This window comes from Amphiprion ocellaris, chromosome 2, assembly GCF_022539595.1.
Source record: "Amphiprion ocellaris isolate individual 3 ecotype Okinawa chromosome 2, ASM2253959v1, whole genome shotgun sequence".
Taxonomy (NCBI): domain Eukaryota; kingdom Metazoa; phylum Chordata; class Actinopteri; family Pomacentridae; genus Amphiprion; species Amphiprion ocellaris.
Window position 1 is genome coordinate 8594392 of NC_072767.1, and position 72089 is coordinate 8666480.

General features: G+C 38.5%; 4 protein-coding genes across 4 annotated transcripts; all 4 read right to left on the reverse strand.

The window, feature by feature from the left end:
- Window positions 1–17141: 17141 nt before the first annotated feature.
- Window positions 17142–22384, reverse strand: LOC129349716 (carboxypeptidase N subunit 2). Its single transcript, XM_055013906.1, has 2 exons — window positions 22236–22384; window positions 17142–19986 (listed from the first exon to the last, which is right to left on the reverse strand). The coding sequence occupies exon 2, from the start codon at window positions 19978–19980 to the stop codon at window positions 17626–17628; it is 2355 nt and encodes a 784-aa protein (XP_054869881.1). The 5' UTR covers window positions 19981–19986; window positions 22236–22384; the 3' UTR covers window positions 17142–17625.
- Window positions 22385–25756: 3372 nt separating this feature from the next.
- lrrc15 (leucine rich repeat containing 15) lies at window positions 25757–36397 on the reverse strand. The gene is made up of 2 exons (XM_023268201.3): window positions 36164–36397; window positions 25757–28775 (listed from the first exon to the last, which is right to left on the reverse strand). Exon 2 carries the CDS (start codon window positions 28766–28768, stop codon window positions 27065–27067), a length of 1704 nt encoding a protein of 567 aa, XP_023123969.2. The 5' UTR covers window positions 28769–28775; window positions 36164–36397; the 3' UTR covers window positions 25757–27064.
- Window positions 36398–49633: 13236 nt separating this feature from the next.
- LOC111567220 (platelet glycoprotein V-like) lies at window positions 49634–57227 on the reverse strand. Its single transcript, XM_023268203.3, has 2 exons — window positions 56721–57227; window positions 49634–54773 (listed from the first exon to the last, which is right to left on the reverse strand). Exons 1-2 carry the CDS (start codon window positions 56740–56742, stop codon window positions 52762–52764), a joined length of 2034 nt encoding a protein of 677 aa, XP_023123971.1. The 5' UTR covers window positions 56743–57227; the 3' UTR covers window positions 49634–52761.
- Window positions 57228–65761: 8534 nt separating this feature from the next.
- Window positions 65762–66880, reverse strand: LOC111567222 (trace amine-associated receptor 1-like). Its single transcript, XM_023268206.2, has one exon. It carries the CDS (start codon window positions 66834–66836, stop codon window positions 65850–65852), a length of 987 nt encoding a protein of 328 aa, XP_023123974.2. The 5' UTR covers window positions 66837–66880; the 3' UTR covers window positions 65762–65849.
- Window positions 66881–72089: the final 5209 nt, after the last annotated feature.

The window sequence follows — 72089 nt, forward strand, 5'->3', positions numbered from 1 at the left end:
TTGTCTTTTTTTGTTTTGTGTCATTTCTCATTTTTTGTCTTTTTTTCTCGCTTTTGTCACTTTGTGTCTCATTTTTGTTATTTTGTGTCTCAGTTTTTTGAATTTTTGGACTGTTTTGGTTGTTTTTTTTGTCCTTTTCTTGTCGGACTTTTGTCATTTTGATCATAAAGTAAACTATATCATTCACCCCTCATCCCACCCATGACACCCCTGATCTACAACAACTGCAGTCCTGGAGCAGCTCTGAAAGTCATCTAGTCATCACAGTTTAGACCTAACTCTTATTAAAGTTTATCCTTTTTTTGTTGCTTTGCAACTTGTTTATCTAATTTTTTTGGCTCGTTTTTTTGTTTTATTTTGTGTCGTTTGTCTCATTTTTTTATCTTTTGGGTCTCATTTTCGCAATATTTTGTCTTGTTTTTTCCTTTTTTTTTTAATCTTACTTTTGTCGTTTTGATCATATTGTAAAAACTAGTCCAGCCCACTTGAGATCAAACTGGGCTGAATGTGGCCCCTTGAACTAAAATGAGTTTGACACCCCTGCTTTACATGTTTGGTACTTTCAGATTTGTTTTTTTAGATTTACAGATCAACTACAGACATATAATATCAAAATCTGTAAAATATCCAATTTGCACCCCACAAGTTTTGACCTTTTCCAAGGTGGAAGTTGATCTGTTCCAACCCCACGGTGTTATGAATAGCATCCCCATCTTCCAGCCATGATATCCTGATTTTCCTAACTGGAATTCTGAATGAATGGCTTGTTTTGTTCCTTTGAGAATCAAGAGAAAGAATGACATGACTGGCTCTACAAGAAATCAAAAAAGCCACTGCAACTGGTCAGTGGTCACGCCCATCCTACATTTCTGCCCTCCGATTGGTTCCCTTGTCTTGACCAGTTGTGTCCTCCTCTCCCTCCTCTTCTTCCTCCTCGTAATTCTCTTCCTCATTAGAGGAATTGTTCATGCCATTTCTGTGATCTCCCTCCTTTCTTGGTCCTTCCTGGTGTTTACAAATGCAACAGATCCCCTGTCTGTGTTTTATAAAAGTTAATTTCAGCAGCTTTGTTTGATTTCTCCAAAGCCACAAAAAACACTATCCTCATCTTCATAAGATGTAGAGAAGAAAAGTTAAGGGACATTCAGAGTTGATGGAAACTTTAAGATGGACTGTTTTTGTGTCACCTGTTGTGCTTCAATTCAACCTAAACTCAGCCACGGTTTATATTTGTTTACTTTTCTCCTGCTCTCTGTGCTCATAAACTGCATTCTAATACGACAGAATTCACAATAAAGCTGTACTCATTTACTATTTTTATCTGTTTCTGTTGTCAGACAATAAACCTGACCTGAAATGCAGCTACACTACCGTTCAAAAGTTTGGGGTCATCCAATTTCATGTTTTCCATGAAAACTCCCACTTTTTATTCATGTGCTAACAGAATTGCACAAGGGTTCTCTAATCATCAATTAGCCTTTCAACACCATTAGCTAACACAATGTAGCATTAGAACACAGGAGTGATGGTTGCTGGAAATGTTCCTCTGTACCCCTATGGAGATATTCCATTAAAAATCAGCCGTTTCCTGCCAGAATAGTCACTTCTGACATTAACAATGTCTAAACTGGATTTTTGATTCATTTAACATTATCTTCATTGAAAAAAAACTGCTTTTCTTTCAAAAATAAGGACATTTCTAAGTGACCCCAAACTTTTGAAAGATGTAAATAAGACTAAATGTTAACCAGCAGTCACTTCAGAACCTCTACAGCTAAAATACTGATTTTAAAACCGAAATTGCCTGACAAACTCACCAAACACGAGTTAAAAACAAAAACTGTGCTGGAAATTCAGAGATATTTCCATTCAAAACCAAGTCTCATGCATTCATTTATGTCCATGTCTTCAACTGTTTTTCTTCTGTGGTCAATCCCAGATGCAGAGAGAGTCTTCTTCCTGAAAGGGGGCGGGGACAGCAACAACTCAGCTGTATTTAAAGCTACAGACACTGAAACAACCATTTATAATACAGGACTAAAACCACAAGTTATACAGACAGGGATAAGTGAATCATCTATTTTGAGCTGTCAATTTGAAACTCAGTCTGTGGACATGTGAGAGATGTGAGATTAATTTACTGAGGGGACAATATGTGACCTTTATGTCTTGTAAATTATGAGCCTCAGTGACTCAAAAGAACTGAGATCTGGGAATCTGAAGGTCAAGTCAACACCTTGAATCCTTTGTCGTTTGTCGATTGTTGCAGTGTTGCAGCGAGAATCATCCTGCTGGAAGAATAAATGGGTGGTCGTGGTCGGCAGCACAGTTTAAATAACTGTCAAAGTAACATCCGCATGAATATAGAACTCAAGGTTTCCCAGCAGAACATTACTAAAAGCACCACTCTGAATCTGACTGCTTGCCTTTTTCCCAAGATGCTGCCATCTTTCACCAGGTAAATGATGCACACATGATGTAAACACTTGATTAATCACCCTTTTTACATTAGTAGGGAATGTTCAGGTGTGTTAATGATGTAACTTCTTCCATGCTGGTTGACTGTAATAACTCACTGGGACACTTAGTGGAACCACGGCATCATTAATTCCACCTTTCCTCACTGAGACCAGCCAGAATGGTGGCAAAAAGCTCCAGTTGTGAAGCCAAAGTAGGCATTTCCTGTTGTGTGTTTGTACTTGTCTCAGGTGTCTTTACACCTGATCACCTGCCATGCCCGAATGTCTTCCACCTGTGTGGAATTGTATGTAGGTATTGTAGGTATGTATGCTATTAAGGTATGTATACTCGTGATGTCTCACCAGCGTTCCAGCTGTTTTCCCAGTGTGTCCGGTTAGTACATTGGTTTTACAGTCATTGTGTTTCTTCATTCTTTGCTTTTGTTCATTCCAAGTTTTTGTTTACTTTTGGATTCTTAGTGATCATTCACTTACCACTCATGCTTTTGTTATGTCTGATTGTGGTTTTTATGAGCTTTTTGTTTAGCTCTACACCAGTTGTCAATGTTGAGTCGCCTCTCCGTTTTGGATGATAGCAAGCTTTGTATTCAGAAACTTTTTTTTATTATAGTTGCATTAAAGTTTTAAGTAACTTTTGCAATGGTTGCGAACCACAAGGAGCCAGCATTGTGCATCAATGAGATAAGAGGACCTTTGGTCACCACTTTTGGTACCATCTACAAAACAGGTGTCAAACACGCGGCCCGTGGGCCAAAACCGGCCCACCAGAAGGTCCAATTTGTCCAATGGGTCGACTTTGTAAAGTGTAAAAATTACAGAGAAGACATTAACTGCAAATTGTAAATTTAAAATAATTTCTAGACCATGACAAGTTGTTTTGATCATAAAGTAAAATACTATATTTTTCATTGTTCTTTGGCCATTTTGTGTCCCGTTTTTGTTTTGTGTCTCAATATTTTTTAATTTTTGGCCTGTTTTTGTTGTTTATTGTCTTTTTTTGTCTGATTTTTGTTGTTTGTCTCGTGTTTTTGTCATTTTGTTTCTTGTTTTTGTCATTTTGTGTTTCCTTTTTGTCTCACTTGTGTTTTTTGTCTTATTTTTGTCATTTCATGTTTTGCGTTATTCGTTGTTTTGAGTGTTGTTTTTGTCGTTTTGTGTTTTTTGTCTCACTTGTGTTTGTCTATTTTTTTGTTTTGTTTGTCATTTTTGTCTCCTTTGTGTCATTTATGTAATTTTGTGTCTCATTTTTGTCATTTGTCCATTTTTTGGTTGCTTTGTACCTTTTCTGTCAATTATTTTGTCTTTTTTTGTTTTGTGTCATTTCTCATTTTTTGTCTTTTTTTCTCGCTTTTGTCACTTTGTGTCTCATTTTTGTTATTTTGTGTCTCAGTTTTTTGAATTTTTGGACTGTTTTGGTTGTTTTTTTTGTCCTTTTCTTGTCGGACTTTTGTCATTTTGATCATAAAGTAAACTATATCATTCACCCCTCATCCCACCCATGACACCCCTGATCTACAACAACTGCAGTCCTGGAGCAGCTCTGAAAGTCATCTAGTCATCACAGTTTAGACCTAACTCTTATTAAAGTCCTTCAGATCCTTATACCTCCATCCATCCCCACAAACATCAGCGACTCAGGAAGCTTTCCAGTGTTTAAAACCTGCCTAAAGATATGACCGTTCGTAGCACATTATATCGTAAACTTCACTTCATGATTAAAGTTTTGCATTTGTTTATAATCAGCTCTTTTTACATTAGGCTATTTTTTTTTTTTGGCCTTTTTGCCTTTATTTGATAGGCGCAGTGAGAGACAGACAGGAAATGGGGAAGAAGAGTGGGAGGAAGACATGCAGCAAAGGAATTGAACCCAGGCCAGCCCCTGTACATGGGTCGCCTGCTTAACCCATTGAGCTATACGGGCGCCACATTACGCTATCTTTTTTAATAGGAATGTTTCAGCTTCTTCCCTCTGGACGGAGGTTTTTAGTCCCAAAGTGAAGGACAAAGTGTTATAAAAACAACTTTGTTCCTGTCGTCGTCACGGAGCTCAATAAGAAGTAGTGATACTTTATTCTATTCATCTTATTTCTTAGCTCTATTTATTATTGTGACTTTTACATTTTATGTTTTTATCCTGGTTTCTATCCCAGAGGTTGCTTTTAAATCCCTAAGGTTTTTTATTGTGTTTTGTTTGTAATTATCTTGTCTTTTTACCTATCCTTGCTGCTATGAATGTTGGAACACTGAGCGCTTTTTGTCGTTGGTCTTGTCACTCGAACAAGTACCCACCTGTCAGGTTCAGTGTCTGTTTTGTAATAGAATGTCAAATGCAATCATTTTCTCTGCAAAACAAATCTACCCATGCTGCATAAATAAAGTAAACAGTGAATGAAAGAACACAGGTGAACAAACGAATGAATCAAAAATATACATTCAACAACAAGAAAGGTAAGACTTTAGAATCCAGTGTTCTTAGGAAATACTGTAACAGAAAGAAAGAGGGTGTTTGTGTCACTGCAGCATCAATGATTTATTTTTTATTATATTTACTGATCTTTTTTTCTTTTAATGTAACGTTGTGTTCTTCTATGTAGTTTCCTTTATTCTGTGGTTGTTTTTTGTGTACCTGCCAATGGACAACAGTTGTAAATTAGCTACTAGCTAACTCTTCGGCAATTACTGTTATTCTTGATTCTTGATTCTTATTTGTGTGTGGTGTCCCTGCAAAAATTGACAAAAACATTAGGGATCCACTGATACTAATGCCAATTATTGGTAATCGTACATGTCGATAACTGATATTTGGAGCCAATATACACTAAATGCAACTAAATGTTTTAACAGCATGTTTTAACAGAGAACCTGTCATTCATAACTAGACTTCTTCATTAATAAGGGTGACTATAACTGAATATGTAAAATAAAAACATTAGTGATTGAATTATCTCCTCTGTTTATGTGGGATCGACTGAGATTGATGAGTTTGTCTTCTGCTGTTCTTATCTATTTTCTTAATCTTCACTGTTCTATCACTTTTATTGCCATCTAAAGTCCAGATCTTAAATTAATTGCTGTTTTCCAGACTCTGTTTCAGGTTAATCTGCCTTGTAACTTAGCCGCTAGCCGTTAGCATAGCATTAGCACTGTCAGCGAAGCTAATTTCCTGGCTTATGGCAACGGCTTGTGTTTCTTGTTGAATTTTTGCTGCTTGAGAGAAATTTCTGAATTAAAACACCGATACTGATAATGATAAAAATGGCAAATATTGGCAACAATGATTGACCAGGCTGATAATTGGTCTATCTCTGAATAAAAAAAACACCAAAAAAACCTAACTTTTCCTGTTTCCAACTAACTTCCAGTTTCAAGAACTTTCCGCTGAATGTTTCCCACTACTAGAATGAGGTAATAAATGTTGTTTACTTTACTTTTGAGTCATTTTATTGTTGTGGCTGATTGGTGTAAGTTGAAATTTTCCTGCTTCACAGTTCAACAAAGATCCACTGAGGTTCTGATCTCTATAGTTTCAGTTTTAGCAACCTGGAGGGTATTTACATAAAGATATTTGCTGAATATTTAAGATCCGGTTCCTGTGTTTTTATACTCTTATTTCAATTTAGCCACCTTAAGGCCAACACATAAATAAATCAGTAAAGGTTTCTGAGTCTCAGTGTCCATAATTTCAGCGGTGTTTCATTCTTTTGCCTCTTTCAGACAATCGGAAAGTCTCCAAACTGCAGCTACTTTATCTGTAATCGCAGAGATGCTGGGAGGGAAGTACAGAGTGGACTAAGACACGCAGTGTGGATAAATAATGAAGGCGTTGGGCTGCTTACTACATGTGGAGACAAGAATAGCTTTGTGATGCAACATCACAGGAGAGGACTTAACAAGAGCGAGCTGTGCATTACACTTAGCAGCAATTCAGAGCGCCATGAAACATTAAGAAGCTCCAACTCTTAGAGCTTCTTGTCGCCTCGCGTCTCATCAGACATCTGTGCTCCTGCTCGTTTGATTTCTGCACCAGAGCTGATCAGTCAAGACTCGTTATGTGATTAAGAAACTGATTTTAGATTTCATTACTCCACCAAGGAACGGCAGAGCAATGTGACTATCGGCATACGTTTGTTTGTCTGTCTGTCTGTCATCACTGTGTAATCTGTGGAATCACTTGGTCCTTGTGTCATTTCTGACCTTCCCTGAAAATTTCATCCAAATCCGTTCGTCCACTTTTGAGTAATGTTGCAAACAGACAGACAGACAAACAAACGTACGGCGATCGTCACATAATTCAGCGGAGTAACAAGCAAGGATCTAGTCAGGAGGAAACAACCTGGATAAGCACCATAAAACAAGTTCAGCTGTAATTGTAGGACCGCGGTGTCTCCAGGAAGTGCAGACGTAATAGGATTTTTACTCCGCCAAAGAAACGGCGGGGTTATGTGACAATCGGCGTATGTTTGTCTGTCTGTTAGCAACATTACTCAAAAACGGACTAACGGATTTGGATAAAATTTTCAAGTAAGGTCAGAAATGATACAAGTGTGACAGTGTATATATGGTAAAGAATTCCACTTGCTATAATTTGGCTTTCAATTATTGTTGTTGGCTCAATAGCGCCTTCTCCGGAGCTATAGTGTGTAACTGGCGTTGGTGCCACATTGTCAGTACCTGAGGGGCGTGCACGAGGTAGGTTGTGGAGCATAGCACGGGCTCAGAAATGGTTATTGTCTTGATGTCCTTTTGTTTATTTTATGTGTATATGTACATTGTTATCTATTTGGATGTTCATTGGAGTGTTTTGACATATATTTAATGTTCTTATTTGTTTAAACATGTATTTGGGGCGTTTGAGACACTCGGTGAGCTAGCTATCTAGTGAGCATTAGCCTAATGAACATGCTGCCCCCTTTTTAGCGTGCTGTGCATGAGACGCCCACGCCCACTGACCAGAGGTTTTCTAATATTGTCCAGGTAAATACTCTGCTTAATTGCCTTGCTTTAATATTGTCTAATTGTGTAAAAATGACTGCCAGTTCCTGAGAGGCATGCACGAGACGCCCAAGCCAGCTGACCAGAGGTTTTCTTATATTTACCAGAATAAACGGAACAAAAAAGACTTCTCAGCCTTCTGACTTCTTCATCTAAAAAAATACACAATGCAGAGTCTAAGGTTTTTCTTTTTTAAGTTATTTTTTTGGCCTTGAGTTGGCTTTATTTGATAGATAAGTAGAGAGGCAGGCAGGAAAGCATGAAAGACCTGCAGTAAAGGGCCGTGATCTGCAATCGAACTCAGACCATTGCGTCGGGGACTACAGCCCCTGTTCACGGGTCGCCCATTCAACCTGTTGAGCTATCTGGGCACCCTGTCAAGGGGTGACAGGGTGACTGTGCCAAGTGATTAGATTTTGGCAGTGATGCGGCTTATAGTCTGGATCTACAGATTTGTTAAAGATTTTTGTATCATTGTGAGATAGCGGCACGGCAACACTGTAACCATGACAATAAGTGAACACTACGTCAGCTGCCTGCTGACGATCACTTGATTGTGATCCTACTACAAATCCACCGCTGAGGACTTATCAGGGCTTATCCATCGGAAATGATACAAGGAACAATTGATTAAATTGTGGGGGTGTTTCTGAGTCCCATCAATTCCTGCCGGCCGCTACATATTTAGGTCACGTGATTAATTATCTGTACATAACGTACACATGCATAACATGAGCGTGTCCTCAGCGCAAGGTCATTTTATTTGTGGATACAGAGGGTCCTCAACAATGGAGTTCCATTCCTACAGCACGACCTAAGTCAATTTTCACTGTAAGTCGGAACTCCGGCGAAAATGTAAACAAAGCCGGTAGGTGGCGTGTTATGTTCGGTGTTTCACCCTATTCAGAGCATTTTATTATTTCGAATTTCACTTCCAAGGAGATGGCTTTCCTTTTCTTCAAAGCATCAGAAGAGTCTGACTTACGCTTGAGAGCCATAATGAGGGGCAAAAAGCTAGTGAATGTAGCACAATCCAAGATGGTGTACAACCGGCGAATGTAAACAAAGTCGTTTTATAGCACCACATGGCAATGTATTCATCCACTCCACTCACCAACTAGTTCCACGTAACCAGTTCCGCCAAAACGCAGTAGGTCGATGATGTCGTAAACCAAGGACCCCCTCTAACTCTATATTAAATGGACACATTCTACGGTGCAGTGACTTCTGCCACAAATTTTTTCAAGATTTCAGCCGTCGGAAATGATACGATGATTGAGCAGCCTTGGCGGAATACAGTGCTCTCTGAGTGCTTTACTTGTTTTATTTTGCATCCATTTCCATTTAGTCCATCGTGATATCTCTTAGTTATCATCTTCTCAAACACCCACATCTGGTGTAACTGAGTAATCTCTCTGCTTGTTTTTCTGTAAAGCCTTGAGGCAAATCTGATAAAGCAAAGCTAAGTTGCTTCATTCACTATTCCCTCTTTCTGGCACAACTTCTTAACATGCTTTTTCCCTTTACAGAAAACTCGTCTGCATCTCCAGAGAGATTTATGTAAGTTTTTATTGTGTGTCTGGAGTATCTCAGATTGGATCCTGTCTGAATAAATATGAACACAGCGGTTTATCTGTGTGGTGGAGGTGGGGGGTGGGGGAGTGAAGCTGAGGAGATTTAAGGAAGAGAAAGAGTTAAATGAATCTTTTCCTGTTGCATGTGTAAGATTTTCAGTAAGCTAAAGGAGAAGAATCTATATTGCAGAGTTTCTTTTTTACGCAGCAAGAGACTAAAAAAGATGCAGTAAACAGAAGGCACAGCTGGAACAGAAAGTGAATTTAGTTTAGTAATGCTTCAGCAGGCATCCACATAAAGTCATGACTATTTTCACTTCTTGTGTTTTTATTTACCTTCTCTCAGGTGGAAGATAAAACGTGTTTCTGTTAAGACTTCCTGCTGTAATGAAGTAAATAATATGCAACAAATCATACAAGAAAAACATAAATTATCACTAAAATAGACAATATGAAATTATACATCAGAAAATCAAAAGTGAAAAATGGCAAAGAAGGAAAATGTATGTTTTTATGCCTTCACACTGGCTGTTTTCAATTAAATTTTATTTATAAAGCACCAATAGTACTAAATAAATTTACAAAACCATGCACAGAAAAACACATTTATTCAATTTTTTTCTTTGGTTTTCCTTGGGTTTTCTACCAATATGCCACAAAGGTCCACTTAAATTTAGAAATTAGCTCAACAGAATTTCCTGAAAACATGTTTTTGACTCTAAGAATAAAAATTAATTATTCGAGGTTGAATTGGTGACAGTAATCTCGATTTACACCTTATCTAAATTTTCAGTGTGAAACATCTAGATTTTAGAATTTGCGGCGACCCCCATATTTAACCGTTATAAAAATAAGATATATAATTAGGGATTTCCGATAATATTGGCCCACCGATATTATCGGCCCAATATTGGCATAAAAATGCATTATTGGTCAATATCGTTATCGGGGTTTTTTTTGCCTATCATGAAAACCGATAAAATAATGCCTGGATTTCGCCGGCATTTACCGGCGCGCAAATGATCACGTCATCAAACAATCCTAAAGCATATAAACAACCATGCCGGATTTCCGGTGTGCTATGCCGGCGTATGGCTCAAAAAAAAAAAAAAAAAAAAAAGATAGGACAACATTGCCAGTCAAGTTCGTCTACCAATGGAATGAGGGGAATGCAGCTTTTGCTCTCAACCAAACTAATATCACTAGCCAATGGGAAATAGAGTGGGGGCGGGTCTTAGTTTTGTAACAATCTTCCTGATGGCAGCTTGGATAAAAGCATGGTTGTGTGCAAATTGTGTAACAAAGAGTTTTCTGATCACTGCGTCACTTCAAGCCAACAGTATCACCTCAATGTAAAACATGTTGCTGTTAGCACCAGAGCTAACGTTAGCTACGAGTCATGCTAACGGCTAACGGTGTAGCCATCCCATAATAGACCACTTTTCTAGACAGTGCTTGAGTTTACAGAAAGTCTTAAAATGTTGAATATAATCGATATAATTGCACTTTGAGTTTGCAGTAATCTGTGAATGTAGCAGACAGATGAAAAATGCAGATAAAAAGAAATGAAACAAATATTTTTGTGGTTTAAGTTTTTACACTGTTGAGGCGCCGCCTCCTTGGAGGAGTAATAACTTAAACAACAAAAATATCTATCTAATATGTCTTTTAATAACTTAATGATAAACTGTTTGTTTATAAAAAATACATAAACATTTATATTCCTAAAAAAGAACCATCAAAACTACACCATTTATCAGACCCAGAAACTATGCAAACAGAATGAATCTGTGGATTTTCAACTTTCTGAAGCTCCTTGAACTATTTATGCTGATGTTATGTGCAATACAGTGGAATAAAACAACTAAATCCAGGCTTTAAATTATCAAAATCACTTTTTTCTATATGTCCCATTTTAAAATTTTTATAAATTTTAAATTATAAACACGTATATGTCTATTCATTGATTCAACTGTCAACCACAATTTTACTTGAATTGAAAAACTTGAGTTATTGTGTCACATATTGCTATTTGAGTGCGATTATTTGCGATTAATTACAAAGCCGCTAATTAATTAGATACATTTTTTAATTGGATATATATGTATATGTATATATGTACTTTTGCTATAAATAAATAAATTAATTAATTAAATGAAAACTATTTCTAACTATTTGTAATGTAACAGGATAAAATCAAACTAGTTGCTGTAAAGTGTCAAAGGCCTAGCAAGTACTGGAACCCCTCAAAATGAAAAGTAATCTTTCTCTGGGGTTTGTACGTTATGTTTCTTGGTCAAGGACGCTTGTTGAATCACAGCAGTGTACGTCCACGAGGACAGTTCGTCCTAATCACAACGACACCTTGCCTGTTGTGCCTCTCGAATACACTGCAGTCCTTTTCCACTAATTCTTTTTTTCCCCAACATGTTTGTACTTTTACTATGTGTGTTATAAATTCGGTGATTATTACCTGAACCAGCAGTCAATTCATTACACAATCCTTAACTGTTAGATGTCTGAAGCTCATGAGAGCCACCTAGTGGTTAAATGTAATCATAACAACACTCTTTGTTACAGTGTATCTTTTGTAGTGCTTCTTAGTTGTATATATATATATATATATATATATATATATACATATATATATATATATATACATATATATATATATATACATATTATATATATGTATACTTATACATATATATATATATATATATATATATAATATATATATATATATATATATATATATATATATATATATATATGTTGTGTGTATATATATATATTAGTGGTGGGACTCGACTAAAAAATTTAATCTAATTAATTACAGGCTTTGTAATTAATTCAATTAATTGCAGTTTTGTCAAATAGCAATATTTGACACAATAAGTGAAGTTTTTCAATTCAAATAAAATTGTGGTTGACAGTTGAATCAATGAATAGACATATACGTGTTTATAATTTAAAATTTATTTTAAAAAAAGGAAAATGGGACATATAGAAAAAAGTGATTTTGATGACTTAAAGCCTGAATTTAGTTGTTTTTTCCACTGTATGGCACATAGAATCAACATAAGTAGTTCAAGGAGCTTCAGAAAGTTGAAAATCCAGAGATTCATTCTGTTTTCATCTTTTCTGGGTCTGATAAATGGTGTCATTTTGATGGTTCTTTTTATAGGAATATCAATTTTTATTTATGTAATTTTTTTATAAACAAAAGGTTTATAATTAAGTTATTAAAAGAGATATTTTTGTTGTTTAGGTTATTCCTCCTCCAAGAAGGCAGAGCCTCAACGAAGTAAAAACTTAAACCACAAAAATGTTTCATTTCTATTTATCTGCATTTTTCATCTGTCTGCTACATTCACAGATTACTGCAAATCTAAGTGCAATTATAGCGATTTTATTCAACATTTAAAGACTTTCTGTAAACTCAAGCACTGTCTAGAAAAGTAGTCTATTATGGGATGGCTACACCGTTAGCCGTTAGCATGACTCGTAGCTAACGTTAGCTCTAGTGCGTTAATATTTTTAACGCTTTATTTTCGCTGTAATTAATTAATCGAAACTAACGCGTTAATGTCCAAGCCCTAATATATATATATATATATATATATATATATATATATATATATATATATATATATATTTTTTTTTTTTTTTTTTTTTTTTTCATATTATTTATATTTTTTATAATATTAAGTACATGACTTAGAAATCTACTAAAAGATGTAGTGAGTTTTAATCTGATTTCTTGTGTACAGTCTATGGATGTAAACAGCCTAATCACACCCTAGACCTTGTTCTGACTTATGGCATAGAAATCGAACAGTTAACAGTATTTCCCCGGAACCCTCTTCTTTCTGACCATTTTATCATAGCATTTCAATTTACAACAATGGATTGCATAGGAGTTAAGAATAAATATCATTATAGTAGATGTCTGTCTGACAATTGGGTGACCAAATTTAAGGAAATAATACCCTCTCTATTTAATTCAGCACCACTTACTGATAAAATGGAAATATTATAATTTTACCCCCACAGAAGTGGATTATTTTGTTAATAATGCTTCAGCCTCATTGCGTACAACACTTGATAGTGTTGCACCTGTAAAAAAGAAAGTTCTATCTCAGAGAGGACCTGCTCCTTGGTATAATTCCCAGCTGCGGACTTTAAAGCAGGCGTCCCGAAAGCTGGAAAGGAAGTGGTACTCCACTAATTTAGAGGAAGTTTGTAGCTTGGAAAAATAGTCTAGTAATTTATAAAAAAGCTCTTCGTCATGCCAGGACAACATATTATTCATCTTTAATAGAGGAAAACAAGAACAACCCCAGGTTTCTCTTCAGCACTGTAGCCAGGCTGACAAAGAGTCAGAGCTCTGTTCAACCTTGTATTCCTTTAGCTTTGAGCAGTAACAACTTCATGAGCTTCTTTACAGATAAAATTGTTATGATTCAAGAAAAAATTAATCTGGCCCTTCCTACAAATGTCACAGATGTATCATCAAGTACAGATGCTTTAGAATTGGCTGTAAGACCAGATGGATATTTAGAATGTTTCACTCCAATACATCTCTCTGAACTAATTTCAACAGTTTCCACATCCAAACCATCAACATGTCTTTTAGATCCTATCCCAACTAGACTGTTCAAGGAGACTTTACCTTTAATTAATTCTTCATTGTTATATCTGATTAATCTCTCTCTAGTAACAGGTTATGTACCACAGGCTTTTAAGGTTGCTGTAATCAAACCTTTACTTAAAAAGCCCACTCTAGATCCAGATGTTTTAGCCAACTATAGACCGACATCCAACCTCCCATTCCTCTCTAAAATTCTGGAAAGAACAGTTGCAAATCAATTATGTGAACATTTACAAAGGAATAGCTTGTTTGAAGAGTTTCAGTCAGGCTTCAGAGTGCATCATAGCACAGAAACAACTCTGGTGAAAGTTACTAATGACCTTCTCATAGCGTCAGACAATGGACTGGTCTCTATACTTATTTTGTTGGATCTTAGTGCAGCATTTGATACAATCAACCACAAACTTTTATTACAATGACTAGAACACTGTATTGGCATTAAAGGGACAGCACTGGACTGGTTTAAATCCTACTTATCAGACAGGTTCCAGTTCGTGCATGTCAACAATGACTCTTCTGAGCATACTAGGGTTAATCATGGAGTTCCTCAGGGTTCTGTCTTAGGACCAATACTGTTCACATTACACATACTTCCGTTAGGCAATATTATTAGGAAGCAATGTATTAATTTCCATTGTTACGCTGACGACACTCAGCTGTATTTATCTATGAAACCAGATGAAACTAATCAGCTAGCCAGACTGCAAGATTGTCTTAAGGACATAAAGACCTGGATGACCTATAATTTCCTGCTACTAAATTCAGACAAGACTGAAGTCATTGTATTTGTCCCCAAACATCTTAGAAACTCACTTTCAAAGCATATAGTTACTCTGGATGGCATTACATTGGCCTCCAGTACTACTGTGAGGAACCTCGGAGTTGTCTTTGACCAGGACATGTCCTTTAACTCACACATAAAACAAATCTGTAGGACTTCCTTTTTCCACCTGAGAAATATTGTGAAAATCAGGAACATCCTGTCTCAGAGTGATGCAGAAAAACTAGTCCATGCATTTGTTACTTCTAGGCTTGACTGCTGTAATTCCTTATTATCAGGTTGTCCCAATAGCTCTCTGAAACATCTACAGCTGATCCAAAATGCTGCAGCCAGAGTACTGACGGGAGTTAGCAAGAGAGATCATATTTCTTCTATACTGGTTTCTCTTCATTGGCTTCCTGTTAAATCTAGAATAGAATTCAAAATCCTCCTTCTGACATATAAAGCTCTTAACAACCAATCTCCATCATATCTTAAAGACCTGATAGTACCATATTATCCTAGCAGAGATCTTCGCTCTCAGACTGCAGGCTTACTTGTTGTTCCTAGAATCTCTAAAAGTAGAATGGGAGGCAGAGCCTTCAGTTATCAGGCACCTCTCCTGTGGAACCAGCTCCCAGTTTGGGTTCGGGAGGCGGACACCCTCTCTATTTTTAAGACCAGGCTTAAAACCTTCCTTTTTGACAAAGCTTATAGTTAGGGCTGACTGGGGGACCCTGACGGGGTGAGCTGGTGTTTTCATTTGCAAAACTGACTTCCCCTCTTGACGTCCTTTAGTTTGCCCCTAGTTCTGCTGCTATAGGCCTAGGCTGCTGGGGAACCTCTCTTGATGCACTGAGCCCTTTTCTATTTACTTAAAAAAAAAAAAAAAAAAATTAAAAAAAAAAAAAAAAAAAAAAAAAAATATATATATATATATATATATATATATATATATATATATATATATATATATATATATATATATATATATATATATATATATATATATATATATATATATATAGCGATATTGCATTACACTCACTCTGTTTCTCCCTGTGTCCTTTCTCCGAGTGTCCCTGGTCCCAGAGCTGGATGCTTCAGATCTGTGGTGGTTCTCCCACCAACTGGTCTAGTCTCCCTCTGTGGGATGCTGCTGCTGACCTTCCTCCAGCCCACTGCTTCCAGCTGCTCATTTCCACCCATCTACTCTGCATTGCCCTTACTATACTTGATTTGCTCATCTACATATTTTTGAATTTTACCACCAGCTATATATGTAGTATATTTAATGCCAGAGCCGTACACCATAGCAGTAAACTATAATCAGTTTCCATGTCAGTTGTACTTTGCATGTATCATCTGTCTTAACATGCATGTATCAAATTGTGTCTTATGTTTCTTCTCCCCCCCTCCCCACCTCTAACCCTTTACCTCTACCCCTCCATCTCTACCCCTCTATCTGTATCCCTCTATCTCTATCTCTACCCCTCTATCTCTACCTCTCTACCTCTTCTGTCCCTCTCAACCCGTCCAGCCAGCAGACAGATGGGTCCCCCCACATTAGAGCTGGGTTCTGCTCGAGGTTTTTTTCCCTGTTAAAAGGGTGTTTTCCTTGCCACTGTCGCCTTTGGGCTTGCTCTGGGGGTCAGGCATATGGGTTCTGTAAAGCGTCTTGAGACAATTTGACTGTAATTGCTGCTATATAAATAAAATTGAATTGAACAGGTGTAAGTGCAATAAATGCAGCCTGTTTGGATTCATGTGTGGCAGTGATGGACAATGTGTTTTTAAATTATAATATGAATTATTTTAATTTTTGTGTAGGAGATGTTTTAGTGTTAGTCTCATGTGGTTTAATTCTTGATTTTTGCATTGAGTGCAGTCATAATTATAGGGAAAATGAAGCTTTTTTTCATTGTTTTGTCTCTTATTAGTTCAGCTTTGAGGTTAAACCATTGAGTTTGTCTTTTGAGAATGTCTAGTTTGTGCACCTTAACTCATAACCCCTTTTAATTTCTTTTTTATATAATAAAAATTACAAAAGATTCACACGTTTCATTGGATGTAAATGTAAACAGCCTCAAGCTAATGTTAACTCTCTGCTATGCTAATCAGAATGAATTATAAAAATCTAATTATAGAGACAGATGGCAGGCAGATTTGGAGATAAATAATTTCTCTCACACATGTGCACAAACTCACACGTGTTCAACAGTCCGGGTTAATGAATCCGACCTCCTGCTCTGTTCTGCTGCTGATGTCTAATACCAAACCTAATTAACGCATTTAACCTTTAGCTGTCGGTCAGACAACCCACCAAGCACAAATCCCACAGCGACTCCCTCTCAGTGTTTCCATTCTGTCACTTTATGAATTTATGAACTGAGGAATTCACTGGTTTTGCTTAAAGAAGACCTTGAATGTTTGTTTTTAATTAGTAAATATTAAAATAGAAGCATTAAGGATGAATAGTGAAACACTGCTGAGGTTCATGCACCAGCTGTGAATATTTCTTCTGAATCGTGTTTTCTGTTTGCAGATTGTGTTGGATGAAGTTTTTCTGAGCTCTTGTTTTCTGTGAATGACACACAAGAGGAGAAGGTGTTGTGAATCTCTGGCACCCCCTGCTGTTAGAATGCCCAAAATAATTGCTCAGTCATGACTCGACAAACCAGGAAGATTTTTTTTTTTTTTAATCATTGCACATTACATCATGTTCAGGACACAATATTCTGATTACAAAAATAAGCGTGCCTCTTAGGTGTGAGAACCAAAAAAATAAAGAGAAGTTCAGTTGATTTTACCGAAGCTCTTAAGTTTACAATAATATGTTTTACAGCCAAAAAAGTACAAAAAAAAAAATCCAATTCAGACATTTCTGCAGAATTAACTGATGCATGTTTTCATACTTTTATAGAATAACTTTTATTTAAAGCTAAAGCTAAAAGTGCAGTTGTTGTAGCCATCATAGGTGGAGTTGTAGTCACAGTAGTTGTGGCCATAGTTGTAGTCATAGTAGATGGGGTGGTCATATTTATAGTCATAATAGTTGTGGTGGCCATATTTGTAGTCATTGTAATTGTGGTGGTCAAATTTGTAGTCATAGTAGTTATCGTTGCCAAAGTTGTAGTCATAGTAGATGGGGTGATGTTAAATTCCTCATAGAGGCCTAAGCATGACCTCTCTCCTGTAGGCGAACCGGGTCAGTTTGATGCGGTTGTTCCTCGTCTCTCGGCTCTGCAGCAGATGGTAAAGAGACAGGGTGAACTTGGCTAGCACCAACGTGCAGATTATCTCCACCAGCAGCAACGGGACGTAGATCATCAACCGAGATTTGCACTGCAGATATTTGTTTCGATACACGGATGAGGTCGGTGCCGCCTGAGTGGATGGATGGACAGGACATTCGAAGATCGCTGGAGTGGTCAGTGGAGGAAGGGTTGTTGTTTGGGCAGTTGTTGGTTGGGTAGTTCTAAGTGTGGTGGTTGTGGGCACAGTTGTTGTAGTTGTTGTGGTGGGTATAGTGGTTGTAAGTGCAGTTGTTGTAGTCGTTGGTGGAAGTGTTGTCATAGTAGTTGTGGTGGCCATAATTGTAGTTTTAGTGGTTGTAGGCATGGTCATTGTAGGGATGTTGGTCGTTGTGGGTGGAAGTGTTGTCATAGAGGTTGTGGTGGCCACAGCTGTGATCATAGTAGTTGTAGGTGTGGTTGTTGTGGGTAGAAGTGTTGTCATACAGGTTGTGGTTGCAGCTGTTGTTGGGGTTGTCGTGGGTAAAATGGTTGTAAGTGCAGTTGTTGTGGTCGTCATAGGTGGAACTGTCGTCATAGTAGTTGTGGTGGCCATACCTGTAGCCATAGTAGTTGTGGTGGCCACAGTTGTGGGCATAGTGGTTGTAGGTGTGGTTGTTGGTAGGGTTGTGGCTAAAAGTGTTGTGGAGACAGTTGTGGTCGTCGTAGGAGGCAAAGTGGTTGTTGGTGTTGTGGTTGTGATGGTGGTTGGTTCTGTGGTTGGGAGTGTAGTTGTGGTTGGAGCAGTGGTTGTTGGTGTTGTAGTGAGAGGCGTCGTGGTGGTCAGGATGGGGGTGGTTGTTGCTTCTGTTGTTGGGAGCATAGTGGTAGTTACAGGAGTTGTTGTGGTGGCTAAGATGGTGGTTGTAGGAGGAAATGTGGGGCAAATAAGCTGATCTTCAACTAATGAAATAACTTCCATCCCGTTCAGATGTTCTGGATGCTGACAGACCACTTTAATCGTAAGTTTGTCAGCTGTCGCCTTCATCCAGGAGTAAAAGTCTATCAGGTTACAGTCGCAGCTCCAGGGGTTGTTACTCAGGTCCAGTTTTTTGATTTTCGTTAAAGGCTCGAAAACGTCTCCAGGAAGCGTCTGCAGGTTGTTGTGAGCGAGCTTGAGTGTGGTCAGGGACTTCAGCTTTTCAAACACATCTGAATCCAGCGACTTTATCTCGTTGTTCTGGATGTTCAGTTCTGTGAGCTTCTCTGGACCGTCGAAGAACCCAGCGGAGATGGTGGCGAAGTGGTTTTTAGACAGATCCAGTTTCTTGACTTTCTTCAGAGGGCCGAATATTCCTGTAGGAAGAGAGCTGAGATTGTTTTGTTGGAGGCTTAATTCAGTCAGTTTGGGCATTTCTCCAAACAGCACCGGAGGAAGACTCGTCAGCTGGTTCTTACTCAGTGTCAGTTGTTTCAGCTGAGAGAAGCCAACAAAGTATCCTTCAGGGAAACCAGTCAGGAGGTTGTTTTCCAAAAGCAGCTTATTTAGTTTGTCTTTATGTGGGAACAGATTTTGTGGTAGCTCCGTTATTTTGTTTCCGTACAACCCGATCTCCTTCAAGTTTGGTAAATTCCGAAAAAGATCTTCAGGAATGGAGGTGAGCTGGTTCTCGTAAAGTCTTAGTATCTGCAGTTCTTTCATGTGTGAGAACCAGGCAGTGGACACAGCAGAGAGGTTGTTTTTAGCTAAATGGAGCATTAAAAGGTTGTCGAGACCATCAAACGTGTCGTCTTCAATGGTTGCGATCTTGTTCATGTGTAACTGGAGCTCCCTTACTTTCTTCAGGCCTTCAAACAAACCTTTCTCGAGTCTCTGAAGCGCGTTAGACTTTAGTATAATTATCTCCAGGTCGCCGTTGTCTTTGAAGACTCCCACTGGGATTGACGTTAGCGGAGTGCCAGAGATCTCGATGTGCTTGAGGTGAACCAAACCTTCAAAAGCTCCCAGCTCGATGGAGGACGTGCCGGTGTTTATGAACTCCACCTTTTCCAGCTGAGGGTTTTCCACAAAGGCTGCTTTGGGGATTGTTTTGATCTTACTCTCCAGGAAAAACACCTCCGTCACGGCGGGTCGCAGGAGCCGTGGGATTTCTGTTGTTGACGAACCGAAGACTTCCTGGTTCTCTTTGGGGCAGTCAGTTGCTTTCTCACAAGGCTGGACTTGAGTCAGTGTAAAGTCAAACAGTATAGACAGAAAAATAATGACAACTTCTCCTGTGGACATCATTGTTCACTACAAAGAAAAGAAGAAAGAAAAACACATTTTAAGTTGTGTAAAAAGTATATTTTAGCTTTAGTTGAATACAATACTATTTCTAATAAATTGTAATTATCCTTGGTGATGCATGTTTAGTTTTTTCTACCAACTTGGAATTGCATTCTGTCCTTAAAATGTGTCTCTTAATTTTAGTAAAAGTGCAAAAATAAGGTAATAATTTTATGTAAATTCATTTGTCTTGTCATATTGATGATGACAGTGGTTTGGCACTGGTTTTCTAATGTCAGTAAAGTGCAACAATGTGGATTAACTAAAGTACTGTTTTAAAGGAAACTAATTTATCTTTCTGCTTTGATGATGAATGTTTAGTTTTGTGTTTTCTATCAACTTGAAATTAGATTTTGCTTTTAATTTTAGCAAAAGGGCAAAAATGCGGTACTATTTTGACTAAAATTCATTGATCTTTCCATTTTGGTGATGGCAAATTACATTTGTGTTTTCTATCAGCTTCAAATTACATTTTGTCCCTTAAAAATTGGTATTTTAATTCAAGTAGAAATGCAAAAATGAGGTTCAAGTTAAGCACCGTTTAATATAAATTCATTTATCTTTTCATTTTGGTGATGGAGGTTAATTTTTGTGGTTACATTTAGTCATCTTAAACTGGTTTTCTAATTTCAGTAAAAGTGCAAAAAATGTGGATTAACTAAAGTATTGGTGAATAAATCTCATTTATATTTCTGTTTTAGTGATGCATGTTTAGTTTTGTGGTTTCTGTCACCTTTAAATTACATTTTGTTCTTTTAAACTGGTATTCTAATTTTAATGACAGTGCAAAAAATAGGTTTAAGTGAAGCTCTGTTTTGAATAAATGTTATTTCTCTTTCTGTTTTTGGTGATGGTTAGCCTAGTGTTTCCTCACAACTTGAAATTACATTTTGTCTTTTAATTTTAGCAAAATTGCAAAAACGAGGTTTAACAAAAGTACTGTTTTGAATAAATGAATTTATCCTTGTGCTTGGGTAATAGCTGTTAACTTTTGTGGTTTCTTTCAACTTGAAAATCCATTTTGTCCCTTTAAAATTGGTATTTAAATTTTAGTGCTAAAATGAGGTTTAACTAAAGCACTGTTTTGAATAAACCTAATTTATTTTTCCGTTTGGGTAATACCAATTCACTTTTGTGGTTTCTATTAGCTTGAAATTACATTTAGTCCTCCTAAAATGGTTCTCTTATATCACTAAAAGTACAAAAATGTCAATTAACTAAAGCGCTGTTTTAAATAAATCTCATTTTACTTTCTACTTTGATGATACATGTTTAGTTTTATGGTTTCTATTAGCTTGAGTTTACAATTTGGCATGTTTAATATAAATTCTTTTATTTTCTCATTTTGTGGTTAACTTTTGTGATTTCCATCAACTTGAAATTACATATCGTTCTTTTAAACTTGTTTTCTTATTATTTCTTATTTCAGTAAAAGTGTAAAAAAAAAAGGAAAAAAAGAGGTTTAACTGAAGCACTATTTTGAATAACTATCATTTATTTATCCACTTGGGTAATATCAGTTAATTTTTGTGTTTTTTATCAACTTGAAAATCCATTTTTCCCTTAAAATGTGTCTTTTAATTTTAGCAAATGTGCAAAAACGAAGTTTAAGCAAAGTACTGTTTGGAATAAACCTATTTTTCCGCTTGGGTAATAGAAGTTAACTTTGGTGGTTTCTAATAGCTTGAAACTACATTTAGTCCTCCTAAAATGGTTCTCTTACATCACTAAAAGTACAAAAATGAAGATTAACCAAAGCATTGTTTTAAATAAAACTCATTTATCTTTCTGTTTTAGTGATGGCAACTTACTTTTGTGGTTTCTGTCAGCTTGAAATTACATTTTGTCCCTTAAAATTAGTCTTTTTTGCACTTTCAGTGAAAGTGCAAAAAATAAGCTTATGTCTCCTTTAGCATTGTCCTTCTGCAATATGGTGACCATGTTTTGAAATCGTGTTTTTCTTTTTATTTTAGGGTAAAGTAAATACTTAAGCTGGAAAAAATGGAAACTTCTAGTTGACTTTCTTGAAAACTATGTTGCTGAGGAATCAAATGATTCAAGTAAATCTAACTTAGACTTATTTTTCTTAATTTGCAGCATTTCATTTAAGTCTTTTCTTCGGTATATGCTTTAAAAGCTCGATCATGTGGAGTAATCGTTCAATCTCTGTGCTGTGAAATGCAGAAAACAACAAAACAAACATAACATTTTCCTACCTGATCATTTCCTGCAGCCGAGAGGAAACACAAACAAGCAGCGTCTCATTAGTTATCTTCTGTATCAATGTCGGCCAGCAGCCTCCAGTTCGCTTCGTCCAATGTGAGGCGTGGTCAAGAACTTCTGCAGCTACAGATAAGAGCCGCTTTTTCAGTTACTGCAGGTCTGTGCGGCTCCAAGATTACAAAATTAATGCATTTTGCTCTTATTTCTTACCATCACTGGCATTCTCACAAGTGTTTTTTCTGTACTCTGGTTAATAAACTCAGTATAGCAGCATAAAATTTGGTTTTAGGCTTGAATTTTGCTCTATTAAAGGTAAAGTTAGCATTTAGCTTCAGACAGAATGCATTTAGTGGAACTTGAGAAAATTAGATCTAACCGAAAAAGCTCCTGCAAACCTTGTGTAAGAAGTGGAACCAAACAATACAAGGGTTCACAAATAATCTTTTCCATTCATCGTTGTGTTGTTTCATACTCATTTTGTAATCTTGACTTTATATTGCTTTTTAAATTGACTGAATAAATATGACTACTGCCGCACCTACCAGTCAATGTGTTAGACATCTTACGATCTAAAAAAAAAAATCTGTAAAAAACATTTAAATAAAAACAATTAGATATATATGTACTGTAATATTCAAGGACTGAACATTTATGAAATGACTGCACATATCTGTAAAAAATTATATTTTTGCTGATTTAAATACATTTAAATATAGTGTACTGTCAAAAAAGAATCATTATTTGCAAAAACAAAACATTTTGCTGTCGACATGATTTACAGTTTGAATGATTATTTTACCAATACTACTACTACTACTACTACTATGACTACTACTACTACTAATAATAATAATAATAATAATAACCAATTTATTTTATTATAAAATATAGATTTTTCTTTCATGGTTAATATGCAAATTCATGTTTATTTGTCTGTGATTTTACCAGTTGTCTGTAATCTAACAGAAAATCTGTAAAATAACAAAGAGTTTTTTCTTTTATAAATTGCAGTTCTAAAACTGTTAGAAAATTACTATTTTTTAATTACAGTAAAGGTTAAAAAAATCTATTTAGTTTTGCCCTGTTCTTTTAGGGTTTACATGTAAATTAAATTATTTTTCTGTAAATTGAACCAGTTATCTGTAAATTTAAAAAAAAACATGGAAAAAATGGAAAAAAAAACTTTAAATAACAGATAAAGCATTTATTATTTATCATTTTTAATATCTGACATGGTTATTTTTTCTTTCAAGTACCAGCCAATATACCTTGGACAGAATTTAGTGCTGATTTAAATAAGTAGTATAATAGTGTAAATTTATGATCAGACATTGTAAAAGGCCAATTTATATTTATTATTTCTGTGATTTTACGTCATCATTTGTAACATTGTTTTAACTGAACAAGGAAAATCTGTAAAATGAGATTAAAATGTTTTTATTTATATATATATATATATATATATATATATATATATATATATATATATATATATATATATATATGTATATATATATATATATATATATATATATGTATATATATATATATATATATATATATATATATATATATATATATATATATATATATATATATACATATATTCTATTCAAAGTATAGGTTTAAAATAATTTCATTTTGTCCTTTTCTTTAAGGGTTAACATGTAAATTAATGTATTTTTCTGTGATTTTACAAGTTATTATTTGTAATTAAACAAAATAGAGAAAATCTGTAAAACAAGATAAAATTGTTTGAGAAATTGCAGCTAAAAACTGTTTTAACCAAACTGTTTTTTACAGTTTTTACACCTCAGATGTTGATGTAAACACTAAATCTGCTCTTATTCCCACATCAGGAAGCGGAGAAACAAAGAGCAACATTAAAAGTCCGTCAGTCTGATACTTTTCTGTCCATTTTTTTTTTTTTTTTTAAGCTTCCTCACTAGAACATTGTTATTGTGAGGCAGCAATTAGACGAACAGTACAACATCTGTGACTCATTTATTTTTTCCGGTCGCTGTAATCGCATGCAAAGAGTTAGGTGGAGTTTCTGAATTCTGGCCAGAATGTTTTCAGACTTTAATCCGAAGTCTAGTTTAGTTTTAAAGGTCACAAAATGACATAAAACATGTACAAAACACTCAATTTAGCTCGAGTTTACCATTATTTATCCTATTAAGAAGATGAAAACAGACTAAACATGGCTGCTGCCTGCTTTCAGGTCTACACAGACTTGGATTTGTTCTTCTGTTTTGAATCGCTATTTTGAAGGCCCGAAAAATACTTGAAAATGTGTGAAAATTTGCACACATATCAGGATCGGAGAAAAAGTTCATATTCTATGGAACTTGCGTAGTTGTGAGCCAAAGTGACTCAATAGTGTCACCTGGAAAATTTCAAACGGGCTCTACAACCCGGACATGTTACCTACAGCTATGAAATTTGGTACACATATGTAACTCATCAAGACACACAAAGAAGTTATTGACAACCATACTTAAAACATAACAGGAAGTCAGTCATTTTGAATTATGTGTCATATTTTGGATGATTTTAGACCAATTTTTGCACATTTTCAAAAGCTATAAACTCAAACAGGATAACCCAGACAGAGCTCAAATTTGGCCAGGATGTACACCAGGCATGGGGGATCAAAAGATATCAAAATACTCTGCAAAAATCTGAGGGTGTGGAAATAGTGGCCTCTGGAATTTCGACAGTTTGCCATGAAACAGGAAGTGCTGTATAACTGGCCTGTACGTCCTGCCTCAAGTCTGCCTCAAACTTTCCATGTGTGATCAGACTCCAGCCATGACAACATACCTAGACTGATAATTTCTGATTTTTGAGTTACAGTTTATAATATCGCAGCACCACATCGAAGTTCTGATGTTAAGAACAACATGAATAATCATCATCGTGCATGAATCATACACCAATAACAGCCTAGTTTTACACAGTGATGCACAATAAAAGACAAAAAATAGGAATGCATGTTGGCCTGTTCTTTCCATTAGATGGCAGTCTAGTGGTGAAAATAGAATTTAACAAGGAAGACAGAAAATCTAACTAGTTTGGGATATTATCAGTCCTGAATATCCACTAACTGACCATTACTGAGTGTTTTAGAGTTAAATTTTCCTTTTTAATCTTACATTTCTGTCAATAGAAGAGCCTGCTCATTTGAAATCCGCTCATCCTGGACTTTGTTTTGTTCTTGTTTGTCACAAACTGAATTGGCACACATTCAAGAACGTACTGGATGTTTAAAAATTCATGTGCATTCATGTGTGATGGTATGTTTACTCATTTTCCCCCTTTTTATTTAATGTACAATACAGTGTGTCAGCGTAATGCTATTTATGTGCATCTGAGCTCATTTTCTAGAGCTTTTAGAGCTTGAATTATATGTGAAAAATGGATAAATTGTTGTCAGTTTCAAAGAAGTGAAGCTTGCAGGTCTACATTTCTACCATCAGAGGGTAAATTCAGTAAATAATAAACACAGTCATAGATTTCTCTCACTAAAAGTTGTGCATTTATTGAATGGATAGAAGCTGTTGCATCGAACTGCGTCATTTATAGTCACATTACATCTTTGATTTTATAGCCCTTTTGCCAAAAAAAAAGTTAAACTGTTTGCAAAATGTATTCTTGTTAGCACAGAAGTCAAACTGCAATAATTAATGCTGAAAAATGTCATTCCAGAATTGGAGGACATTTTATGTCCCACCCATCAAATTTCAAATAATCCACGTACAAAATACGAAAACATGCAGTTGTTGTAAAAATGTACTTGTCCTGAGACCAAATCTTTAAAAAAAAAAAAAAAAAAACCTAGGAGAAAAGAATGTTTGAAAATATTTTTAAAATACCAAATAAGTCTGAAGTTCCCCCTAAAATGCCATTTTTCTCTTGTCCCACCCCCCTGATGACCAAATTAAATCTCAAATAACACAGTTTAAGTGAAATTTAAATATCCTTTTTGTGGTATTATTTTTTTTATTGTCTCTTGTATTGTGGGAACATTTTTTAAAATCAATATAATATTTTAAATAATAATTATTATGCATGTGTCCCACAACAATCTTGTTAGCATAACCTTCTTAGCAGGTCGAAGAAGAAGAAAACAGTGAATCACATGATACGCTGGAATTAACATCATCAAATAGTTTTCCAAAAGAATGGGTAGAACAAATCTTTGTCCTCTTTTCTATTTTTCATATTTTCATATTTTCCATCAGTCAGTTTGTCCTCTTGGTCAGCAGTAACAGCTAGCTAAATATCTAGCTTCTACTCTTCAGAAAAAGCTAACATTAGCATGGATTAGCAACCGTTACTCTGATTAGAGTAAGATTAGCAAACAAAAAATAAAAAATGGAATAAAAATGCTACCATTGATGAGTAAGCTGAGCCAATCAAGCCTTTGATAGTTTATTACCTATTATTGATGAATACAGAGCAGAAAACTAAAAGAAAAGGTTTGTTTTTCAAAAAATTTGAAGCCCACATGTCCCCCAATTCTGGAATGACCCAAATGCTGGCTTAAATTCACACCATGTCAGTGCATTTCAGTTTACATTCACCAAAAATGTCCAGCTGGGCGATGAGATCGTAAGGTTTGTGTGTTTACAGTTAGCTTGTTGAAGAGGAAAATCAAAACTGAGAGCTAATGAATTCAAAAGCAAATCCGTTTACTTGTTTGTTACTTGGATCCTTGTTGCTCTACGGTTGACTCTAAATCCATATTTTCCGAGGGAACCTCAGTGAGCGCTTCCTCTAGGCTTTTCAAGTCCTGCTGCTGGTTTTGTGGTCTGGACTACAGCACAGAGTTCTTATTTCCGCGACCAATTTCTCCTTTTCCGCTCTTGTTCCTCCTCCAGCAGATGCAGCTGACGATGACGGTGATGATGACGGCAGTGCAAACCACGGCGACGACGATCAGGATGATTGATGTGTCGCCGGAAACCATCGTGTTCTGGTCCTGTCCACTGCTGGTGACCTCCTCCTGCTCTGACGTCGGGGTGGTCTTCATGACGGGTGACTCTGTGGTTCTTTTGGTTGGAGGTGTGTTAGGTTTCCTCCTCTTCTCCGTCGAGGTCACCACCGGTTCCTCGGTGGAGCTGAGAGGAATCAGGATGTCGTCCGTCTGAGCAGTGACCATCTCACCGCTCAGGCTGAGGGGACTCTCACACAGCACCAGGGTTTGGTTGACCTTGGACGGGTGAAGTTTCAGCCAGTCCCTCAAAGGAACGATGTCCTTGTCGCACCTCCAGGGGTTCTGCTGCAGGAGAACCTCCTCCGCTGCACCGAGGGCATCCAGGCTCTCCTTCGGCAGGTTGGGGAAGGAATTATTACTCAAGTCAATCTGTCCCAGGTGGCTCAAACCCTGCAGGAAACCCGAAGGCAGTGAGCTGATGAAGTTGTGCTCCAGGGAGATGTTGACAAGACTGGGCAGTCCTTGGAAGGTCCCGGCCTGCAGGGTGGTGAGCAGGTTGGTGTGCAGCGAAACCTCCCCGAGCTGCTCCAAACCCCTGAATGCACCGCCGGACACGTGGCTGATGTGGTTGCGGCTGAGCACCAGGAGGCGCAGCTGAGTCAGGTTCCTGAAGGTGTCGTCCTCCAGGCGACTCAGCTTGTTGTCGTACAGCCACAGCTCCTGCAGCGCCATGGGTCCGAACAGCCCCGGAACCAGGCTCTCTAGCTGGTTCTCATACAGGGAGATCTGGGACAGGAGGGGCAGGTTCAGGAAGATCCCCTGTGGGAGAGTCGTGAGCCTGTTGTGAGAGAGGAACAGCTTCTGGAGCCTCACAGTTTTGGAGAACAGGTCATGGTGGAGGTGGGTGATCAGATTGTCGTGCAGTGAAAGCTCCTCCAGGTTCACAAGGTCATCGAATACACCGAGAGGAAGCTCCTGGAGCATGTTTTTGTTCAGACGTAAGATTCTCATCTCAGAAAGACCCTTGAACGTCTCCACAGATAGATGACTGATGTTGTTTGCAGAGAGTGAAATGTACTGCACTTGAGTCAGAGGGTGAAAAGTTTCCACAGGTACAGAAGTGAAGAGGTTCCTACTGAGGTCAAGTTGACTGAGATTCGTCAATGGTGAGAACCACTGAGGGCGAAGCACTGAGAGCTTACTGCTCTTTAGAGACAAGGAGTTCAGTTTCTGAAGGTTCTGGAACAAGGCCTCTGGGAGATCTTGGATTTCGGTGCCAGTAAACGCCAAGGCGGCTACGTTTGGAGTGGAATCGAACGTGTCGGGACGCACCTCCCTCACACCGGAGTCTTTAATTACAAAGATGTTGAGGGCGTCAGAGAAACCGGCCAGGTCCTCCGGTTTCAGGGAGTCGAAGCTGCACTGGGACAAGTAGAGGGTGGAGGTGGACGACGGAACAGCTGAGGGAAAGTCTGGGAGGCCGCTGCAGTGGACTCTGGGTTCTGAGCACTGACATCCATCCGGACACGACAGGACACCAGAGTGGAGGGAACAGAGGAGTAGGAGGGTCAGCAGCAGCTCCATGGTGGTCCTGGAGCAGAAGAACCAGAAACGTTGCAGCAACGGTTAGTTGTCAGACAATTAAATACTTTTAAATTACCACAAAGAAAGGCAAAATTATCACGAAAAAGGCAAAAACATTCCGATAAGGGCTGAAATTGACACAAAAAGGGGTAATTTTACATCTGCTCCAGGTGTCACAATCTAAAGACTAAATCGGTCTTCAGAAATGTTGAGTAATTTTAACCATCTCAAAATTTCCAGAAGAAACATGTAAAATCATCACAATAATGCACAAAATGTCAACAAAAATGTGACCACAAAAAGATGCAAAATTATCCTTAAAAGGCACAAAATCAACATAAAAATAGACTAAATTACACCAGAGGCTAAAAATAGCTGCAAAAAATGCAAAATCACCACAAAATGGCCAAAATTACCACAAAGAAACACAAAATCGCCATGCAAAAGGCAAAAACATCACCATAAGGGCTGAAATTGACACAAGAAGAGTTCATTTTACATCCACTCCAGGTGTCACAATCTAAAGACTAAACTGGTCTTCAGAAATGTTGAGTAATTCTAACCACAAACACACAAAATAACCACAAAAATAGGCAAAATTAGTCTAAAAGGGCACAAAATCAACACCAAAATAGGCAAAATTACCCCTACAGTCTCAAAATTCCCACAAGAAACATGCAAAATCACCACAAAAAGGCATGAAACTTCCACAACAATGCAAAAATAACCACAAACAGCTGCAAAATTACCCTTAAAAGACACAAAAGAGGCAAAAACACCCAAAAGGTTAAAAATTGTTGCAAAAAAAAAGGTGCAAAATCACCACAAAATGGCCAAAATTATAGCAAAGAAATGCAAAATCACCACAAATCTGTTTTTTTTTCTTTTTAATTACAGGAGAGAATGTGGATAATGAGCTGTCAGTACTACTTCTATTATTTTACAGATTTATTTCCACTCTTGAGGAAAATGAAAAGCATATTTGAATCGGTTGCGTTTTTACTCCGCATGCTTGTGCAACAGGGTTGATTCTTCAGGATGGTGAAGGAAAAGACCTGGTGTTTTTCTCTCCTCCTGCACTTTAAATCACCACAATAATGAGGCAGCCCCACTGAAGGCAGCTCTAATTAGTAACAGCGTCGACATGTTGCAGCCTCAGCGTTCCTGTTTTACCCAACAAGGAGACATTTACATAAAGCCACCCAACGCTGCAGGCGGAAATCCCAATGCTGAGCAGGTCTTAGAAGCATTTAACAGAGATTTGTGCTGGTTTGGAGCTGATTCCAGCTTTAAAAAGTCTCTTATGAGCGAATATGTTTGGATTTCTGTGTTTTCTCTGCACATGTTTGAGGAAAAAAGAAGCGCCGAGGAGGAAAGCGGTGCCAACGTCATGATCTGCTTCTCCACACAAATCCATTTAAAGCTGTGCTCCGTGAGGCTGGCAGGCCGAGGCGTATTAGGTTGCAGAAGGAGTCTTTCTGAGGAAGTAGTTTTTCTAAAGACCCTCCAATGAGCTCAGTTGCACAGAGACCATCTTTTTCTTTGTGTTTTGTTTTCACATCAAAGACACCAAAGTCATAAAACACATCCCAGCGCTCTGCAGCTGCTCGTATTTTTTATGTGTGCTCATGTCTGCTTCCACTCTCAGGGTCGGACTCAGTTCCTGGGAAATTCATGTTTTTATTGTTTTAAGGGTCGTTCCAGAACCGGAGGACATTTTACATTCCACCCATCAAATTTCAAATAATCCAAAAATAATCTCCTTTATTTGGTGTAATTTTTTTCATTGATGTTGCTTGTAATTATAGGAATTTTTTTTAGTCAACATAATATTTTAAATAATACTTATCATATATGGAACGTGTGTCACACAACAACTCTGTTGATGTTGTTGTCTTTTGTATCTTGTTTTTGTCATTTTTTGTGTTGTTTCTGTCATTTTGTGTCCTGGTTTTGTCATTTTCTGTCTTGCTTTTGTTGTTTTGTGTCTTGTTTTTGTCTTTTATGTCTTGTTTTTGTCATTTTCTCTCTCGTTTTTGTCGTTTTGTATCTCATTTCTGTTGGTTTGTGTCTTGATTTTGTCATTTTGTGTCTTGTCAATTTCTGTCTTGTTTCTGCCATTTTGTGTCTTGCTTTTGTCATTTTGTGTCTCGTTTCAGTCTTTTTGTGTATTGTTTTTGTCATTTTCTGTCTTGCTTTTGTTGTTTTGTGTCTTGTTTTTGTCTTTTATGTCTTGTTTTTGTCATTTTCTCTCTCGTTTTTGTCGTTTTGTATCTTGTTTTTCTCATTTTCTGCATTGTTTTTGTGTTTTATGTCTTGTTTTTTTAATTTTATGTCTTTTTTGTCGTTCTGTATCTCATTTCTGTTGGTTTGTGTCTTGATTTTGTCATTTTGTGTCTTGTCAATTTCTGTCTTGTTTCTGCCATTTCGTGTCTTACTTTTGTCATGTTGTGTCTCGTTTCAGTCTTTTTGTGTCTTGTTTTTGTCTTTTGTCTTGTATTTTTCCATTAAAATGTCACAACTCTCATGTTTTCAGGTGTTATGCTCTTTTTCTTACTTCCTCTACTTTGGTTTTAACGTTCTTTAATTGAGATTTTTGTGGTTTGACGCAGTTTCACCCTCAGTTCCCTTTTGTGCTCTGCTGTGGATGTTCAGGTCAGAGTTTAAACTGAAGGGCGGGTTTCTAATTACCCAACTACCCCAAAAACTAAAGGTCAGATATTTATTGAGTAATGTGCAGTCGGACCACACTTCCCTGTTTGCATGTGGAAAATATTAACACATTGAAAAGCACAAGAACATCAGATTTAAGCAACTTTAGTGCCTCTCAGAACTGATCAGTGAAAGGAAAATGTTTAAAAAGGAACATTTTCGTAGCGTTGTCTGTGTTTCTGTGCAGCTAATTATTACTCTATTAGCTGTTTTTCTGTTTTGCAGTCTGACAGATGTTTATATTTATGAATTTGGCAGAAAAGACTACAATTTTTCTCAGATTTTACAGTTTTTAACCATATTTTGCAAAAACAGAACCCTACCATTAGAATTTTGCTGTAATTTACAGTAATTTATTACAATTTGGTTCTTCAAAGAGCCATTGCCAGTTAAAGAACCTCTTTGTTTAGTGGAGGTTCTTTAAAATATTAATGGTTCTTCATTTTTGTTGGAGTTATTTGGTTTGTGACAGCTAACAGCATTAAATTAGAGCTGCCACTAGTGATTATTTTCGTTTTTAGGCATCATTTGGTTGATAAAACCCCAGGAAGCAGTTAGAAATGTTGTTCTGTCTGACCAAGAACCCAAAATATTAAATGAGTTCTAATGGAAGGAACCCAGAAATGCTGCAAATTCTGACTTTGTCACTTAAAAATACATGAAATGGTTATCAAGGCCTGTTACAGACCTATCAAAGACAAAGAAAAATGTCAGATTTTACAGTTTTGAACCTTATTTTGTAAAAACAGAACCCTACTATTAGAATTTTGCTGTATTTTTACAGTAATTTATTACAATTTGGTTCATCAAAGTGCCATCAGCCCTTTAAAAAACTTAATTTAATGGAGTTTCTATAAAAATATTAAAGATTCTTCATTTTGACTGGAGTTATTTGGTTTCATGGCAGATAATTGCATAAAATTAGAGCTAAAACCTGTGAATATTTTCATTTTTTAGACATCATTTGGTCGATAAAACACCAGAAAAGTTGAGAAATGTTGACATCTTGAAACACATTGTTCTGTCTGACCAAGAACCCAGAATATTAAATGTATTCTAATGGAAGGAACCCAGAAATGCTGCAAATTCAGACTTTTTGGCCCAAAAATACCCTAAACAATTATTAATTCTTGTTGTAGAACTATGAAAGACAAAGGAAAATCTCAGATTTTACAGTTTTTAGCCATATTTTGTAAAAAAACAGAACCCTACTATTAGAATTTTGCTGTATTTTTACAGTTATTTATTCCAGTTTGGTTCATCAATGTGCCATCACCCTTAAAAAAAATCTTTGTTTAACGGAGTTTCTATAAAAATATTAAAGGTTCTTCATTTTTATTGGAGTTATTTGGCAGATAATGGCATTAAATTAGAGCTCTAACCAGGGAATATTTTCATTTTTAAGGCATCATTTGGTCAATAAGACACCAGAGAACAGTGAGAAATGTTGTTCTGTCTGACCAAGAACCCAAAATATTAAATGTGTTCTAATGGAAGGAACCCAGAAATTATGCAAATTCTGACCTTTTTGCTTAAAAATACCTAAAACGATTATTAATTGTTGGTGTAAAACTAGCAAAGAGAAAGAAGAATCTTAATAAATGTTCCTTAAAGACCTTTTTTTGTGCTAAAGTTGCCATTGAACCATGTGTTGGTGGTTCTTTGTGTTTTTCTCATTTTCTGCATTGTTTTTGTGTTTTATGTCTTGTTTTTTTAATTTTATGTCTTTTTTGTCGTTTTGTATCTCGTTTCCATTGGTTTGTGTCTTGATTTTGTCATTTTGTGTCTTGTCAATTTCTGTCTTGTTTCTGCCATTTCGTGTCTTACTTTTGTCATGTTGTGTCTCGTTTCAGTCTTTTTGTGTCTTGTTTTTGTCTTTTGTCTTGTATTTTTCCATTAAAATGTCACAACTCTCATGTTTTCAGGTGTTATGCTCTTTTTCTTACTTCCTCTACTTTGGTTTTAACGTTCTTTAATTGAGATTTTTGTGGTTTGACGCAGTTTCACCCTCAGTTCCCTTTTGTGCTCTGCTGTGGATGTTCAGGTCAGAGTTTAAACTGAAGGGCGGGTTTCTAATTACCCAACTACCCCAAAAACTAAAGGTCAGATATTTATTGAGTAATGTGCAGTCGGACCACACTTCCCTGTTTGCATGTGGAAAATATTAACACATTGAAAAGCACAAGAACATCAGATTTAAGCAACTTTAGTGCCTCTCAGAACTGATCAGTGAAAGGAAAATGTTTAAAAAGGAACATTTTCGTAGCGTTGTCTATGTTTCTGTGCAGCTAATTATTACTCTATTAGCTGTTTTTCTGTTTTGCAGTCTGACAGATGTTTATATTTATGAATTTGGCAGAAAAGACTACAATTTTTCTCAGATTTTACAGTTTTTAACCATATTTTGCAAAAACAGAACCCTACCATTAGAATTTTGCTGTAATTTACAGTAATTTATTACAATTTGGTTCTTCAAAGAGCCATTGCCAGTTAAAGAACCTCTTTGTTTAGTGGAGGTTCTTTAAAATATTAATGGTTCTTCATTTTTGTTGGAGTTATTTGGTTTAGTGACAGCTAACAGCATTAAATTAGAGCTGCCACTAGTGATTATTTTCGTTTTTAGGCATCATTTGGTTGATAAAACACCAGGAAGCAGTTAGAAATGTTGTTCTGTCTGACCAAGAACCCAAAATATTAAATCTGTTCTAATGGAAGGAACCCAGAAATTATGCAAATTCTGACTGTTTTGCTTAAAAATACCTAAAACGATTATTAATTGTTGGTGTAAAACTAGCAAAGAGAAAGAAGAATCTTAATAAATGTTCCTTATAGACCTTTTTTTTGTGCTAAAGTTGCCATTGAACCATGTGTTGATGGTTCTTTGAGGCATCTTTGTGGTTCTTTAAAGAAACTCTTGCTAATATGGAGCTAAAAATGGCTCCTTTAACCATTTTCAGTTCCAGTTTGCAGCTTAATTTTCCTGCCTCACATTAGAAACTTCCTCCTGCACACAGATCCAGTGAAAACGCCGCTCATGCAACTGAATAAAATAATAACAGTGTTCCTGTTTGAGTGAGAACCGACAGTAGAACCATGTGTTCTTTCTGCTGCACATTATCATTCCAGTCCAACCCAAACCACCGACTGGGACGAGCTGGAAAGATCTGCAGCTAAAAGCGTTTCCACTTAACTGCTCAGAGTTTTTCCTTTACATTTGGAGAATCAGCAGATTTACTGTCAGAAACTGTTGCTGCCTGTAGTCGAGGTAATTCATGTTTTATATTAAAGGCTTTTGTTGAATGCTGTTCATGCTCAAAGAAAACAAACAGAACAGAAATGGACTGAACAGAAAGTCCATTAAGTTCAATAAAAAGACAAGAGTTCATTAAAGACAGTAGGACACTAAATCATTTCTCTTACAGCATCCTAACTGACTTATTTTCTTTTGTAATTTTGTTTCTGAATAAATAATTCAAACATGTCATTTTGCAGAACTCAGATTTTGCCATTTTTAACCATATTTTGTAAAAACTGTAAAAACCTACTATTAGAATTTTGATTTCGCCAGTTAAAGAATCTCTTTATTTAGTGGAGGGTTCAGAAAGTTCATTAAATTCAATTAAGAGGCAAATTCAGTTCATTATGCACTAAATAATGTACTTAACGACATTGCTACTGACTTAGTTTCCGTTCTGGTTTTGTTTATGATTAATTTAATTACACAATTCTTTAAAAAAAATAAGCAGTATGACATTTTGCAGAACTCAGATTTTACCATTTTTAACCCTATTTTCATAAAACAAAACATGCTTTATCTATATTTTGTAGAAACAAATCCCTACTTTTAGAATTTTGCTATATTTTTACAGTAATTAATTACAGAATATCATCAGTTATAGAAGCTATTTATTTAGTTGAGGGTTCAAAAAGTCCATTCAGTTCAATTAATAGACAAATTAAGAGTTCATTATGCACTAAATAATTCCTCTTACAGCATTGCCATGGACTTAGTTTCCTTTCTAATTTTGTGTCTGCTTGATTTCATCACATAATTCTTCAAAAATAAGCAGCATGCCATTTTGAAGAACTCAGATTTTACAGTTTTAACCATATTGTGGAAAAACAGAACACTACTATTAGAATTTTGCTGTATTTTTCCATAATTTACTGAAGTATATCGCCACTTAAAGAACCTTATTATTTAGTGTAGGCATCAGAAACTCGATTAAATTCAGTTAACAGGCAAATGAAGAGTTCAGCAAAGATAGCAGGACACTAACTAATTTCTCAAGTGGCTTATTTTTCCTTTCTAATATTGTTTTTGATTAATTTTATTAAAATTATGCTTCAAAAATAAGCAGCATGGCATTTTGCAGAACTCAGACTGAACCATGTTAACCATATTTTGTAAAAACAAAATCCTACTATTAGAATTTTGCTGTATTTTTAAAGTAATTTATTACAGTTTGGTCTTTAGAAGAGTCATGAAAAACCTCTTTCTTTAGTGGAGGGTTCAGAAAGTCCATTAAATTCAATTAATAGACAAATTAAGAGTTAATTATGCACTAAATGGTGTATTGTACAGCATTGTCACTGACTGATTTTCCTTTCTATTTTTGTTTCTGGTTAATTTAATCACATAATTCCTCAAAAACGAGCAGCATGCCATTTTCTAGAACTCACCTCCTGTAGTTTCTGTCGCTCAGTGAACTCAGACGGTCAGCCGGTGTCTCTTTATATCCTCTTCCTCCTCAGCTTCACTGATTCTAGAAAGGTTTCCAGCTCTACCTCACACTATCACATTTTCCTGCCTCTTAGTCATTCTCTCGCTGCTTTTCTTTGCTCAGCTCTTTGGGCTCTGAGCTCATGAAGTTTGCAGGTTTCCTCTCGGTGGAGCTCCGGCCCCCTGGCCCCTCTTTCACATGTTTTCAGCTAAATGTGGTGGAGGGGGATCAGGGAGAAGCCCCACCCTCCGGCCTGCTCCGGGTCTGAACTGATTTAGTGTTTCTGTGGGGTTTTAAAAAGGCTTGTGAGATGTTGTGGTTAGGGTGAGAAGTCTGGTTTGGTGGAAAACAAAGGAGATGATTGGGTTCGTCATGCTTGTTTTCTGTTTAAGCTGCACATATCTTTGGTGTGGAAGCTGTAAATCAAACACAAATCCACGTTTAGGGATTACAGATGCCAAGAGGACCCAAGAAAGCAACTTAAAAACCAGCAGACTGGAGTTCACTCTCATTCGTGCTGCAAAATTAACACATTTTCCTGATCCTGAATGACATAATGTCAGCTTTCAGTGTTGTATAAGTCTTCATGGAGTTATGTAATGAGCTCTGGTCTGTGCAAACTTCTTCAATAAAGAGGATTTTTCCGAGTGATAAAGTGACTTATTTTAGCTAAACTGCCTCAAAAAGTCAAGAAACACTCCAAAGAACCTCAAACTTCTTGCATGAAGAGGATTTTTCTTTTGATGAAGTCACTTATTTTAGCTAAATTACATGAAAAAGTTGAGAAAAACTCCAAAAAACCTCAAACTTCTTACTTAAAGAGTTTTTTCTAATGAAAATGTCACTTATTTTAGTTAAATTCCACTGAATTTACCTGAGTAAATTGACAAAAATTCCAAAAAAACCTCAAACTTCTCGCATAAAGAGGATTTTTCTTTTGATAAAGTCACTAATTTTAGCTAAATTACATGAAAAAGTCGAGAAAAACTCCCCAAAATCTCACACTTTGTGAATAAAGAGGATTTTTCTGAAAGATAAAGTCACTTATTACAGCTATATTGCACTGAATTCACCTGAAAAAGTCAAGAAAAATTCCAAGAACCTTGCAATTCAGTGTAATTTAGCTAAAATAAATGAGTTTGTCGTTAGCAAAATCATCTTTATTCAAGAAGTTTGAGGTTTGTTGGAGGTTTTTCTCGACTTTTTCACGTGTATTCAGTTTAATTTAGCTTAGATGCTAAAATTTTACATTTTTTTCTTTGATAAATCACCAACGGATAACGTTTAGCAGCTCATGTTGAGCCATTTTTACCATTTCCACTCCCTGTCACAGTAAACCACAGGGAAGCAGATAGCGAGGGCGGAGTTAACGTATAGACACATGTGGCTTCAGCGCTCACAGCCACATTTAAAGCATATTTTTATGAAAGAAACTGGAAGACAAACTAGTAATTGTGGTCATATTATTGTTTTATATTTAGTTTGTTTATTCCAGACACCAGGTTTGGTCTTCAAATGACACAATAATCATTTAATCTGATCAGTTAGTCATGTGCTGTGCATCAAGACAGAATGAAATAGCTTCATATTACAGTTCCCGAATTTCAGTCAAAGATGAAGAGTGAATTTTCCTTCATACAGTGAATATTTTCACAGTTACAGGTCTTTAAAGTGTATAGGAATGACTGGTAATGTTGTGTTTTTTAATTCACCTTGTTTTTTCCAGCATTTTTGAGCTAAGAGAATAGCTTTGGCACAGAAGTAATCGCGTCTAGAAGATGATCCTGGTATCAAATATGGGTAAAAATGATCCTTTCATTGTCTAGAACTTGCTCTGACCAACCACCTACATGCTGATATGAGCCTTGAAAGTTTACCCAGAATGCACTTTTAAAGTTTTCCCCAGCCCCATTATCATCACACTCCCACCTCCGTGCTTCACTGTCAGGATTATGCCTTCACTGTGGTACTACTGATCAGAACAGACCCAAAACGACTACTAGTAGACACAAAATAACCACAAAGAAACACAAAACCACCCTTGAAAGTTTACCCAGAATGCACTTTTTACAGTTTTCCCCAGCCTCTTTATCATCACACTCCCACCTCCGTGCTTCCCTGTCAGGACTATGCATTCACTGTGGTACTAAAGGTCAGAAAAGACATAAAACAACCACAAAACAACACAGAACCACCCTTAAAGTTTACCCAGAATGCACTTTTTAAAGTTTTCTCTGGTGAATTATCAGAAAACAAAAACACATCCAGGGTACCAATGACTGTTTCTCTGACTATGTCATAGACAAACTGCTGCAGTTTTACTGTTCAAACTATGATACATCCCATAATACTGATGCTCAAAAACAAGATTTAGTCTTTAGATTGTGACATATGGAGTGGATGTAAAATTAACCATTTTTGTTTCAAATTCAATCTTTATGTTGGTGATTTTGCATATTTTTGTGGTAATTTTACATCTTTTTTGCAGCTGTTTTTAGCCTTTGGGGTAATTTAGTCTAATTTTTGTGTTGACTTTGTGCCTTTTTAGGGTAATTTTGCATCTTTTTGTGGTTATTTTGCATTTTTTGGTGGAAATTTGATGCTTTTTTTGGTCATTTTACATCTTTCTTGTGGAAACTTTAAGACTTTGGTGTAATTTTTTTATCTATTTTTCATGTTGATTGTGTTTTTTGTGGTAAGAATTACTCAAAATTACTGAAGACAGATTTAGTCTTTAGATTGTGACACCTGACGTGGAAGTAGAATGAACCCTTCCTGTGTCAATTTCATCCGTTATGGTGGTGTTATTGCCTTTTTCATGGTGATTGTGTTTTTGTGGTAATTGTGGCCATTTTGCATGTTTTTTTGCAGTGGTTTTTAGTCTTTGAAATTTTGCCTATTTTGTGTTGATTGCATGCCTTTTTGGGGTAAGTTTGCATCTTTTTGTGGTCATTTTGCAATTTTGTAGTGATTTTGCATCTTTTTCTTCAATTTCAGTCCTCATGGTGGTGTTACTGCCTTTTCTTTGTGGTGATTGTGTTTATTACTGGTAATTCTGGCCATTTTGTGGTGATTTTGCATCTTTTTTGCAGTGATTTTTAGTCTTTGATGTAATTTTGCATCTTTTTGTGTTCATTTTGTGCCTTTTTGGGGTAATTTTGCATCTTTTTGTGGTTATTTTGCATTGTTGTGGAAATTGTGCTTTTTTTCTGATCATTTTGTATCTTTTTTTGCAGTGATACAGACCTGATCAAAATCTTAAGACCAGTTGAAAAATAGCTAGAATTTACCTTTTGCACATTTGGATCTTAATGAGGTTTTAAGTAGAACTACAATATGCAAAAGCAAGAAGGGGGAGTGAGACAAAAAGCACTTTGAAAAAGTAATTTATTGAAAACAACAAGTAAACTGAAATAGGCTGTTTATCAGCTGATCAAAAGTTTAAGACCACTGCTCAAAAAATTACAAAAAACTCTCCAAACCAGAACAAAAAATGTTCTCAGTAGGACTCAGTAATGAGTAGCTCCACCGTTCTTGTTAACCACTTCAAAAATTCGTTTGGGCATGCTTGATGCGAGTGTTTCCAGGAGGCTGGTGGGAACATTTCTCCAAGTGGTGAAGATGGCTTCACGAAGGGCATCAACTGTCTGGAACTGATGGCCATTTTTATAAACTTCCCTTGCCATCCATCCCCAAATGTTCTCTATGGGATTTAAATCAGGGGAACATGCGAGATGGTCCAAAAGAGTGATGTTATTCTCCCTGAAGAAGTCCTTGGTCAAGCGAGCATTGTGAACTGCAGCGTTGTCCTGTTGAAAAACCCAGCTGTTACCACACAGACGAGGGCCCTCAGTCATGAGGGATGCCCGCTGCAACATCTGCATGTAACCAGCTGCCGTTTGACGACCTGCACCACCTGAAGCTCCAGTGTTCCACTGAATGAAAAAGCACCCAGATCATGATGGACCCCCCTCCACTGTGCCGGGTAGAAAACATCTCAGGTGGGATCTCCTTGTCATGCAGTAACGTTGGAAGCCATCTGGACCGTCAAGGTTAAATTTTTTCTCATCAGAGAATAAAACTTTTTTCCACCTTTCAGTGTCCCATGTTTGATGCTCCCTGGCAAAGTGTAAACAGGCAGTTTTGTGGCGTTGTAGGAGACGAGGTCTTTGAATTCGTTTTTTGTTTTTGAAACCCTTTTCCTGCAGATGCCGTCTGATGGTTATTGCGCTGCAGTCGGGACCAGTAAGGGTCTTAATTTGGGTCGAGGACCACCCTGTGTCTTGACGGACAGCCAATCGGATCCTCCGGCTCAGCGCAGGTGTAATTTTTTTGGGTCTACCACTTGACTTTTTTGTTCCACAATGCTCAGGATCTTTCAAAAAATTTAGAATGACTGTCTTACTGCATCCAACCTCAGCAGCAATGGCACGCTGCGAGAGGCCTTGCTTATGCAGCTCTACGATCCGACCACGTTCAAGAAGAGAAAGCTTCTTAGCTTTAGCCATCAGGAGGGCATGACTGTGTGAATGCCTGACAGAAGATGAGAATTTTGAGCAGATTTGGGCTTTTATAGCCTGTGGTCTTAAACTTTTGATCAGCTGATAAACAGCCTATTTCAGTTTACTTGTTTTCAATAAATTACTTTTTCAAAGTGCTTTTTGTCTCATTCCCCCTTCTTGCTTTTGCATATTGTAGCTCTACTTAAAACCTTATTAAGATCCAAATGTGCAAAAGGTAAATTCTAGCTATTTTTCAACTGGTCTTAAAATTTTGATCAGGTCTGTATATACTCTTTGGGGTATTTTTGTGGTGATATTGTGCCTTTTTAATAGTAAGAATTACTCAACATTTCTAATCTGCCGATTTTGAGAAGGTCAGGAATTGGACCACATGATTTGTGGTCATTTTGGCAACATCACACACTAGTCTTAGGCCTTGTCCACACGTAGCCGGGTATCTCACAAAACGAAGATATTTTTCTACGATTCGGCCTATCATCCACACGAAAATGCAGATTTACGTCATCGAAAACGATTCTTTTTAAAAACTCCGACCAAAGTGAAGATTTGCGAATTCTCCGTTTTATGCGTCTGCATGTGGACATCAGTAACCGGGGTTTTGCGTTTCGAAACGTCACCGCCTGCGACAAAATATGTTCTTACGTCACATATGCGACCTGTGTTTACATTCGGTAACAGTATGGATGCTCTCACAAGGTTTTGGACGCTGTTTCTTGTACAGGCGCTTTTTACTTGCTTGTTTTTACAAGCCCAGATACTGCTCCACATTCAACAACACAGGCGAAGGATGACGTTAAGGACGGTTATCTCCACCACCTTGCTAGGATTTGGGGAACTACTGCCACCTAAAGGTCCGGCATGCTTATGAATGTGCTGAAAAACACACTTATGCGGTTAGGTGTGGATGAAGTTTTTTTCTAAAAACGAGGTGGTGTGTATGTAAGTTGTTTTTTTTTTTCTAGACGGAGGGGGCAGGATATTTGGTTTTACAAAAACCCTGCTACATGTGGACAAGGTCTTAGTGTTACCAGTGAGTGCAGAGGTGCAGGGAAGAGATTACAGACACAAATCAAGTTTTAGAATGCTTTATTTAGAACACAGGAAACCAAGAACTACAATTGTACCAGAAACCAGACAGCGGAACAGGAAGTAATACTGAACCAAATTCTCAGTACAGAATGAACCCTTCTAGTGGGCTGGTGGAATATTTACACTAAATAAAGAAACCTAAACGAAAACCCACAATTGTTAACACCAAGGCAGGAATCCCCAAAATAAAGTACTAAATGAAGAAGAACCAGAATTAACACTACAGTAATCCTGAACAAGACTAACCCAGAACCAGAGTAACTATTTACACAAATGACTGCAAATACTAACACAGGTTAACAATAAGTCTGGTAATGTTTGGGAACAGGGACTTAACTGACGGCTTCAGAAGAACAGAGTTCGGAATCGGGGGAAGGCCAGGCTCAACCAGTCCAGATAAGTGAATCCTCCCGACAGATGTAATGGCAGCGGTGGAGCAGCTGAAGCGGAGGTGTGGGAATCCTGGCTTCCTCAATGTCTTTATCCACTTAGGTGGTCATAGCGTCTTAGGTGGCGAGGTAAGGATCTCCACAGGTTCGGTTGGCAGCAGGTGTTTCTCACAACGGATCCGGAGAGGAAACGATGGCGGAGGCACCAGGCAGAAGATCCAGAAACTGAAGCAGGCAGGAGTCAAACTAAACAAAGAGAACAGGATTACTGAAAGCATAAAACAACAGTGGCGAAGACTCAGACTGTGCAAAGCATTGACTAGTCCTTGTTCACAATGTGGCGTCTGATTAAGGAGAGGCACAGGATCAGCCTGATTGCTTGACTCCCACCTGCACACGATCTGCCAATCACTGATTACCAACACCTGCAGCCAACCTCTACACCAACACACACCTCAGAGACACAAAGAGAGAGAGAGAGAGAGGGCGAGAGAGGGAGAGAGTCCTGCAGCTTAACTTCACTTCTCTTTTTAAAGACGCAATCATAATAATCATGTAAACATTTAATGTTTGTGTTTACACAATTTCCTTACACTAAAACATCATTTTTACATTTTAAATATCTGAAAATCACTTATTTTGCTTTAGAAATATTGCAGCTAGATGGAAAACAGTAGAGACTGATGGTCCTACAGAGAAACAAGTTTGATTTCCAGTAAAAATTACTGATAGGACTCCTGCACGGGGATGAAATGTCTTCATTTGTGTGTATATTTTCTCCAAAGAGTTTGGAAATTAACATTTACACAGTTATATTTAGTATTACTAAACTTAGAACAGGATTAGATGAGAAAATATCTGAATTTAGACGTGGAGAACAAAGAGAAACACATTCATATTATTATTACTGCAGCTTTCTATGGGCACAGATTTGGCTAAAACTGCAGTTTGAGAGTTCATTATTGAAGAGTTATTTTTCCAGCGTGTTGCCAGAAGTCTGTTATGACCAGAGTTGGCAGTTTGCTTTGGAAAATCCCTCCGAGCGGCGGCAGGTCGAAGTGAGTTAATCGATGACAAATAAAGCTTTCTGGTATGAATCAACGCTTTTCTTAATCTTTGCACTTGTTTTCTGCTGCGGTCAAATATTCCTCCACATGCAGCGCAATGATTTCCTGTGTGTGTGTGTGTGTGTGCGTGCGTGTGTGTGTGTGTGTGTGTGTGTGTGTGTGTGTGTGTGTGTGTGAAGCCACTGCTGTGTGAGCTCAGCCTACTGGAAAGGCCTAATCGCTGTTGTCATAGCGATGAACTTGGGCTGCCGCTCGCCAATTCATCCCCTTTTGTTTTGCTGTTTGCTTTAAAGTCCAATCACTTCTCGTGGAATTCCTGGCATCCACTGTTATTTTTACGAGCATTTAAAAGAGTTTTTAGTCATCTGTTTATTCATTTTTGACCTGCAGTCTGTTGTTTTTCATCCAAACAACAATATTAATTGGAATTATGTGTCCAACTATGAGTGTAATTATATAAAATTCACTTTCTAAAACCCCATTTTAAGGATCATTCCAGAATTGGAGGACATTTGGACTTCAAAATGTTGCAAAAATAAATCCTCTTTTTTAGTTTTCTGCTCTGTATTTATCAATAATAGGTAATAAACTATCAAAGGCTTGATTGGCTCAGCTCACACATCAATGGTAGCATTTTTATTCCATGTTTTCTGTGTTGTTTGCTAACCCTACTCTAATCACAGCAACAGGGTTGCTAATCCATGCTAATGTTAGCTTTTTCTCAGCAGTAGAAGCTAGATATTTAGCTGTTACTGCTGACCAAGAGGACAAACTGACTGATGGAAAACAGTCAAAAGAATGAGTCTGATCCTGATAATATGAGGTAGAGTGAGACATTCAATCAAGGCTGACAATGTGATGAAAATGTGAAAAAAAGAGAGGACACAGCTTTGCTTTGCCCATTTTTTTGAAAACTCCATCCATCCATCCATCCATCTTCTACCGCTGATCCGGGTCGGGTCGCGGGGGCAGCAGCTTTAGGAGGGAAGCCCAGACCTCCCTCTCCCCGGCCACATCATCTAGCTCCTCCCGGGGGACCCCAAGGCGTTCCCAGGCCAGCTGGGAGACATAGTCTCTCCAGCGTGTCCTGGGTCTTCCCCGGGGCCTCTTCCCAGTGGGACGTGCCCTAAACACCTCACCAGGGAGGCGTCCAGGAGGCATCCTAATTAGATGCCCGAGCCACCTCATCTGGCTCCTCTCTACGCGGAGGAGCAGCGGCTCTACTCTGAGATCCTCCCGGATGGCCGAGCTTCTCACCCTATCTCTAAGGGAGAGCCCAGCCACCCTGCGGAGGAAACTCATTTCAGCCGCTTGTACCCGCGACCTTGTTCTTTCGGTCACTACCCAAAGCTCGTGACCATAGGTGAGGGTAGGAACGTAGATCGACCGGTAAATTGAGAGCTTCGCCTTTCGGCTCAGCTCCCTCTTTACCACGACGGACCTGTACAGCGCCCGCATTACTGCGGAGGCCGTAGCAATCCGCCGGTCGATCTCTCGTTCCATCCTTCCCTCACTCGTGAACAAGACCCCGAGGTACTTAAACTCCTCCACTTGGGGCAGGACCTCATCCCTGACCCGGAGAGTGCACTCCACCCTTTTCCGGCTGAGGACCATGGACTCGGATTTGGAGGTGCTGATCCTCATCCCAACCGCTTCACACTCGGCTGCGAACCGATCCAGTGAGAGTTGGAGGTCCTGGCATGATGAAGCCAACAGGACCACATCATCCGCAAAAAGCAGTGACGGAATCCTGAGGTCACCAAACCGGACCCCCTCAACACCCTGGCTGCGCCTAGATATTCTGTCCATAAAAATTATGAACAGAATCGGTGACAAAGGGCAGCCCTGGCGGAGTCCAACTCTCACTGGAAACGAGTTCGACTTATTGCCAGAGATGCGGACCAAGCTCTGGCACCGGTCATACAGGGAACGGACAGCCTGTATTAGGTGGTCCGTTACCCCGTACTCCCGGAGCACTCCCCAGAGGGTTCCCCGAGGGACACGGTCGAAAGCCTTCTCCAGATCCACGAAACACATGTGGACTGGTTGGGCAAACTCCCATGCACCCTCAAGGACCCTGCTGAGGGTGTAGAGCTGGTCCACAGTTCCACGGCCGGGACGAAAACCACATTGCTCCTCCTGAATCCGAGGTTCGACTATCCGGCGGATCCTCCTCTCCAGTACCCCTGAATAGACCTTCCCGGGGAGGCTGAGGAGTGTGATCCCCCTATAGTTGGAACACACCCTCCGGTCCCCCTTTTTAAAAAGAGGGACCACCACCCCAGTCTGCCAATCCAGAGGCACTGCCCCCGATGTCCACGCGATGTTGCAGAGGCGTGTCAACCAGGACAGCCCCACAACATCCAGGGCCTTGAGGAACTCCGGGCGGATCTCATCCACCCCCGGGGCCCTGCCACCAAGGAGCTTTTTAACTACCTCGGCGACTTCGACCCCAGAGATGGGAGAATCCACCCCCGAGACCCCAGGCCCCGCTTCTGAATCAGAAGGCGTGTCGGTGGGATTGAGGAGGTCTTCGAAGTACTCCCCCCACCGATTCACAACGTCCCGAGTTGAGGTCAGCAGTGCACCATCCCCACTATACACAGTGTTGACAGTGCACCGCTTTCCCCCCCTGAGACGCCGGATGGTGGACCAGAATCTCTTCGAAGCCGTCCGGAAGTCGTTTTCCATGGCCTCGCCAAACTCCTCCCATACCCGAGTTTTTGCCTCGGCGACAGCCGCAGCTGCAGCCCGCTTGGCCAGCCGATACCTGTCAGCTGCCTCCGGAGTCCCACAGGCCAAAAAGGCCCGATAGGACTCCTTCTTCAGCTTGACGGCATCCCTTACCGCCGGTGTCCACCAACGGGTTCGGGGATTGCCGCCGCGACAGGCACCGACCACCTTACGGCCACAGCAACGATCAGCCGCCTCAGCAATGGAGGCACGGAACATGGTCCACTCGGACTCAATGTCCCCCACCTCCCTCGGGACATGGTTGAAGTTTGACCGGAGGTGGGAGTTGAAACTCCTTCTGACAGGGGACTCCGCCAGACGTTCCCAGCACACCCTCACGATCCGTTTGGGTCTGCCAGGTCTGACTGGCATCCTCCCCCACCATCGGAGACAACTCACCACCAGGTGGTGATCAGTTGACAGTTCCGCCCCTCTCTTCACCCGAGTGTCCAGGACATGCGGCCGCAAGTCCGACGATACGACAACAAAGTCGATCATCGAACTGCGGCCTAGGGTGTCCTGGTGCCAAGTGCACATATGGACACCCTTATGCCTGAACATGGTGTTCGTTATGGACAATCTGTGACGAGCACAGAAGTCCAATAACAGAACACCACTCGGGTTCAGATCGGGGGGGCCGTTCCTCCCAATCACGCCTCTCCAGGTCTCACTGTCATTGCCAACGTGAGCGTTGAAGTCCCCCAGCAGAACTATGGAATCCCCAGAAGGGGCGCTCTCCAGCACCCCCTCCAAGGATTCCAGAAAGGGCGGATACTCCGAACTGCTGTTCGGCCCGTAGGCGCAAACAACAGTAAGGAACCGTCCCCCCACCCGAAGGCGAAGGGAGGCCGCCCTCTCGTCCACCGGGGTAAACTTCAACACACAGTCACCGAGCCGAGGCGCAATGAGTATTGACACCCCCGCTCGGCGCCTCTCACCATTGGCAACTCCAGAGTGGAAGAGAGTCCAACCCCTCTCGAGAGGGCTGGTTCCAGAGCCCCTGCTGTGTGTCGAGGTGAGGCCGACTATATCAAGTCGGAACTTCTCAGCCTCGCACACCAGCTCAGGCTCCTTCCCCGCCAGAGAGGTGACGTTCCACGTCCCTAGAGCCAGCTTGTGTAGCCGGGGGTCGGTACGCCAGGCTCCCCGCCCCTGGCCACCGCCCAACACACATGGCACCGGACCCCTATGGCCCCTCCTGCGGGTGGTGGGCCTGCTGGAGGGGGGTCCCACGTCTCTTCTTCGGGCTGTACCCGGCCGGGCCCCGTGGGAAGAAGCCCGGCCACCAGACGCTCTCCATCGAGCCCCACCCCCGGGCCTGGCTCCAGGGGGGGACCCCGGTGACCCGCATCCGGGCAAGGGACTCGTGGTTCCAAAGTTTTTAATCTTCATTGGGGTCTTCTGGTCTTCTGAAAACTGATGATGTAAAACAAGACACAAAAGCCAAAAAGAAGACACAAAATGACAAACGAGATGCAAAATGACAAAAACAAGACAGAAAACAACAAAAACAAGACAGAAAACAACAGAAACAAGACAGTAAATGACAAAAACAAGACAGAAGACAACAAAAACGAGTCAGAAAATGACAAAAATGAGACAGAAAATGACAAAAATGAGACAGAAAAACGACAAACGAGACAGAAAATGACAAAAACAAGACACAAAAAGTCAAAAACAAGACAGAAAATGAAAAAACAAAACACAAAACAACAAAAACAAAACACAAAATGACAAAAATGAGACACAAAATGACAAAAAGGAGACAGAAAATGACAAGACACAAAATAACAAAAACAAGACAGAAAATGACAAAAATGAGACACAAAATGTCAGAAACAAGACACAAACCAATAAAAACAAGATAGAAAACGACAATAATGAGACACAAAATGACAAAAACAAGACACAAAACAACAAGAACGAGACACAAAATGTCAGAAGTTTGAGGTTTTCTCGACCACCAGGAGGGTTCAAAGATTCTTCTCTGCTATATTGTGGTTTATGTTATTGTATGAATCGCCTCCTAAAAGGGGAATCACTGCATTGCTGTGGCTTTGTTTCGTAACGGAGGATTGTGAAATTACAGGGAGGCTGTTTTGCAGAACAATGTGTCATTTGTGGATCTATTTAGCACACCGAACTTGTGAACCCATGATTAAACGTGCTTCCTGTTTTGAAGATGACGGTCGAACCTTTCCAGTATCCAAGTGATTCACTTTTGGGAAAGAACATTTCTACCTTCCTTTCCCATTTAAGGAGGAAGAGAAACGACTGGAGATAAAACATTGATGTTTTCATCAATCATCAAGCTCTCAGTGCCCTGGTACTAGTTTAGGAAACGTCATACTTCAGCTATGTATGTTTATCGGCGCAAATGTTCAACCGTGAGCTTCCAGATGAGCCAGTTAAGTGCTCGAAAAGGCAATTGAAGAAGAAAAACTTTCAATTTTACCCAGTGAAACATAAAAACCAGCTGCAGTTGCTCAGACAGCATAGATTCCTAGTTTACTCAACTTTCTATGTGTAGCCTTTGCAGAGATTTATACAAAAAATGCCTAGAAGTGTACCATGCCAAACAAAAACAGTTTAGTCTTTATATTGTGACACTTTTAGTGAATATAAAACTGATTTTACAGTTTTTAACAGAACTCGAATGTGTTTTTCAGCTCCAGTACTTACAGAGACTACGTTTTTAGTCAGGCTTCTGATTGATTATATTGATTTGATTAATTTATTTCTTAATTTAATTTATTGAATCCTCTATTTATTCGCCTATTTACATATTTTAGTCTATTTAATGCCAGTTTATGACTTAATTTTTTATAATTTCTTCTTCTATTTATTCAGTTTATGATGGAACTTTAATCATTTCTTATTTTGTTTTTATAATTTTTTTACATCTGTTTCTATTTCAAGAGTTCAAAACCTTTATTTATCACAAACACAGTTGTTCATGATATAATGCACAGTGAAATGGGTTGTGCACCTGTTCCATACCATAATAATAAGAAAGAGAATAAAGAATAAAAAACACAATATATGTGTGTGTGTGTGTGTGTGTGTGTGTGTGTGTGTGTGTGTGTGTGTGTGTGTGTGTGTAGCTACTTACGCCGAAAATTGCGTTACGTCGCGCCGTAGGAGCGTAAGTCGAGGACCGCCTGTATTTGCAAAACTAAATGTTAAAAATTTATTCAGCAAGGTGCTTCGATCATAAAAGTTTGTTGGCTTGACTGGTCATTTTGTGTCACCTCAGTTAGAATTTAGATTTGCACAAGTTGAAAGTATAAGTTTATAAGGAGGTTTCACCTTTTTAACCCCAGCTATTTCTCAAACAAATTAAATTTCTCAGCTTGCAGAACTTAAGATTTCAAGGCAGGGAGGTTGTAACTTACTCTGAGTTGAAGATATTTGTTCATTTTTACAGCGTACCCTTTAAATGTTTACAGATGGCCTAAAAACTGATAACACATGTTTAAAAAATGTACCATAATCAGTGATGGGAGAGGCAAGATAGCGTCATAATGATTTATCTTGGTGGTATTTACATTCCTCAGCTGCAAGGCCTCAAATCTCCTGCAAAAACAAGCATTTCCTTTAAACATGGGGAAAGAAAAGAAGACATGTGCACATAATACCATTTATTAGTAAACATATCGACAGATAACTCATAAAATATATTGTAAATAATTTCAGAAGCTGTGATGTTTATTCCTGCAGTTTGAGAGATTCACCACTAGAGGGAAACAAATAACTGGTGATGGACTACAGCTCACACCAGTTTCACAAAAACTCCACAGTCAAATAAAACATAAAACAACACGAATAATGACAGAAAGAAAGTTTCATTACACGTTTCTTTATAAACTGAAATTCAAGGCTGCAAATGATAATTTAAATTATCATTACTTTTCCAATTAAGCAATTAAATCTTGAAGAAGTGGTTATTAAAAATCACCTTTCACAAATGCCCAGAGTTCAACATGTTGATTGATATAATTGATTTTTCTAACCAGCAGTCTAAACTCAAAGATTTTTTTTGAATATGACAAACAAAAGCAGCAAGTCTTCACATTTTATTGACCAACTATCAAAGATTTGCTGATTAATTTTCTTTATAATGTCTAATCGATCAATCGATCAGTCCTCGCAGCTTTTCATAAATTACATCTAATTAGAAACAAATGATTAGCATGGATTATATATATATTAAATGCTGGAGTATCTCATTGCAATTTATTTACTATCTGAACATTTTGTTTATTCAAGTGCAACACCAGTTATTGTTTTTATAGTTCTTAATATGCCTCATAAGTTGTCTGTTAAAGAATAAACTATTCCACTGTTTTCATTAATGCAGTGGCATAGACATTTTTTCAACTACACATCATATTTTATACTTGCACATTTCTTTTTGCACTTTTTATAATGTTAGATTGTGTGAGTGCACTGACAGGACAGAAATTATCCAGCAAAACTCAATAAATGTCTATAATTACAACCAAAATTTGTGCAAAATCACTTAAAATGTGTTCGAAATGACTTGATAATTGTCGAAAATGACAACGAAAAATAACAAATGCACTCATTTTGGGATTTTGGCATGTTAAAACATAAAAAAAAAAGAAACCTTGTCTAATCATACTTGCCACACATCAAATTCTACTGATGTTAGACCATCGAAAGTTGATGAAATGTTGACCAGTCGACCAAAGTCTGTATTTTTAGTCGGCAATAGGAATACATCCATATATACAGTATATATGCATATATACATTAACGCGTTAATTTTGGTCAATTAATTACCGCGAAAATTACGCATTGAGAAAAATAGTGCATTTAATTGCACCCTCCTCAGTTCCCTCATTTCTGGCACACTGGTAACTCTGATGAACACTTCAGCCCAGTAGGTGGCGGTAATGAACCTAAAGTCTGTTTGTAGCCATGAAGAAGAAGCACAGGAAGCACTGAGTGAAGTCAGGCACTGGTGAACAGTGAAGGAAGAGGAGATTGAGCTTGTTGAGCAGGAAGTTTTCTTTTAAAAATCTTCCTGATGGCAGCTTGGATAAAAGCCTGGTTGTGTACAAATTGTACAACAAAGAGTTTTCTGATCACTGTGTCACTTCAAGCCGACGGTATCTCCTCAATGTAAAACATGTTGCTGTTAGCACCAGAGCTAACGTTAGCTACGAGTCATGCTAACGGCTAACGGTGTAGCCATCCCATAATAGACCACTTTTCTAGACAGTGCTTGAGTTTACAGAAAGTCTTAAAATGTTGAATAAAATTGCTATAATTGCACTTAGATTTGCAGTAATCTGTGAATGTAGCAGACAGATGAAAAATGCAGATGAATAGAAATGAAACATTTTTGTGGTTTAAGTTTTTACTCCATCGAGGCTCTGCCTCCTTGGAGGAGGAATAACCTCAACAACAAAAATATCTCTTTTAATAACTTAATTATAAACTTTTTCTTTATAACAAAATTACATAAATAAAAATTGGTATTCCTATAAAAAGAACCATCAAAATTAAACCATTTATCAGACCCAGAAAAGATGAAAACAGAATGAATCTCTGGATTTTCAACTTTCTGAAGCTCCTTTAACTACTTACGCTGATTCTGTGTGCCATACAGTGGAAAAAACAACTAAATTCAGGCTCTAAGTCATCAAAATCACTTTTTTCTGTATGTCCCATTTTCCTTTTTTAAAATAAATTTTAAATTAGAAACACATATGTCTATTCATTGATTCAGCTGTCAATCACAATATATTTGAATTAAACTTCACTTATTGTGTCAAAATACTCTTTGACAAAACTGCAATTAATTAATTACAAAGCCTGTAATTAATTAGATAAAACATTTTAATCGCATCCCACCACTAATATATATATATATATATATATATATACATATATATAAGCTTTTAGAAATTTTCTGGGGCTGCAATACCACCCTCATTTAAAAATAATTTTTCAAAATCAATTTTTTAAGGCCCAAAAAATTATATGTTATATATTATTTGGGCGACATTTGGATTTGGGATCTGATGGAAACATTTTTATGTTGGCCAAAATGATTCCAAACTTGTCCCAAAATGTCCCAAGATTAATTTTGTATAGTTCTAAAATGACTCAAATAATGTCCAAAATGCCTCAAACATTGGCCAAAACTACTCATAAATGGACCCCAATAACTTTAAACTGTCCAAAAATGATTCCAAAGTTGTCTAAAATTATTCCAAGCTTGCACAAAATCACCATGACTGAAACTTTGCCCAAAACTTTTCAATAATAGTCCAAAATAACTTCAGACCTGTCCAAATTGATTCAAAAAAGGTCCAAATTACACAGAATTTGTCTAAAATGACTCAAAAATATCCAATTTTACTGCAAATTTGTCCAAAATGACTCAAAACCTGTGCAAAATCCCTTAAATTTGTTTAAAATTACACGAAAATAGTCAAAAATGGTTCAGAAATGGTCCAGAACAGCCTAGAATATGTTTAATTGATGAATTTTGGCATTTTGGGATGCTAACATGCTAACTTGCTACACATCAATCAATTTGTGTATTTCTTTTTGTGCTTTTAATAATGTCAGATTGTGTGGATGCACTGACAGGATTGCTGCCTAATTTTGTTCCCTCAACGGTAACCCTATTATGATTTTTTCTTCAATGTTATAATCCGATTCTGACATCCGAAAGCAACATTAGAAGAAAAGACTCAATGCAACTTTGAGCAAAGCAGTTCAGAAAGTCTTATCGTCTCGTACACAAGCCTCAATAACACACTCCTCGTTACGGTCCTGCTCACACTGCAGCGCGTCAATGGTCTCGTTGAGGCGTTTCATGACATACATGGTGGCGAGAATGAGCATCAAGCCTGTAGCCACGAGAAGAATGTGAGAAAACATCAGGAAACCGACCGAAATGGCGTCGGAGGGAAGAAACCACACGTAGACCCAGTCATTATAAGAGCTGTGGTGGACAAAATCAGGCCCTTCTTCTATCACCAACAATTCATGAAAAGAAGATGATTTGTGTTGGGCTTCATTGGACTGAACGTCGGCTGCAGTGTGAAGGGAAGATGAGGCATCTGAGGTGGTCGGTTGGGGAGGTGGAGTGGTGGTTAAGGCTTGTTGGGCAGTTTGTGGAAGTACAGCGGTGGTTAAGATTTGTTGGGTAGTTTGTGAAAGTAGAGCGGTGGTTGAGACTTGTTGGGTAGTTTGTTGGGTGGTGCTTGAAGTTGTTGTGGAAAGTGGAAGTGATGTTTGCTCCTGGGTTGTAACTCTGTCAGATGGTGGCGTTGTGTCAGTAGTTGCAGCAAAATGGACAGTTGTAGCATCGCAAAAGTTGAATTCGTCGTCACGCAGTGAACTGACGGTACGCAGCAGCTGGTAGACTGGACTGTGACACATAACATCTTCGCTGTCAAGAACAACCTGCTCATTGTGCTTTATCCATCTTGCAATACCTCTAATATCACAGTCACAGTTCCAGGGGTTCCCATTCAGAGAAAGATTCTTCAAAGCTGTATTTGATGAGAAAGTATCCCCTGGAAGAGTTTGGAGTTGGTTATTCTTCAGATCAATGCTCAAAACCCCTGTGAGGTTCTGGAAGATGTTTTCTGGGAGGTTCTCCAGCTTGTTGTTGTTGAGGACCAGTGTGTTCAGAGTGGGGAGTTTGGAGAACAGCTCCGGATGCAGACGACTGAGGTTGTTGGATTTCAACGAGAGCTTCGTGAGGTTGGGAAGGCAGCAGAAGAGATCCTGCGGCAGCTCCTTCAGGTGGTCATTTAGATGGAAGTTGAGCATCTGCAGCCCAGACATGTTGGCGAACACATTTCCAGGAACTGTGGTGAGGTTGGTGCCAAATAAATAAAACTCTGTTAATTCAGGCACGTAGCCCATCAACTCGTCTGGTAGAGATAACAGTGGGTTGTTGTAAAGGGTGAGTTTTTTCAGTTTGGGCATGAAGTAGAAGGTTCTGTCTGGAACCACCAGAAATTGGTTGTTGGACAATGTTAGAGTCTTCAGGTTCCTCAACGACCAGAACACTTGAGGCGGGAGGCTGGAAATCTGGTTATGTTCGATCCTTAGCTCCATGAGGTTGACGAGTTTATCAAATATCCCGACTTCCAGCTCCTCCAGCTCGTTGTAGTAGATTATGAGCTGGCGAAGTTTAGTCAAGGAGTGAAAGATGGTGGGTGGGAGCTTCTTGATGGAATTCCTGCCGAGGTTCAGAAAGTCGAGGCTGGTGAGTCCATCAAAAAGATCCGAAGCAGGACTGGTGAGTTTGTTGCTGCTCAGATCCAGAGCCTGCAGGCTGACCAGTCCTTCAAACATATCTGGAGCGAGGATCTCTAACTGGTTTCCATCCAAAAACAGCTGCTCCAGAGCAACCAATGGACTGAAGACTCGGGCAGGAAGAGTCGAGAGGTCATTGGACGACAGTTGGACGGACTTTAGCTGACGAGCTACGTGGAAAGCTCTGGGATGGATGGTATGAAGGTGACTGTAGGTCAGACTGAAACGCAGCATGAGGTCCTTGTTGGCCAAACTCTGCTCGTTTATGACATTCATCTTAGTGCGTTTGATCAGCAGCTGGTAAGTGTGGACCGGCAGGTGCTCAGGTATATCGGTGATGGTGTCGCCAACACACATGACGGCACCGGTGGGGTCACAGAAGCAGCCGCTGGGACAAAACATGTTGCAGGTGAGACGAGGCAGTGAGACGAGGATGAAGATCATCCACAAGGAGCCTGTACAAAAATAAAGACACATCGGGTGAGTTTGAGTAAATTCAGACAGAATCAAGGAAATATGTCGATGCACTAGCTTGTTCACTCTTTATAAATGTGTTTGTTGGGGCCAAAAGCTAAATTCTATAAAGCATTTTGGCAGAATTTTGAGGATTTCTTAAATTTTCACACCCTGTAAATTCTCTATTCCCAATTATTAAAAACATCTTAGGTGGGAAGCCACATTTAGTGTTTAAAATCTCTACCAATATAACTCACTAAGCAATGGAATTTGGTGAGGATACAGATTCAAGTCTACTGATGTTAGAGATTTTGGTTAAATGTCTACCAAAGACTGTATTTTTAGTTGGAAATATGGAAAGATCCATAAATATACACTTACAGGGAGTCTCTGTGGCCCCAAATACCACCCTTGCAAATAACTAGAACCTTGTCTTGCCACAAATCAAATAGGTCCAAAACAACTTCAAACCTGTCCAAAATGACTCAAAAATATCCTAAATGACTCCACATTTGTCCAAAATGACTCATGCAAACTTGCAACTTGTGCAAAATCACTTATACTTGGTTCAAAATGACTTGAAAGTTGTCAGAAATAGCTCAGAGATTGTCCAGAATAACTTAACATCTGTTTAGATCTGTTCATGTTGAAATATCGACTGGAATCTTGTCTTGTCAAACTTTGCACAGATGAAATTCTACTGATGTTAGAGCCTCAAAAATGTTGACCAAAGACTGTGTTTTAGTAGGAAATATGAATGCATCCATATACACTTACAGGAACTCTTTCTTTATTATTCCATTTTTAAAATTTGGGCTTAGCTGGAGCTAATCGACTTTTGGATTTGGATCTGCTGGAAACGCTTTTCTCTGTGTCCAAAATAATTTCAAACTTGTGCCAAAATGTCCCAAAAACTTTCAAATTAATCAAATCATGTTCAAATGCAACCTAGATTTGCATAAAATTATTTTAAAATGGGAAAAAAAAATGCCCCAAACTACTCATAAATGGTCCAACATACCTTCAAACTTGTCCAAACTGACTTGAAAAAGGTCCAAATTGCACCAAATTTATGCTAAAATGACTCAAAACCTGTGCAAAATGACTTAAAATGTGTTCAGAATTACTTGGAAATTGTCAAAGATGATTAATCCTAAAATATGTTTAATCATAAATTCATAAATGGTCCCAAATAACTTCAAACCTGTCCAAACTGACTCAAAAAAGATCCAAAATACATAGAAATTGTCTAAAATGACTCAAAAATGTCAACAACTACTTATAAATGGTCCAGCTTCAAACCTGTCCAAACTGGCGTAAAAATGGTCCAAAAATTACCCAGAAATTGTCCATAATGATGCAAAACCTATGCAAAATCACACAAAATTTGTCCAATACGATTCAGAACTCATTTTTGGCATTTTGGGATGTTAAATATCAACAACAACAAAAAAAAAAAATAGAAACTTGTCTTGAAAAACTTCCTACACTTCTAATTCTATTGATGTTAGAGCCTCAAAAGTTGGTGAAGTGTCAACCAAACACTATATTTATCGTTGGAAACATGGATCCATCCATATATATACACTTACAGGAACTTTCTGTAGACACAATACCACCTTTGTTTGAAAATTTTGCTAATTTTTCCATTTTAAAGGACCAATAATTTATTTTTTTGCCTCTATTGAAACCATTTGGTCTCTGGAAGAAGTAGAAAAACTCCCAAGCATGAAATTCTGAAAATAACCCAAAATATTTTTAGTTTTTGGTACCAGATAAGAAATAGCACCGCAGCACCATCCAACAGGATCATCTTAAACTTGTATTTTATAGCAAATAAGACGGAAAAATGTGTTTTTTTCTCTTAAACACTCTGAAAAATGAAAAAAGTTCTCTAATTTCTGACACAAGGCTCGAGGCCAAATCAAGTAAAATATTCTTCTCACCTCTAAAGTAAGACTCCATCATTGAGTGTTTGCTCTTCTCTCTTATGCTGTCTTGAAGAAATGGAACTTCACAAATTCTGCTTCACCAAAACACCGCCCAAAAGTTGCCACAAACATCCTTTACACTGGCTAATCTTTAACCTTAACTCTCAAACTCAACAGTGGAGCGCTTCCTTAAAATATAACAGTCCAATGAACAGTCTTGTACGTGGACTTTTTTCATTAGAATTAATTTTTACTGGGAAATTAATATTTGAATCTATTGTAGACCCACGGTTCTTTTTAAAATTCAATTTATTATCATATTTTTGATGATATTCTAGATTATAATCCCAGTTTTTGTGTTGTAATTGTCAAACAGCTGTTTTATTCTCCTAATTTGCTGAGTTTTGTTGTTTTTTTAAAAAACTATCTCGTCTTGAGTTGCCTCAGAAATTCTAAAGCCGTAAATAAACCGACATGATGCTGTGAGTTTTAATTGTATTTTGAGGCTGCTGGTTCATTTCCTGCAGCTTATCAGGACAGGATGGGCTCAGCCTGCTTCCACTTCATGGGCAGATAAATGTAATTCCTGAAACCGTTTGTGTCTGATTCCTGTTTAATGTGACAGAGCAGCTGGATAGATGGTCACCGATGAAAACATGTTTGCAAAGGAAAATAATACATTTATAGTCACATTTGTAGGGATTACTCAGATGGTGAGGAGTGTATTTTTTTAGCACTATTTGTGATTCTCTTTTAATTATATTTCTAAAATGAGTATTTGTTCTTTACTAACAAGCATCCTGCAGCTTAGGAGTCAGCAAAATGACTCAAAAATTGTCCAAAATTACACAGAAATTGTCCAAAATGATTCAAATGTGGCCCAAAACTACTCATAAATGGTCCAAAATAACTTCATATTGTCCAAAATGACTCAAAAATGGTCCAGAATTACACAGATGTTGTCCAAATTGACTTAAAAAGTGACCAGAATTACCAAGACTTTGTCCAAGCTGACTCAAAAACTGTCCAAAATTCTGTCAAATTTGTCAAAAATGGCTCAAAGGTTGTGCAAAGTGACACAGAATGTGTTCAGAATGACTCAAACATTGATCAAAACTACTCTTAAATGGTCCCAGATGACTTCAAACATTTTCAAAATGATTCAAAATCATCCAAAATTACATAGAAATTGCCCAAAATGACTCAAAAATTGTCTAAGATGACAATGAAATTGTCCAAAATGACTCACACACACGGCCCCAAACTCTTCATAAATGGTCCAAAATAACATAAAACTGTCCAAACTCAGTCAGAAATTGTCCATGATTACCCCAAATTTGTTAAAAATGGCTCAAAGGTTGTGCAAAGTCACACAGAATGTGTTCAGAATGACTCAAGCATCGACCAGACCTACCCCTGGGGGGGGGGGGGGGGGGGGGGGGGGGGGGGCTGAAGCACCTGCCCCTTTACTCATTGGTGCCCAAAGTGCCCTTTTGTCAAAGTTGTTTTTTAATTTTTTTTTATTTTATTTTATTTTGTTTGTTTTATTTGTGTGTGTGTGTGTGTGTGTAAAAGTATTTGAGGCCCAAAATAATAAAACAAAAATAATAATTCAGATCTACCTTCAGTCGATCACATGATCCACTTAGACGTCCCTCACTGCTCTGACATGTTCAGATGATGTTCCCTGTAGCTCAGCTTTAGCGCTGCTAGTCCAGAAACCGGAGACCCGAGGGAGGACTTCAACAACTGATGGTCCTGATGGTGAGGAGGTTTTGCGGCGGTGTATTCTAGATGACTGATGAAGTGAAGTGAGCATCCTGTGTGTGTGTCTGACTCTAACACACCTCATCAGTTATAGCCGCTAGGGGACCCATGGCTAAACCAACACAACCCACACATCGAGTGGAGAAAAGAGGAAGTGGTGACCTGGAGCCCACAATGTCATGAACTCTCACTCCACTCTGCATTGACCCTTGCCGATTCCTCTTGTTCCAAACCACTGGAACTGGTAAACCTGGATCCAGTCCCTAAAGAATACCATGACCTGGCCCAGGTTTTTAGTAAAGAAAATGCCCTTTCATTACCACTTCACCTCCCCTACGACTGTGCCATAGACCTCATTCCTGGATCAACTCTCCCTTCCAGTCACCTTTACAATCTGTCCAAACCAGAGAGCATGTGGCCATGGAGACCTACATTAGAGACTCACTGGCTGCCAGAATCCTTCAGCCCTCCTCCTCACCTGTTGTAGCAGGTTTTTTCTTCTTGGATAAAAAGGATAAATCTCTACGCCCCTGTATTGACTTCTGGGGGTTGAATGACATTACGGTAAAGAACTCTTACCCATTACTTCTTGTCAATTCAGCATTCACCTCACTACATGGTGCTTCCATCTTTACTAAACTGGACCTTGAAGATGCATATCACCTGGTCAGGATACAACAAGGAAACGAGTAGGAGACGGCCTTCAATACACCCTTGGGCCACTTGGAGTATTTAGTACTGCCATTTGGACTTACCAACGCACCAGCAGTGTTTCAGAACCTTATTAAAGTCATCCTCAGAGACGTGATCAACCGGTTCGCATTTGTCTATCTAGATGACATCTTAATCTACTCAAAGACCCCCAAGGAACACACTCGTCATTTCCGCCAGGTTTTAGAGTGCCTCTTGCAGAACAGACTTTTTGTCCAGGCTGAAAAGTGTGAATTCCACGCATCCACAGTTGCTCGTGGATTTCACGTCATCTGATACTGGATTCCATTCTTATAAGTGACTTCAACCGGAGGCATCCCAGACGACCAGTACGTACACCTGGAGTTGTATGGAGGAGGGAGGGTACTGTTTCGCCCTTTACCTCTGACGCCAGGTAGTGGCAGGTTCTCCCTTCCCTCTCCGTTCCACTCTTTCTCTCTAGGTAGGCGTGAGCGTGGTGTGTGGCAATACGACACAGGTGCTGCCCATTGGTAATTCCAAGTCGATCACATGCAGGTAGGAATGATCAGCCACATCTACTCTCCTCTGCCATAAAGACCAGACGCAGTTCACCACTCATCGCTGGACCATTGAACAGTCTAAGTCAGTGTTTGATCGTTGTTCTGTCTAGCTCCTAGAAATACGCCTGTACTAATTGTTGTTCTCTTGTGCCTCAGTCCTGGACCGGAGGGTGGGGCTTCTTCGTGATCTCCCTGAAAACGTGTGAAAGAGGGGGAAGGGGGCTGGAGCTCCACCAGGAGGAAACCTGCAAACTTCATGAGCTCAGAACCACCAAGAGCTGAGCAAAGAAAAGGAAAGAGATACAAGAATGTGACAGTATGAGGCAGAGTTGGAAACTATTCTAGAATCAGTGAAGCTGAGGAGGAAGAGGACATAAAGAGACACTGACTGACCATCTGAATTCACTGATCAACAGAAACTACAAGAGATGAGTTGCAAATGGCATGCTGCTTATTTTGGGGGGAATTATGTGATTAAACTGAGCAGAAACTAAATTTGAAAGGAAAATGAGTCAGTAACAATGCTGTAAAATACATTAATTAGTGCATTATGAACTCTTAATTTGCCTCTTAATTGAATTTAATAGACTTTCGGAACCCTCCATTAAATGAAGAAATTTGTTGACACTTTGAAGAACCAGACTGTAATGAATTACTGTAAAAATACAGCAAAATTGCCGTAAAATGATTTATTTAGTGTCCTACTATCTTTAAAATGCACAATGGACTCTTAATTTGTCTATTAATTGAACTGCATGGACTTTCTGAACCCTCCACTAAATATAGCGGATCTTTAATTGCTGATATACTGTCATGAATTATGTAAATACTAGGGCTGGGACTTCAACGAAAAAATAACACTTTAAAAAAATGCATTTAATAACACCTTTCTCAGTTCTCTAATTTCTGTCATACTGGTAACACTGATGAACACTCCAGCCCAGTAGGTGGCGGTAATGAACCTAAAGTCTGTTTTCCAGCTCTGAAGAAGATGCACAGAACGCACAGTGAACAGTGAAGGAAGATGAGACTGCACTGAGATTGTTGAGTGGAAGGTTTTCTTTTGAAAATCTTCCTGATGGCAGCTAAGATAAAAGTGTGGTTGTGTGCAAATTGTGCAACAAAGAGTTTTCTGATCACTGCAGCACTTCAAGCCGGCGTTATCACCTCAGTGCAAAACATGTTGCTGTTAGCACCAGAGCTAAAGTTACGTGTCCACAGGACCGTTTTTTCTCACGGCTGTTTTCTCTTTTATTACCAAAACTGTTCAGCAAAAAACATTTCTGAAAGCATTTGAGGCGAGAAACAAGCTGCTGAATCCTCATTTTAGTTTGACAACGGCCAGTTTAGTGCGTTTCACATAGACAGTGAATGAGATGCTAGAAATGGACGAATCCTGTGGACACATAGCTTTAACGTTAGCTATGACAGTCCTGGTACCTGCAAATGGTATAGCCATCCCATAGTAGACCACTTTTCAAGACACTGAAAGTGCTTGAGTTTACAAAAAGTCTTAAAATGTTGAATATACACACGTGGACAAAATTGTTGGTACCCCTCAGTTAATGAAAGAAAAACCCACGATGGTCATAGAAATAATTTGAATCTGACAAAAGTATACAAACCAGTCTATAAGTCCACAGCGGTGGATTTCTAGTAGGATCGCAATCATGTGATCATCAGCAGGCAACTGCCGTAGTGTTCACTTGTTGTCATGGTTACGGTGACGCCATGCCGCTATCTGGCAATGATACAGAAATCTTTAACAAATCCGTGGATCCAGACTATAAGCCGCATCACTGCCAAAATCTAATCACTTGATCCTTGTGTCATTTCTGACCTTCCCTGAATACTTCATCCAAATGCGTTAGTCCGTTTTTGAGTAATGTTGCAAACAGACAGTCAAACAGACACAAAGACAGACAAACGTACGCCGATCACCACATTACTCTGCCGCATTCCTTGGCTGAGTAATAATGATGTTTGGTTTTTGTTTTTTTTAAGAGTCCTAAACAAATAAAATTACTTTTTATTGCTAAATATTTACTTCCTTTTTCTTCTGTGTCAGCAGAAGTCTCGTCTTCTAACCCTAACCCAAGTGCGGGAAACGAGCACAGACTGAAGCGACAGGAAAACGATCTAGTCATTTTTCAAAATAGAACACCCTGCAGACTCTGCCAGAAATAAAATATAAAATAGACAGTTTTTATTCTCTCTGTGCGGCCCGGTACCAAATGACCCATGGACCAGTACCGGCCCGCGACCCGGTGGTTGGGAACCACTGCCGTAAGAGACAGAAGCAGGATGCAGGCACCACTGCAGCATTACAGCTAAGTCACTATCACAACTTGTGTGAAGGACAGAGTGTGCTGTCATTCTGGCCAATGCATATCAAGACTCTTCCTTCACTATTTCGAGTTGCCATCAGGGTCTTAGCAGTTCCTACTACCAGTGCTCCAGTTGAGCGAGTTTTCAGCCATGGTGGCATCATAATGTGGCCCCATCATGCACAAATGACTGACAGACTTTTGGCCAATTTGATCTATTGCAAATACAATGCTAGTCTGTAGGTGAATGAAACACTCATGTGTATGCCACCACCACAAACACACACGCAATCCAACGGCTATTCTGGCTCTCTCTCTCTCTGTCACACACACAGACACACACACACACGCATGTACATACAGACAATATAACAGCTAGGCTGGCTGTGACATTCTTGTGTCAGTTCTTCACACACACATAACTAAAAATACAACAGGTCAACTGCACATGACTCTCTTTATTGAAATTTAGAATGCAGTTTATAGTCCTGTCAGACTAAGATTTTAGAGTTGGGCGTGGTTGGCCTGGCAGCTCTACTGGGCGTACCGCGTGCGCTGGCTGTCAAAATCTGCTGACTGACACATCACATGCTGTCAGTGAGCTGCTTGCCAAAACTGTCAACGTGAAAACCAACCAGTGGTGGATCTAGACAAATTAATAGGGTGGCAAAGGGGTGGCAGGTACATTTTAGGGGGTGGCATATATGTGTGTGTGTGCGTGCGTGTGTGTGTGTATATATATATATATATATATACACACACATATATACATATATATACGTATATATGTATATATACATATATATATATATACATATATATATATATACACACACATATATATACATATATATATATATATATATATATATATATATATATATATATATATATATACGTATATATATGTATATGTGTGTGTGTGTTTCTCTGTTACTCAAGTGTCGGCTTGTTTCCAGACTGATTCAGCGACTTATATATATTACAATCTATTATAATCTGACGCAACTATTGTGGTGTATTTTCATCAGACTACCACACTCACTGAATTACTCAATATTATTATTACACATTTGCGAAAAGGAAAAAAGGGAACTGAATCCATGTTGTTCAGTCCCCTTTTGGATTCTTTGTAAACAACATACAGAGTAGCTGAAACAAACAGAGCTGGTCTCGAGGTGATCTGAAGTTTCTGTTCACTTTACAAAACCATAAAGTCTTTAAAGTGCATATGATTTGAATCTTGTGGCCAGGACAAGGTTTACTGAACATCTTTATCAAAGCTTCATTTGACACTGAACATACTGAACATCTACTTCATGGTTGACAAGCTGAAACTTGACATGTATGACCTTTTCTTATATACATACAGTACCAGCCCAAAGTTTGGCATCACGTTCTTATTCAGTGTTTTTTATTTATTGTAATTATTTTCTACATTATAGTTTAATACTGAAGGCATCAAAACTATGAACTATGACATATGGATTTATGGAGGAAACAAAAACGTGTTAAAGAAAGCAGAATATGTTTTATAATTTAGATTCATTAAAGTAGCCCCCTTTTCCTTTGATGACCCTAGTATGCTCAGAAGAGTAATTGCTGACATGCACAAACTGGAACCTGTCTGATAAGTAGGATTTAAACCAGTCCAGTGCTGTCCCTTTAATGCCAATAGAATGTTCTAGTCGCTGTAATAAAAGTTTGTGGTCGATTGTATCGAATGCTGCACTAAGGTCCAATAAAATAAGTATAGAGACCAGTCCATTATCTGACGCTATGAGAAGGTCATTAGTAACTTTCACCAGAGCTGTTTCTGTGCTATGATGCACTCTGAAGCCTGACTGAAACTCTTCAAACAAGCTATTCCTTTGTAAATGTTCATATAATTGATTTGCAACTGTTCTTTCCAGAATTTTAGAGAGAAATGGGAGGTTGGAAATTGGTTTATAGTTGGCTAAAACATGTGGATCTAGAGTGGGCTTTTTAAGTAAAGGTTTGATTACAGCAACCTTAAAAGCCTGTGGTACATAACCTGTTATTAGAGAGAGATTAATCAGATCTAACATTGAGGAATTAATTAAAGGTAAAGCCTCCTTGAACAGTCTAGTTGGGATAGGATCTAAAAGACATGTTGATGGTTTGGATGTAGAAACTATTGAAATGAGTTCAGAGAGATGTATGGGGGTGAAAAATTCTAAATATCCATCTGGTCTTACAGCCAATTCTAAAGCATCTGTACTCGATGATACATCTGTGACATTTGCAGGAAGGGCCAGATTAATTTTTTCTCTAATCGTAATAATTTTATTTGTAAAGAAGCTCATGAAGTTGTTACTGCTCAAAGCTAAAGGAATACAAGTTTCAACAGAGCTCTGACTCTTTGTCAGCCTGGCTACAGTGCTGAAGAGAAACCTGGGGTTGTTCTTGTTTTCCTCTATTAAAGATGAATAATATGTTGTCCTGGCATTACGAAGAGCTTTTTTATAAATTACTAGACTTTTTTTCCAAGCTACATAAACTTCCTCTAAATTAGTGGAATACCACTTCCTTTCCAGCTTTCGGGACGCCTGCTTTAAAGTCCGCAGCTGGGAATTATACCAAGGAGCAGGTCCTCTCTGAGATAGAACTTTCTTTTTTACAGGTGCAACACTATCAAGTGTTGTACGCAGTGAGGCTGCAGCATTATTAACAACATAATCCATTTCTGTGGGGGTAAAATTATAATATTTCCCTTCCATTATATCAGTAAGTGGTGTTGGACTAAATAGAGAAGGTATTATTTCCTTAAATTTAGTCACCGAATTGTCAGACAGACATCTACTGTAATGATATTTATTCTTAACTCCTATACAATCTATTGTTGTAAATTGAAATGTTATCATAAAATGGTCAGAAAGAAGAGGGTTCCGGGGAAATACTGTTAACTGTTTGATTTCTATGCCATAAGTCAGAACGAGGTCAAGGGTGTGATTAAAACTATGAGTTGGTTTATTTACATGTTGAGAAAACCCAATTGAGTCTAATATTGAATTAAAAGCAGTCGTAAGGCTGTCACTGTCCACGTCAACATGAATGTTAAAGTCACCCACAATAATGACTTTATCTGAGCTGAGCACTAAATCAGATAAAAAGTCTGAGAATTGAGATAAAAACTCAGAGTAAGGAGCAGGAGGACGATATACAACAACAAATAAAACTGGTTTCTGAGCTTTTAAATCTGGATGAGAGAGACTGAGAGTAAGATTTTCAAATGAACTGTAACTAGGTTTAGGTCTCTGGTTCATTTTTAAGCTAGAGAGGTAAATTGCTGCCACTCCTCCTCCTCGGCCTGTGATTCGAGGAACATGACAGTTAGTATGACTAGTCGGAGTTGATTCATTTAGACTAACATATTCTTCCTGCTGCAACCAGGTTTCAGTCAAACAGAACAAATCAATCTGGTTATCAGTTATCAAATCATTTACTAACAGAGATTTAGACGAGAGAGATCTAATATTTAACAGACCACATTTAATTGTCCTGTTTCTTTGCTCACTAGATTACAGATTTCTTTTCATATGATATGAGATATTTTAGAAGAAAAAAAGCGCATAATCGTTACGCTTCAGTGTACTTATTTACCTTTAAATGAACATGATCTCTATAGAAAATAATCTGAATTGCTTTTTAAACTCAACACTTCTCATGCTTCTATCAACATGACTTACAGTTCATTTGAAAACTTCAATATGAATACAATCACTTTTATTGTCATTTACTATAATGTTTATGATGCGTAAATAGCATAAATTTTTTGCACCTCAATCTTTGATTCACTACAATTTTGTGTTACTAAAATCACCTTGGAATATTTTCCCAAAAATGATCATTCTGAAGGCTGATCTGAACCAGCTGTAAAAGAAAGCATAAATGAAGGGATTCAACATTGAATTAATCAGTGTGAGCCAGTTAAGCATTTCCATCACAGGAACTGGAACTGAATTATTAATAGAAGGCTGAAAGGTGATACAAAAAAAGAAAGGAGTCCAGCACAGAAGAAAAACTCCCAGAACAATAGCCAGAGTTTTAGTGGATTTTCTCTCCATCTTACTCACAACTGCTGCAGACTTTGTTGTGTTCTGGAGGCTTCGTGCTTGTTTCTGTGCAATCAGGAAAATCTTCAGGTAGATACACAACATTATGAGCACTGGGAGGTAAAAGGATAATATCAGTCCAATCGTGTTTGCCATGAGAACTTCAATAAAACACTTTCCCTCACACTTTTCATTGCTTGTTCCAGGAATTGTGGTCCCAATTCCAATTAGAGCAGAAAACCCCCAGATCACCAGGATCATGTTCACAACAACACAAGGACTGATTTTAACTCTGTAAGTCAGAGGCTGACACACTGCATAGTATCTGTCCACAGAAATACAGCAGAGGTTCAGGATGGAACAAGTGCTCAGTGAAATATCAAAGCTGCTTCGCATTTTGCAGAGTAAACCCCCGTGATGCAAACAGGAGCTGAAAGAGAATGCCATGCTGAAAGGAAAAACTACAATCCCAACGAGCAGGTCGGCCACAGCCAGAGACAGGATGAGGAAGTTAGTGGGAGTGTGCAGCTGCTTGAAGTACATGGTGGAGATAATTACCAGGAGGTTTCCGCTCACTGTGATAACAGACAGTAATGCAAGAAAAGCATATAACAGTACACATATAACGGAAGGATTGTTTGAAAGGATGTAACTGAAGTCGTCTCTCACATAGCAAGGATGGATGTGAGTCACAGTCTCAGTCCTGTTCACAGTAACTTCTGATGCCATGGTTCAGATTTTATATAATTCAATACAGTTCATACAATAAACAATATAATTCCAGTAGCTACATCAGCCTGAAACTCTACTTGAACCAACCTCTCCTGCAGTCCATGTCTTATAACAAGCTCATGACATAAAGAAACAGTAAATAAGAGAGACAGCCTTGAGAACTGTCCAATCACAAGAGGCCAAAAGATTAAAAAAAATGAAGGTGGGAGTGTCTAGAAAATCTGACGCAACTATTGTGGTGTATTTTCATCAGACTACCACACTCACTGAATTACTCAAAATTATTATATCACATTTGAGAAAAGGAAAAAAGGGAACTGAGTCCATGTTGTTCAGTCCCCTTTTGGATTCATTGTACACAACGTACAGAGTAGCTGAAACAAACAGAGCTGGTCTCGAGGTGATCTGAAGTTGTCACAGAAAGCTTTTTCTTAAATAAGATTCTTTAACTGCCCAACGTGCATCACAGACTTCCTCAAAGTTTGATTTTCACCTGATTCTCACCTCTTGTCATGAGCTGTGTGACTGCATGATGTATGATCATCTTCACAGGCTTCTGTTCACTTTCCAAAACCATAAAATCTTTAAGGTGCACATGATTTGAATATTGTGGCCAGGACAAGGTTTACTGAACATCTTTATCAAAGCTTCATTTGACACTGAACATACTGAACATCTACTTCATGGTTGACAAGCTGAAACTTGACATGTATGACCTTTTCTTATATACATACAGTACCAGCCCAAAGTTTGGCATCACGTTCTTATTCAGTGATTTTTATTTATTGTAAAGGCATCAAAACTATGAAAGAACACATATGGATTCATTTAGGAAACAAAAAAGTTTTAAACAAAGCAGAATATGTTTTATGATTTAGATTCTTTAAAGTAGCCCCCTTTTGCTTTGATGACAGTTTTGCAAACTCTTGGCATTCTCAGTCAGCTTCATAAAGTCGTCTCCTGGAATGGTTTTGAATAAACAGATGTGCCTTGTCAGGAGTCAATTTGTGGAATTACTTGCCTTCTTAATGTGTTCGAGGCCATCAGTTGTGCTGTGCAGATGTAGGGTTAGTACACAGTGGATAGCCCTACTTGCCTATTGTTGGAATCCATATTATGGCAAGAACCAATCAGTTGAGTAAAGAGAAACGGCAGTCCATCATTACTTTAAGAACTGAAGGTCAGTCAATCTGGAAAATTTCAAGAATTTGAATGTATCCTGAAGTGCAGTCTGACAACCCATCCAATGCTACGATGAAACTGGCTCCCATGAGGACTGCCCCAGGAAAGGAAGACCAAGAATCACTTCTGCTGCTGAGGAGAAGTTCATCTGAGTCACCAGCCTCAGAAATGGTGAGTTAATAGCACCTCAGGTTAGAGCCCAGATAAATGCCACACAGAGTTCTAGTAGCAGACATATCTGTACAGCAACTGTTCAGAGGAGACTGGACCAATCAGGCCTTTATGGTCAAATACCTGCTAAGAAACCACTACTAAGGAAAAGAAACAAGCAGAAGAGATTTGTTTGGGCCAAGAAACACAAGGAATGGACATTAGACTAGTGGAAATCTGTCCTTTGGTCTGATGAGTCCAAATCTGAGATCTTTGGTTCCACCCGCCATGTCTTTGTGAGACCAGAAGCGGATGGTTTCTACATGCATGGTTCCTACCGTGAAGCATGGAGGAGGAGATGTGATGGTGTAGAGGTGCTTTGCTGGAGACACTGTTGGGGATTTATTCCAAACTGAAGGAACACTGAACCAGCATGGCTACCACAGCATCCTGCAGCGACATGACATCCCATCTGGTTTGGTTTAGTTGGACCATCATTTGTTTTCCAACAGGACAATCATCCCAAACACACCTCCAGGCTGTGGAAGGACCATCTGACCAAGAGGGAGTGCTGTGTCAGATGACCTGGCCTCCACAGTCACCTGACCTAAACCCAATCGAGATGGTTTGGGATGAGATGGAGCTCAAAGTGAAGGCAAAAGGACCAACAAGTGCTCAACATCTCTGTGAACTCCTTCAAGACTGTTGGAGAAGCATTTCAGGTGACTACCTCACAAAGATCATCCAGAGAATGGCAAGAGTGTAAAAAGCAAGAATCAAAGCAAAGGGTGGCTATTTGGAAGACTCTAAGATGTAAAACATATTGTAGTTTGTTCAGCACGTTTTTGTTTACTCCATAATTCCACATATATTCTTTCATAGTTTTGATGTCTTCAGTATTAATCTATAATGTAGAAAATAAATTCAATGAATAAAAACATTGAAAGAGAAGGTGTGTCAAAAGTTTGGGCTAGTACTTTACATCACCTGTGCATTTCATTAGTATAACCTTCAGCCTTTTAATTTATTAACATGAAGAGTTCATTTGCAAAAACCAATAAATGCCAGTCTGGGAAAAAGTGAGTTGAGAGTTGTAATGAATGCTTTACATAGAGTTGTTGTTCCAAAATTTGTTTTTATGTAAAGGACGGTGTCGCCTGTTGAAAACTGCGGCAAAGTTTGTGTTTTGTGGCAGAAACTGGCAAGCGCCACTGTTGTTTCCTGTCAAAATCCGACAACTCCTTTGAGCAAATTGGCGCAGCGTATTTATAACACGTGATTAAAAGATGGAGGAGTATAAACAAGCTACTCTCGTCATGAAAAACTTCTAGACTGTTATAATCAATTTAAGCATGGAAAACTTTGGTGAAACAAAAGAGACTGTTGTTTTATTGGCATCTGGACGCAAAAAGAAGAAGAAACCGGATGAATTTGCACGTAACGTGGTGAAAAAAGCACGGTATAGTGGAGGAGTACCTTCAGTAGCCTGTTCACATAATCAAGCTAAGGTATGCCAGGCGGCTAAGTTGTCTGGTGAGGAGGTAGCCTACATTAACAGCGTCCTTTATTCGACAACCAATAAAGTTCAGCAAGATGCCACGTTGCTGTCTTACATGGACATCATGCCATTGAAACGTAGACGACCCAAAGTGGACAATCCAGCCGAACAAAAGACGAGGGAACTGACTGTCAAGTACTCCGTCCTGATGGAGACACAGGAGAAAATCCCAGTCTGCAAAGCGTCATTTATGAGCATGTTTTGTGAGTATTAAATTACTTTGACTCCTCTAATTATGTTTAGGACAGTTTTCTGATTGTCTGCATTCTTCCTGGACCTCAGTCCTCTTGGTTTATACAAGCTTTATGCATACAGATAACTAATAAGATACGACTACGGCTAATTGCAGTTTAAGTCTTCAAGTTCTAAAGTCTAAACCCTCTGTACTGTTACACAGGACATCTATATCATTCCCAATCATCTTATACGAGTTAGAAAATAAAGCTTTTCATTGATAGCTTTGCAAGAGAAAGTTATCAGGGGCCATTAGGGACACTGTTCAGAATTACCATGAATACACACTACTGAAACACACTCACACATACAACTGAAAAGCATTTCTGTTGTATGTGTGAGTGTGTTTCAGCTGTATGTGTGAGAGCATGTCAGTGGTATGTTCAAGGCCATTGCATATGAGCCCTTTCTAATCAATATCACAGTATCTGTATTTTCAGAACATGTAATGATTAACACGTCTCAGGTCAGATACTACATGTGTGTGAGAGCGTGTCAGTTGTATGTGTGAGAGTGTTTCAGTAGTGTGTGTATGTGTGAGAGTGTTTCAGTAGTGTGTGTATGTATGAGAGTGCTTCAGTAGTGTGTATGCATGGTAATTCTGAATAATGTCCCTAACAGCCCCTCATAGAAGGCAGTGAGTTCAAAGAGTTTATTCTGTAATTACAGATGTCAAGGAGGATTGCCTAAGCAACATTGCAAAGTACTGGATGCAGAAAGGAGTGCCAATGCCAGAACTTCTTGGGGGTGCTCGCTATACAGAGGAAAAAGAAGCCAAGAGAGAGGCCGTCAGATGTCACATCAAAAAGTTCACCTGCAGAACAAGCCATTATGCTTGCCGTGGTGCACCTGGTAGAAAGTATCTTCCTGCTGACTTGAATGTTAAAAAGATGCATGAACTCTTCTGCCGTCAAAGTGAGGAGCAGATTTCATACACTGTATATTATAGCATATTCATATATGACTTTAACCTGGGTTTTGGACACCCAGCAAAGGATGTTTGCAGCACCTGCATTAAATTTTGACTGAAACTGAAAGATCCAGAACTCTCAGCTGAAGAAAAATGCAGAGAATCTGCTTTAGTATTGTTACATAGGCGAAGAGAACGCCGATTTTATGATCTGCTTAATGCTGTGGGTGAATCTTTCACAATCTCATTTGATATGATGCAGAATATGGTGCTGCCAAAGTCACCCATTGGGCAGACTTACTATTGAAGACAGTTGTACCACTATGTTTTTGGTGTTGTTCGCCATCATGGCCATGGTCACAGTCAGAGAAAAGAGGGCATTCATCTCCATACATGGTTGGAGACTGAGAACAAGAAAGACAGCAACATGGTAGCATCTGCTTTGAAGCATTATTTAGGTACAGTTGCTTGCAATGAACTCTGTAAGTATAAAGACCTGAGTCTTTTCTCAGATTCGTGCTATGGGCAAAACAAGAACATTAGTGTACTAGCTATGCTTTTTGCCCTGAGAAAGCAAAAATACAACAAACTAAGAATGGCGTATATGTATCCAGTCCGTGGCCACAGTTTCATGTCCCCTGACTGTGTCTTTGGTCGTTTGGAGCAAGAAATTAGGAAAAAAGATACTGTACTGCTGCCATCAGAATATCTGGAAATTATGCACAAACGTGGGAATGTACATGTGTATGGAAAACATTAGCAATGCTATGACTTTAATGCTGCTGCAGCTAAACGCTGTTCCTCCACTCGAGCATTTAAAATTAGTGATGCCAATGTATTGGAAATCAACAGCGACAAGCTAGGCTTTAAGCAGCAGTACAGTGGTGACTTCTCCTACCATGCTCTTTTGAAGCGTGGTAAGAAGTGGGAAACCTTCAATCCAGCTCTTGCTCCAGCGATAAACTGCATGACGGAGGCAAAGAAGGCCGAAGCCCTAAACCTGCTAGGCCAAATTGGAGTTGGTAAAACAGTCCGCACATTTTATGAGGATGCCTTGACTGATGTGGGACGTAATGTTGGCAGACAGGACTTTGAGGAAGGCAGTAATGAGGAGTGATGAGAGGGGAGGGGTAGTGATGTGGGGGGATGGTGATGAGGAGGGATGATGAGGATAAGGGATGATGGTGATGAGGAGAGATGATGAGGATGAGGAGGG

What these genes read in the sequence shown, in the direction of transcription:
- LOC111567220 (XM_023268203.3), bottom strand. Translation starts at nt 56,742, where the DNA reads ATGATGGAGTCTTACTTTAGAG. An exon ending in GATGGAGTCTTACTTTAGAG is followed by an intron (nt 54,774 to 56,720) that starts GTGAGAAGAATA and finishes ATTTTTGTACAG; the next exon opens with GCTCCTTGTGGATGATCTTC.
- lrrc15 (XM_023268201.3), bottom strand. Translation starts at nt 28,768, where the DNA reads ATGGAGCTGCTGCTGACCCTCCTACTCCTCTGTTCCCTCCACTCTGGT.
- LOC111567222 (XM_023268206.2), bottom strand. Translation starts at nt 66,836, where the DNA reads ATGGCATCAGAAGTTACTGTGAACAGGACTGAGACTGTGACTCACATC.
- LOC129349716 (XM_055013906.1), bottom strand. Translation starts at nt 19,980, where the DNA reads ATGATGTCCACAGGAGAAGTTGTCATTATTTTTCTGTCTATACTGTTT.